Genomic DNA, 72,089 nt, shown 5'->3' on the forward strand with positions numbered 1-72,089 from the left:
AAAGAACAACGCTACATGTAATTGTAAATTTGAACATGGCAACTAATACAGTAAAATAACAGATAATTTCTAAATTGACCTCATATTTCATAGGGCATTAAGGTTACAGTTATTTGGTAAATTAGGCTACATAAACGATGCACAGACGAATAATGTTACAGTCAATTGTTAATTTGGACATGCCAACCAACCCACAGGGGAAGAAATTTACAATTCATTGCTCAATTGAATATAAACAAACAGATTGACGAATTAAATTAGTTAATTGTTAAAGTTGTCATGATAACCAGTTCATGGTGTACACAGCTACTGATGGTTCTTTGACTGGAAATAATAACTAATACCCAGATTATAAAGTTTTGATTAATCATTGTGCTCGAGAACTAATGCACAAGGAACATAGTTACAGTATGTTTGGTATATTGGCCTTGGTAATAGTACACAGGGGAATAAGTTAGCAGTTAATTGTTAAACTGGATTTGATAACTCATGCACAGCAGTATAATGTTACATTTATTTTTAAATTTTACTAGCTGGGGAATCAATTTACTGTTAATTGTTCAAATCACGTATCAAGAACACCAGCTATTAAAATCAGTTGTTTGTTTATTGCTTATTGAAACGAGTGCATGGGGTACATAGCTGCAGTTACTGATTAAATTGGACATGATAGCGAATGCACCTTGCGACCAGTACACAGATGCCCAGTTAATCCTTACATTGGATGAGATAACCCAAAGAAGGAATAAAATTACAGGTCACTGTTAAATTGTTTACACACTGACTAATAACATGAGCGAATTGTTTCATTGGTTGAGATAATGGGTTGAATTTTACAGATCCCCCGGCGTCGGGTTCGTGGCTGAATGATGGAAGCCAGTGGAACAGTGGTTGAAGTGCTGGAGCCTGTGAAGGTTAGCATTGCGAGACGGATTTCAACTCTGCATCTGTGTGCATGTCGGAGGGAAGGGGTTGGTGTTACCGGGGCATGAATGCACCTGATGTACCAATCAACATCATTCTTTGTCCTGTCAGGTGCCTTTGAAAGTACTGAAGGAACCGAGTTGAACTGTCGTATTAACATGGGGATGGGTCCACTCTGTATTTAATAATACACTTGCCGTGAGGAGCCATGTGCACCAGAGGCAGATGCCACTCACCTGGAAGCTGCCGGTCCGTGAGCAGCAGCAGCACGCAAGGCGAATTCATCACGACAGAACACCACACATCTCGAGGTCCCACATGACATCGCTGCAGATGTCTGAGCGCCAGTGTCAGAGGCGGCTGCGGATATCGAGAGCGGCAGTGACACACCTCTGTGACCTATTGAACAGTGACCTGCAGCCTAAGGGCATCAGTGGACATCCTATGCCTCAAAGCGACAGGGGCTCTTAACGTCTCCACCTCTGCATCATTTCAGGGACACACCAGACACCTATGATGACTCACACAGTCAGCAGTGCACCACTGCATCAGGGAGGTCACTGATGCTCTGTACTGAAGGGCCAGTGACTATGTCCGCTTCAGGACGGACCCTGAGAGCAATACCCAGAGGGCCATCGGTTTTGGCACCATTGCAGGAATCACACAGGTTCCAGGAGTCATACACTGCACTCATGTGGCCATTAAGGATCCTGCCGGGTGCCCAGCTGCATTCCACATCCGAAAGGGGTCCACGCAATCAAGGAGCAGCTAGTATATGATTACCATAAGCGCTTTCTGCAAATCTGTGCCCGCTTTCCAGGCAGCTGCCATGACGCTTTCACTCTGTCCCAGTCCCTGGCTGTTCACTGAACTGGCTCACATCGAGGGGTGTCTCTTGGAGTCAAGAGTTAGCACTTGCAGACATGGCTCCTGAGCCCAGTGAAAAACCCCACCACTACTTCAGCGGAGAGATACAACGCCTGCCATAGAGTCATACAGGCATAGAGTCGTACAGCATAGAACAGGCCCTCGGTCCACCGCTCCCATGCCAACCATAATGCCTATCTATACTAATCCCACCTGCCTGCATTAATTCCATGTCCCTCTGTGCCTTTCTCATTCAGGTACCTGTCCAGATGCCTCTTAAATGTCGCTGCTGTTCCTGCCTGCACCACTTCCTCAGGCAGCTCATTCCAGATACCCACTATTCTTTGTGTGAAAAATTTACCCATTTGATCCCCTTTAAACATCCTCCCTCTCACCTTAAATCTATGCCCTCGAGTTTTACTCACCCCTACCATGGGAAACAGACTCTGGCTATCTACACTATCTATGCCTCTCATAATATTATATACCTCTATCATGTCCCCTCTCAGCCTCCTTCACTCCAGGGAAAACAGACCCAGCCTGTGCAATCTCTCTTTATAACTCAAGCCCTCAAAACCAGGCAACATTCTTGTGAATCTTTTCTGCACCCTCTCTAGCTTAATCACATATTTCCTGCAGTGCGGCGACCAGAACTGCACACAGTACTCCAAATGTAGCCTAAACAACGTCATGTACAACTGTAACATGACGTCCCAACTCTTGTACTCAATGCCTCGGCTGATGAAGGCAAGCATGCCATACTCCTTCTTCATCACCCTGTCTACCTGTGTTGCCACTTTCAAGGAACTATGCGCTTGCATCCCAAGGTCTCTTTGATCAACAACACTCCCCAGGGCCCTGCCATTCACTGTATATGTCCTGCCCTGGGTTAACTTCCCAAAATGCATCACTTTGCACTTGTCTGCGTTAAATTCAATTTGCCAATCCCTTGCCCACTTTCCCAGTTGATCTATATCCTGTTGTAACCTTAGACAACCTTTTATACTGGCCAGTATACCACCAATATTGGTGTCATCTGCAAACTTACTAATCCTGCCCCTTACATTCACATCCAAATCGTTAATATATATGACAAACAACAGAGGGCCCAGCATCGATCTCTGTGGCACACCACTGGTCACTGGCCTCCAATCTGAAAAAAACACCAGGACACAAATGGGTCTGCACAGGTGGGTGGCACTGCACCGCAAAAAGTTAAATCACTAAACATTCTTCCCTAATATGCGAGTCGTTTTTACTGTGTGAATGAAGGGTGCCAGCATGCCCCTATTCTGTCATGGAGCTACAAGCTACAAATGTGATTCCACTGCCTGGATTGATCAGTTGGTCCCCGACAGTATGAACCAGAAAGGATAGCTCGCATTGTTGCTGTTTGCTGTACTCTGTACAACCAGGCACTCATTCGTGGGGGGAGGTCTTGCAAGATGGGGAGAGACGTGAGCAGGACCCATCCTGGATGATGGGGACGCAGAGGATTTACAGCAGGAATGGCGCCTGGGAGGACAGAGAGCCTCAAATCCCCTGTGGCTATCCCCCCCTCTAACAAGTATACCGTTTTAGATACTGTTGGTAAGGATGGCCTTTCAGGGGAAAACAGCAGCAGTAGCCAGAGCAGTGGTACCACCGCTGGTTCTGTTGTTCAGCAGGGAGGGACAAAGCACAGAAGAGCAATAGTTATAGGGGCCTTTGTAGTCAGGGGCGCAGATAGGCGCTTTGTGGACGTGAAAGAGACTCCAGGATGGTATGGTGCCTCCCTGGTGCCAGGGTCAAGGATGTCTCTGAACGGACAGGGGCCATTCTGAAGGGGGAGGGTGAACAGCCAGAGGTTGTGATACACATCGGTACCTACGACATAGGCAGGAGGTGCGACGATGTCCTGCAGGGGGAGTTCAGAGAATTAGGTAGTAAATTAAAAAACAGGACCTCTCGGGTTGTAATCTCGGGATTACTCCCTGTGCCACGTGCCAGTGAGGCTAGAGAGAGGAAGATAGTGCAGCTAAACACGTGGCCAAACAGCTGGTGTAGGAGGGAGGGTCTCAGATATCTGGATCATTGGGATCTCTTCTGGGGCAGGTGGGACCTGTACAAGAAGGATGGGTTGCATCTAAACTAGAGGGGCACAAATATCCAGGCTGTGAGGTTTGCGTGCGTCACTGGGGAGGGTTTAAACTAGTGTGGCAGGGGGGTGGGAACCAGAGCAGGAGATCAACAGGTGAAATAACTGAGGGGGAACTAATAAATATGGCCAGTAACACTGAGAGGAAGAGCAGGCAGGGAGATGTTGCTGAGCACAGCGGGACTGGTGGTCTGAAGTGCATTTGTTTCAATGCGAGAAGTATAACAGATAAGGCAGATGAACTTAGAGCTTGGATTAGTACTTGGAACTATGATGTCATTGCTATTACAGAGAATTGGTTGAGGGAAGGACAGGATTGGCAGCGAAACGTTCCGGGATTTAGATGCTTCAGGTGGAATAGAGGGGGATGCAAAAAGGTGGGGGAGTTGCATTACTGGTTAAGGAGCATATCACAGCTGTACTGTTGGAGGACACCTCGGAGGGGTCATGCAGCGAGACAATATGGGTGGAGCTCAGGAATAGGAAGGGTGCAGTCACGATGTTGGGGGTTTTCTACAGGCCTCCCAACAGCCAGCGGGATGTAGAGGAGAAGATATGTAGACAGATTTTGGAAAGATGTAAAGGTAACAGGGTTGTCGTGGTGGGTGGTTTTAACTTCCCCTATATTGACTGGGACTCACCTAGTGCTTGGGGCGTGGATGGGGCAGAATTTGTAAGGAGCATCCAGGAGGGCTTCTTGAAACAGTATGTAGATAGTCCAACTAGGGAAGGGGCCGAACTGGACCTGGTATTGGGGAATGAGCCCGGCCAGGTGGTCGAAGTTATAGTCGGGGAGCATTTCGGGAGCAGTGACCATAATTCCATAAGTATTCAGGTACTTGTGGATAAGGATAAGAGTAGTCCTCGGGTGAAGTTGCTAAATTGGGGGAAGGCTAATTATAACAATATTAGGCAAGAACTGAAGAATTTAGATTGGGGGCGGCTATTTGAGTGTAAATCAACATCTGACATGTGGGCGTCTTTCAAGTGTCAGTTGATTATCTGCGTGTAGCAGCCTCAAAGGTCCCACACAAATCCTGTTGCACAATAAATATCACATATCTTCAAAGATTCTTCAAAAATTTCAAGGAGCAGCTCATGGGGAAAAAAACTGGACACGCACAACATCTAAATTTTCACGGGAACATTGGGGCCAACTGGGGAATGCAGGTTTCACAGAGAGAGAGAGAGAAATTATTAATCCGAATTCACAGTATTACTTGTGTGAATTTGGGCTTGGCAGATAATTTGCTGTTTACTAACATCACTGAATAAATAAATATTGGAAGATTCAATGTCACTTTGTTCCTATCCTTGTTCAAACTCCTACTGACTCACTCGAAGGTTTAAACCTAAGGAGCAGTTCTAACGGTGCGGGATCCCTTTAAGAGATTGGGACTGACCCTCTCCCTGCTCCCCCAACCCCTCCTCCCCCTTCGGGGTCACAGCACTGGGTCAGAGGTCACAGATACTGGGATTGATCCATGACCCCCTGACCCCAAAGACAAGAAAAGGAGAGCTAAAGATTCTCCTGGTCCCTGTGAAATAAGATTGACAATAAATTTCTACCCCGAGAGTGAAATATAGAACATTAGAACATAGAACATTACAGCGCAGGACAGACCTTTTGGCCCTCGATGTTGCGCCGACCTGTGAAACCATCTGACCTACACTATTCCATTTTCATCCATATGTCTATCCAATGACCACTTAAATGCCCTTAAAGTTGGCGAGTCTACTACTGTTGCAGGCAGGGCGTTCCACGCCCCTACTACTCTCTGAGTAAAGAAACTACCTCTGACATCTGTCCTATTTCTATCACCCCTCAACTTAAAGCTACGTCCCCTCGTGTTTGCCATCACCATCCGATGAAAAAGACTCTCACGATCCACCCTATCTAACCCTCTGATTATCTTATATGGCTAAGTCACCTCTCCTCCTCCTTCTCTCTAACGAAAACAACCTCAAGTCCCTCAGCCTTTCCTCATAAGCCCTTCCCTCCATACGAGGCAACAGCCTAGTAAATCTCCTCTGCAGGAGAACAGAGAGATTTTGATGTTTGTAAAAACATGATTTACTCAGAGGGAAGTGTTTGTGTTTATCTGTCTAAGTTGATCAATGTGTATATACGTGTCTCTGTGTGGGTTTCTCTCTCTCTCAGACAGTGGGAATGGATGTGCCTGGGTGTGGATTTCTATGTGTGTGTGTGTGTGTTTATCTGGACATGTTAGTCTGCCTGTGTTTATTGGACTGTCTTTGTGTCTGTGTGTGGGTTTGTGACTCTCTGTGTATGTGTTCCCAATTCTGGATGTGAGGGTGGGAGAGGACACAGAAGGACACTCTCTAATCTCTTATTAAAGATCTTTCATCTTGACAACTCCGATGAATATACAGAAATATCCTCCACAATACATCAAGCAGTTGTATCTTAATACTTGTCAGGCCAGAAGTGCCTCTCTCAAACACGGCCAGTGTTAGATTTATATGGGCTTTTGATACAAAATTAGGTGGGACAGTAAGCTGTCAGGAGGGCACAGCGACTGCAAAGGGAGATTGACAGGTTAAGTGAGTGCACAGGAAAGTGACAGCTGCAATATCATGTGGAGAGATGTGAGGTTCTTCACTTTGGCAGGAAGAATAGAAACACAGAACATTTTTCAAATGGTGAGAAACTATTGAATGTTAGTATTCAGAGGGATTTGGGTGTCCTTGTACACAAATCACAGAACGTTAACATGCAGCTACAGCAAATGGAGTGTTGGCCTTTATTGCAAATGGATTAGAGTACAATAGTGAGGAAGTATTGCTGTAATGGTACAGGATTTGGTGAGCCCACACCTGGAGTACTGTGTACAGTCCTGGTCTCAGTACTGAAGGAAGGATATACTTGTCGTAGGGGTGAGGAAGAGAGAGAGAGAGAGAGAGAGGGTGAGGGGGAGAAAGAGGTAGATAGAGAGACGGGGGTGGTGAGGGGCAGAAAGAGAGAGAGAGGGTGGGGGATAAATAGAGAGAGAGATGGAAAGACGGGGTGAGGGAGAGAAAGAGAGAGAGGGGGTGGGGGGATAAAGAGGGAGAGGGAGAGATGGGGTGAGGGTGAGAAAGAGGGAGTGAGAGGGGGTGTTGGGGGGATGAAGAGAGCGCTGGAGGGAGAGATGGGGGAGGGGGAGAAAGAGAGAGAGAGAGAGATGGAGTGAAGGAGATGGTGAGGAATAAAAAGCCCCAAAGGCGCTACGCAGGGTGCATTACAAAACAAAATCTGGCACCAAACCCACATACGTTGAGATTAAGGTTGATGACCAAAAGCTTGGTCAAAGAGGTTAGTTCTAAGGAACGTATTTAAGCAGGAATGAGAGATAGAGAGATGGAGAGGTTTAGGAAAGGAATTCCCCAGTGTTAACAAGCAGTGACATTAATTCCTAATTGTCGGTAGAGGATATGTTAGGAAAGGGTATGAATGTTTACGGAGCTGAGACATCTCGAAGTGGATAAGGAGCAAATCAGCCATGACTGAGTGAATGGGCAGGAGAGGCTCGAGGGGCCGAATGGCCTCCTCCCGTCCTCCGAAGGGCTTTATTAATATCCCTGCCAATGCATTGATGGCATTCTGTTTGAAAAAAATGACCAGGTTGGGGTTCTCTCTAAACTCTCCCACCAGCCTTTGGAACAACTCATGGATTCATGTCCAAGGGAACTGGTCAATTGTTCTGGTAGAATTTCCCCCTTTGCTGATGGGTTAGTAAAGCAGATGGGATCCTGAAATTTATAAACAAGTCTAGAGTGTAAATGTCAGGATGTGATGATAAACCTTTATAAAGTAATAGTTTGTCCTCAGCTGCAATATTGTGTCCAATTCTGGGGCCACACTTTAGGAAGGACATGGAGACTTTGGTGAATGTATAGAAGAGATTTACTGGAATGGTTCCTGGATGAGATTATTACAGTTACTCTGATAGACTGGAGAAAATGGGCGTGTTCTCCTTGGAGCAGAGCAGATTAAAAGGAGATTTGATCGAGGTGTTTACAATCATGGACGTTTTAGATGGAGGAAATAAAGAGAAAGTGTTTCAAATGGCTGAAGGATTGATAACCAGAGAGCACAGATTGAAGGTGATTGGCGAAAACAAACATTGGCGACATGAGCAATTTTTTTTTCACACAATTGCTTCAGATTTGAAATGCAATGTCTGATCGTCGTGGAGACAGATTCAATAGGAGCTTTCAAAAGAACAATTGGAGAATTCATTGAAAGAGAAAAAAATCAACAGGCACTTGGAGAGGTTTGAGTTAATTAGGGAAAGCCAGCATGGATTTGATGAAAGAACAGAGAAGGCTGAGGAAGGGAATGCAATGGAGTTTATATGGATTTTAAGAAAGCATTTGACAAAGTAGCCCATAAAAATCTGGTTAACAATCCTGAGGCTCATGGAATAGGAGGGTCAGTGATAGCATGGATCAAAAATTGGTGAAAGGACAGAAAACAGCGAGTTGCGGTAAATGGTTGTGTTTCAGACTGGAAGATGGTAGACAGCAGTCTTCCCCAGGAGTCAGTGCTTTTTGTAAAATTTCAATATTTGCCCATTATCCCAAACTTGGAGGAGATGTAAACAGTGAGGATGACACCAATCGACTACAACAGGACATAGATAGGTGGGTGGAATGGTCAGACAAGTGGCGGAAGGAATTTAATACAGGGAAATGTGAGTTAATGTATTTTGGCAGAAGGGATAGGGAGAGGCAATATAGACTTTATGGCCCAGTTCCAGGGAGTGTTCCAGGGACAGAGGGTCCTGGGGATACATGTGCATACATCTTTGAAGGTGGCAGGACATATTGAGAAAGTAGTCAGCAAAGCATATGGGATCTTGGCCTTCATAACTAGAGGGTTTGTGTACAAAAGTATGAAAGTTATGCTGAATGTTTATAAGCCTCTGGTTAGGCCACGATCAAAATACTGCATCCAATTCTGGTGACCACACTTTAGGAAGGATGTGAGGGTCCATTGGAGGGAGCAGAGGGGATGGTGGTTCCAGACATGGGGGATTTTAGAAAAGTGGACTGGAAACAGCTACTTGAAGGTCAATCAATGTCAGCGCAGTGAGAGTTACTGAGGGTTGACATCAAATATGTCCACACAAAGACAAACAGAGTGGGACTCCTAAATCTAGAGCCCCTTGGATGTCAAGGATCAAACCGGGTACGATAAGGCACAAGAGGGAAGCTTATGTCAGATACCGAGAGATCAATACCACAGAAAGCTGAGAGTAGTGTAGAATGTTCGGGGGTGAAATTAAAAAGCAAATTAGGAGAGCAAAGAAATGGCTGGAAAATAATATTACCCAGTAAAAGCAAAGAAATCACAAAGATGTTTTATAAATACATGAAGAGCAAGAGGATAACTAAGGGTAGAGTATTAGGGACCAAAAATGGAATGTGTATGTGGAGGTAGGAGATGTGGGCATGGTTCTTAATGAATACTTTGTGTCTGTCTTTAAAAAGATGGGGAACGATGCAGACATTGTAGCTAAAGAGGAGGAGTGAGAAATGTTGGATGGGATAAACAGAGTGAGGGGAAATATTAAGGTGTTTGGCATCTTTGAAAGTGGATAAATAGTCAGGCCTGGATGCATTGGAGCCAGTTCAGAGAAGGTTCACTCGGCTGATTCCAGGGATGAAGGGGTTGTCTTGTGAGGAATGGTTGAACATGTTGGGCTGATACTCATTGGACTTGAGAAGAATGAAAGGTGATCTTATTGAAACATGCAAAATACTTAAATGGATAGACAGGATGGATGCAGGTAAAATGTCTCCTTTGGTTTGGGAGTCTAGAACCAGGGGACACAATTTCAAAATAAGGGGGAAGCCACTTAGGTCAGAGATGGGGAGAAATGTCTTTGCTCAGAGGGTTGTGAATCTTTGGAATTTCCCCCCCTCCCCCACCCCAGTGGGCTGTGGAAGCTCAGTCTGGGAAACATACATTGAAGTGGATGATCAGCCATGATAGTATTGAACGGCAGAGCAGGCTCGATAGGCTACTCCTGTTCCTATGTTCCCAAGCTGCAAAAATAGTTTCTCCCAAACTACGCCATCAGTTCCCCTTAATATCTCAACATCTTTGAACAAATCACCTTGATCCTCCTAAATTCCAGGGAATAAATCCCTAGTAATATAACCCTTGGAGTTCAGAGCGAGAGAGAACGAGAGCGAGAGCGAAAAATAGAGAGAGAGAGCGAGAGCGAGAGCGAGAGCGAGATAACCTCTGGAATTCTCTCCCACAGAAGGCAGTGGAGGCCAAGTCATTAAATATATTCAAGGAGGAAGGAGATATATTTCTTAATGTCAAAGGGATCAAGGCCTGGGGGGAGAAAGCAGGAATAGGGTACTGAATTAGACCATTGGCCATGATCTTTTTTGAATGCTGGAGCAGGCCCGAGGGGCCGAATGGCCTACTCCTGCTCCTATTTTCTATCTTTCTATGAGAGAGGCTGACTGAGAGAGAGGGATAGACAGAGATAGAGGGAGTAACAGTGAGAGAAGGCGAGATAGAGATGGAGAGAGGTGACACTGATACTCTCTCTCTCTCACACACACAAACATCCAGGCACAGACAGAGACACACACACAGACAGAGACACACACACAGACAGAGACAAACATGTGCACAAATACACAGAGCCACACAGACACAGAGACACTCAGACACAGAGACACACACAGAAACAGGGACACATACACACACATATTTTACCATCCACACTGATGTCAGTTTAAATGACCAACAGAACCACAGTTACAATCCCCAGTGTCTGCCCAGTCCGGAGAGAGATCGGGAATGACAGAGAAAGAGAGAGAAAGAGGGAGGACAAAACAGCTTGTAGGAGAAACTTTACATTTATTTGTGTTCCACCGATTTTATTAAAAGTTGAAAGGGACTGGACACTGAAAAAGCTGTCAGCACACAACAACCCTGAGAGACTTTAGAAGTAAGGGAAGGGGAGACACTTTGCGATTAACTGTGATGTCAGTAAAAGTCCCTAAACACAACTGCAATAACAATCCCCATTATCTGCCCACTCCTGTATTGCGGGTTTAGTGTGAGGGTTTTAAGGGTCAGTGTTGGATCAGTGTATGATATTTTCAAACTGCAGGGACAGAACTAAAGGTTTAAAATTAACGAAGAAATGGCTGAAAGCATTGCTGTCCTGGGATTAACATATCAATGGAGTGGAAGAGTCAGGAAGGTCCTGTCCTGGGATTAACATATCAATGGACAGGCCCCCGAGGCAGGAGATTGAGAGACAGCCCAACATGTCAGAAGCTCAAGGGGTGGAGTTTGCAAGCAGCTCACTCAGGATATAACTGGGTGGGAAGATCCCAGTTCCAATCACAAAACCCACCTTTCACTCTCTCTCTAGAGAGTGTGGACACATTCCCCAGTCTGTTTCAGTGTCTGTGTGTGTGTGTGTGTGTGTGTGTGTGTGTGTGTGTGTGTGTGTGTGTGTGTGTGTGTGTGTGTGTGTGTGTGTGTGTGTGTGTGTGTGTGTGTGTGCTCTCTCTGTCTAAATCTGGTTTATCACTGTGATTTGATTGTATTTGAATAATGCTGATTGTCTGTGTAACTCGGAGAGGCAACCCTGGGCTCTTGCTGTGCTATTTTGTTTAAAAATGTCCTCAGTTTGTATTTTAACGCAATGTTTTCTCCTTCTTTCCGCTGAGGAATTTTCAATCTGAAAACTGCATCGTGAAGATGAAAAGAGGGAAAGTCTGGGACGAGGAATCCTTGGACAGGAGCTTCCTCCAGAGGGGACGGACTGAGGCCTTATCCACAGGCTGCACCCAAAGGGCCCACGTGAGTTGTGTCTGTTTATTAGCGCGAGGTTTAATTTCTGCTCTGGAGCCCACCTCGCAAGACTAAATTAAACATCCGAAAGATGTAGCTGTCTAAAGGCTTGTTATAATTCCTGAATAATGCTGGTGTTTTGGGCAGTGCCGTGAATTTGAGGGTGAAATGAAATGTGCAGCAGCCATTTGAATTGAGAGTGAGGTTCTGAGAGTGGATTTCTCTGTCTCTCTCTCTCTCTCTCCATCTGTCTCTCTGAATGAGAGTAACAGGAGGGAGAGAGACGCAGGAGAGTGAGGGAAACATTGAGGGAATCAGAGGGGGAGAGGAGGGGTAGCCTGCTGTTATCAGACAGCCGCTTGTGGGATCGTGCTGTGCACCAATGGCCTGCAGCTTTTCCAACATTGCAACAGTGACGACCACTTTAAAAATTAAATAATTGAGCATCAAAAACTATGAATTAAGTCACAAATTTGATAGTTTCTAAAGGCTTGTTATAATTCTAGAATAATCTGTCTCCTTTGGGCAATGTTAGGAAGCTTTACTGTTAAATAAGATGTACAGAGTCCATTTCAATTCATTTTACTGAAGTTCTGAGATTTGATTTTTCTCTCTCTGTCTCTCTCCAGCTGTCTTTCCCTCTGTCTCTCTACTAAAACCTTTAATAGTTTAAAACATACCACACACTGAAATATGATTTGTTGTTGTTTTAAATGGTGAGACAGAAATATTTCATAGCTCATTTCAATAAAAATTTGATATGAAATAGAGGGGACAAAACCTAATATGGACAGAAGAGAGAGCAAAAGAGAGGGACACAGGGGCAAGTGAGATAGGAACAGAGAGAGATACTGAGACACTGAGAAAGATAAAGAGACAGACAAACAGACACACTGGTGGAGGGAGCTGTCTGAATCATTTTAGCCTCTGCTTTAATAACTGTGATTTGTTCGTATTTGGGTAATGCTGAGAGATTATCTATGTAACCGAGAGTAATGGTTGGGCTCTTGCTGTGCTATTTTGTTTAACAATGCCTTTTAATCAAGTTTCTCTCTCTCCCTCATGCCTCCAGGAATTTTCGTTCTGGAAACTGCATCGTGAAGATGAAAAGAGGGAAAGTCTGGGACGAGGAATCCTTGGAAGGAGCTTCCTCGCGAGGGGACGTACTGAGGCCTTGTCCACAGGCTGCACCCAAAGGGCCCACGTGAGTTGTGTCTGTTTATTAGGCCGATGTTTAATTTCCTCTCTGGGGCCCTGGGTTAAACTAGTTCATGTCGGATTGGGGCCCTGGAGTTTTAAACATGTTGAAAGCCTGGGGTTAAAGGAGCAGCCCCAGGAGGGAGTCCCATTGGCCACTTGCTCCTTCCAGCTCTGTCTGTGAGGTTTGCTGCTGTTTTGGGCTTTGCTATGAAGCTGACAGTTAAATAAGATGCAATGTGCCTATTTTAATTCATTTTTCTGTAGTTCTGAGGTTAGCTTTCTCTCTGTCTCCACATTCTTGCCCTATGTCTCTATCTCCCTCCATGCTTTCTCTTCTCTGTCTCTGTTTAACACTCGCCTTCTGCATTTAAACCTTTCATAAATAAAAAAACATGCCACACACAGCAATGTGATTTGTAGCTTTTTGAAATGGTGAGACAGAATCAGCAGATGTGATTTGTAGCTTTTTGAAATGGTGAGACAGAATCAGCAGCTTGTTCCCAGTTAAAAGAGGGAGTTTCGTACTTTATGGGGACTGACATCTGGTATTGTCACATTGCTGCTTGTGGGATCTTGCTGTGCATCTAGCCCCCTGCAGCATTTCCTACATGACAACAATGAGCACACTTTAAAATTCAGCTTCCTGAGGGTCTGAGTGTGGATTTCTCTGTGTTTTCTCTCCATCTTCCTCTGCTTTTCTCTCCCCCCGCACTTGCTCTATTTTAACCATTAATCAATAGGAGCCACAATGTGACGTGTGATTATTCTAAACGGTGACTTAAACACTTCAGAGGACGTTGGAATCCAGATTAAATCCCAGAGTGACAGAAAAAGAAACAGATGTGGCTGCGGTGCAATGGGTGGGGGGTGGGTGGGTGCGGGTGGGGTGGGGGTGCAGGAGGAAGACAGGGAGAGGGGTGTTTGAGATTTTCAAACTGCAGGAATGTTCCTCTCTCTGGCATCTCTAAACTAAAATCACTAAAAACAACCTGCATATTATCATATTGCTGCCTGTGGGATCTTGCTGTGCACAAATTGATTGCCGGTTTCCTGCTTTGCCACAGTGAGGACCACTTTCAAAATTAATTAATTGAGTGTCAGCTGCTCCTGAGAGCCAATAATAACAAGAGCTGAACGTGAAGCTGTAGAAAGACTTGTTAGAAGTTGAAAGATGGACTTTAGCATTTTCTGAGGACTGTGATGGGATATCTGGCCATGACCACATTGTGTGATCCTGCTGTGCATACATTTTCTGCATCAATTCCGACATTACAACACTAAGGCAGAAACAGATGGAGAGAAAAAGTGGGAGAGTGAGAAACAGTTTAAACGCAGAGAGAGAGAGTGAGAGAGAGATTGGCAGAGAGTCGGTGAGGGAGGGAAGGCAGAGGAAGATGGAGAAAGACAGAGAGAGAGAGAGAGAGAGATAGAAAGAAATCAACACTCAAAACCTTGGCAAACTGAATGTTGAAGTGTCACCATTGCTGGGATCTTGCTGTGCACAGCCTGCCAGCAGAATTTCCTGCATTGTAAAAGTGACTGCATTTCAGAAGTGAATTCATCGTGTGTAAAGCTCTCCTGAAGGCCTGGAATTAAAGTCCTGAGCTTGAAGCCGGTATAATTCCTGAATAATGCTGGTGTTTTGAGCAGTTCTGTGAATTTCTCTCTCTCTCTCCATCTGTCTCTCTGAATGAGAGTAACAGGAGGGAGAGAGACGCAGAAATGTGAGGGAAACATGGAGGGAATAAGGGGGAGAGGAGGGGCAGCCAACTTTTATCACACTGCTGCTTGTGGGATCTTGCTGTGCACCAATGGCCGACAGCATTTCCAACATTGCTGAACACTTTAAAAATTAATTCATTGAGTGTCAAATACTTCTGCGAGTCAGCAATGAAATGTGGAGGTTTGTAAAGGCTTGTTCTCATTAACAAATAATGCTGGTGTTTTAGGCTGTGGGCTGAATTTGACAGTGAAATGAAACACCTGGGGGCAATTTGATTTCAGAGTTTCAGGGATGGGAATGTGGATTTCTCTCTATATCCTTCTACGGAAGAGGGGATGGGGGTTGCCAATGTTTGTCTGTTTTTACAATGAGACAGAAACAGATGTAGAGAGACACACAGAGAAATAGAGGGAAAGAGAGAGGGGGAGAGGGAGACAGCTGGAAATGACAGGGTAAACACATCCACACTTCCTATTCTCTGGCTCTGTGTCGGGGGATGTGTTTGCAAGATGGGGAGTCACTGAGAGATTGTTTTATGTCAGTGAGTTTGAGAGAGAGTCCTGGGCTCTTGCTGTGTTTTATTTCTGTTCAAAAATGCTTTGCTTTGTTTGAATCAATTTTATTTCTCTTATTTCCAAGGAGAATCTTTTCGGAAGGTGCAGCTGTGATGATGCAGAGGGAGAATCATTTGGCCACGTGGCATTCTCAGACAAGAGCTTTAACCAGAGAGGGAAAATAATAATAAATATATGTGTGTCTTTGTCAAATTCATTTCTAGATGCAGAAAAGACTGTGATTTCGGGGTTGATGGAAAAACAAAGTGCTGGAAATGCTCACTATTTCCAACACGGTTTTTATTTCAGATTTCCAGCATCCGCTGTATTTTGATTTTGTTTTTTTCGGGGGTCTGTGGATATCTTTTTACCACGAGGGAGGGGGCTGGAGTGCGCTCCAAAGGAAATAGTTTGGGAAGCGTTGCTCCAGAACAGTCAATGTAATCCCGTACAATTCCCTCTCTCCATCTCTAGCTGCAACTTGTTCCTATCTCTGTTTCTTCACATCTTTTAAACCCCATCTCTGTATCTCAACATTTATGAGACCTCTGCCCTTCTCTTGAGTCGCACAGGTTTCCATTTTCACTCTTTCTGCGACTCTCTGCAGATTTATCTGTCTCTCTCTCAGTCCATTTCTTCTCTCACTCAATTCCAAATCCTTGAATCTTTCCATCGTTGCTCCTCCTTTCCTGCAAGATTATCTCCGCATTTCTCCCCACCTGTCCCGCCCCGGGACACCCCTCTCTATTCTGCAAACACATCTTACTTTGTATCTCTGCCCCTCCACATCTTTCTGTCTCTGCATCTCTCTCTTTGTCTGGGATCTTCCTCAATATCTATATCTCTCTGTGTATGTCTGTTTTCTGTGTCTCTGTCCCTCTGTCTGGGGGTGGATTTGAACTCGCTGCCTTGGTGTTGTGCAGGGTGATTGTGACCCTGGATCCTGCTTTCTATCTCTCCCCAGTTTTGCTCCCATTGAGGTAAAAACAGAGGAGTGATGCTGAACAGACAGCCGATTCACAACCACCCTCCTCCCTGATGTGAACCATTGGCACCAAGTCCGAGTCCAGCCCAGTGTTTCTTTGCCTCTCTGTGTATCTGCTCCCCGACTGTCTCTGCCTGTCTTCTTGTGGCTCGATGGGGTACCGACAGATCAGCCATGATCTAACATGGGTGGGACAGGCTCAAAGGGCTGAATGTACTCCTCGCGTCCCTGTGCCAGTCAGTGTGTGTGTGTTCATGTGTGTCTCCCTCTGTTTGATTCCCTGAAGCTGATGGGGAGAACAGGCGAAACACCTTCCTGCAGAGAGGGATGTGTCTGGGGCTGGGATCTTCCTGTGCGTTAAAGGCTCAGAATGCCAGTTAACCTCTGGGGATCCTTGCTCTATGCCCGGCCCTGTGTTTGGCCGGAGAGGAGTTAAAGGTGCCGTGTGTCTGGGAGCCAGTTGATGGAATTGCAGTGGCTTATCCGGACCAGAAATTTAATTGAATGAAAGATTGCCAGGAGGCAGAGGTTGGAATAACACAGGGGGGAGGGCTGTTCAAGGCGGGGATGATACAGGGTGGGAATTAGCAGAGTGGGGTGGCTTTTACAGGACAGGGAGGGTATATAGAAAGGGGGGAGTGTTCACAGTGGGGGGCAGGAGGGAGAATTAGATTGTGGTCAGTTAAAGGTGGGAGGGGGCTATTTAGATGGGGGTCTGTTCCCGGGGGGTATGGAGATGTTGGTCTCCTCCCGGGGGTGGGGGGGAGATGGAGATTGGGGTCTGTTCCCGGGGGTATTTAGATGGGGGGTCTGTTCCCAGGGGCTATTTAGATGGGGGTCTTTTCCAAGGGGCTACTTAGATGGGGGTCTGTTCCCGGGGTGGTTGGAGATGGGAGTCTGTTCCCGGGGGAATATTTAGATGGTTTGTCTTTTAACGGGGAGGGGGTGAAGGGATAATTAGATGCGGGTCTGTTCTTAGTGAGGGTATTAGATGGGGATCAGTCAACAGGGGATATCAGATAGGGGTCTGCAGATGAGGATTATTTAGATTTGTTGGGGGTCTGTACAAGGGGGATTGTTTTCCGGGGGGGATATTGCAGGGGAAAATTTGGGTGGTGGATAGAAATTGCGGGGAGTGGGTGGGGGGCGGGAATTGTGGGAGAGCAATTGGTGGGGGGGAAATTTTGCGGGGTGAGGGCATTTGCAGGGGGGAATAAATTGCGGGGGGGAAAGTTGCGTGGTGGATATAAATTGCGGGAGGGAAAATTTTGCGGGGTGAGGAAATTTGCAAAGGGAATATAAATTGCGTGGGGGGAAAGAAATTGCAGGGCGGGGGGATAAATTGCGGGGGGTATAAATTGCGGGGTGGATCAATTGCAGGGGGATAAATTGCAGGGGGGTGGATAATATGCAGGGGGGGTGTTTAAATTGCAGGGTACCGTCGAAAAGCGGCGGAGAGGCTGCCAGGATAATCCAGGTAATGGACTCTGTGGCAGCCACTGCCACTCCAATTCTTTGCTGCGCCCCTGCCATGGAAATGGACGACTGGCTGGGTAGAAAATCCAGCTTTCTGTCCACATATATTGTAGCAGAAAGTTTCATCATATTGAATACTTCTATTCGGTCAATAATTAACCTTTTGTTTTGAAGGGGAAAGTCGGCATCCTGTTCATCCTCCAGATATAGGTATGCCCTCATGTTTCTGGTACCACTTGTGGAATACTTCTGTACCCTCTCAATCACTTCTATATCCTCCTTTTGACATGCCAACCAAAATTCCACACAGTACTCCAGATCTGGTATAATCGGCATAAGGGGGTATACATATCTATTATATCCCTCAAGCAATATATTTCAGACTGTTCTTTGAAATTTGATAGCTTGTTATGCTGTGTCGATCCATTGAGAGATTTCTGTGTGTGTTCTCCCAGATCCCTTTCACCTCTATGACATCTGGTTTGTTTTTTGGCAAGTTGAATGTATTCATTTTCGGGATGTGACCGTGGCTTGCAAGGCCAGCATTTAACCTCCATTCCTAATTGCCCTTCAGAAGGTGATGTTGAGCTTCCTCAGAGAACCGTTATAGTACAAACGGTGCCGTGGTGCCGTTTTGAAGTGGGTTCCAGAATAATGACCTAACAACAGTGAAGAAACGGTGATCGAGTTCCAGACCAGGATGGTGCACGGCCTGGAGGGGAAATGCAGGGTGTGGTGTTTCCATGCATTTGAGGTGTTGCATTTGACTTAGCTGCTGTATTAGTTTGAGATAATGCATTTGTTTGATGGACTGTATTCGCTTACGGGGCTGTTTCGGTTTGAGAGGCTGTTTTTGTTTTAGAGGCTGCATTGGTTTGAGGGGCTGTATTGGATTCAGGGGCTGTCCATGTTTGAGGTCCCGTATTAGTTTGAGAAATTGTATTAGTTTGAGATCTTGTATTTGTGTGATGGAAGGAATAATTTTGCAGAATGATATTAATGTGAAATGCTGAATTATTTTGAGCAGCTGTGTTGGTTTGAGGATCCATAGACAACATGTCTCTAATTAATTGTTCAGTTGAATTCCCACATTTCAACGCTGCAGCCACAATCCAGAGTTCAGTGGACGAGCCCTGAGTGAGCAGAATAACGTTCAGAATTAGTAAATGGACACAGCAGAGTGAATTAAGAAAACAATATAAGATTTTGAGATGGGAGTGATGGTGTTTAAAGAAACGTCATCATTGCTGAGTTAATACAGCTTCCAATTATCATTCATTAATTAATATGATAAGATTATCTGGTCTTTGGGGTTTCAAATTCAATCTCCATACTAAATATATTCTCTCATAACAGGGGATGAACACAGCTGTTTTTAGTTTGCTTGTTGAAAACAAAACAAAAAAAATGGTTGCAACATCAATGTCCTTTGACAATTCCTGCAAGGTATAAATTAAATACTCTGGGAATGCATGGTCTCAGAGTTTCATACAGCGATATTGCTTGCAACACGACGGAATAGGTTGCTCCACACACAGCAAAATGTATCTTTCAATTGAAAATATCCTGAAAATATACTACGTGATCCTTGGCTCCATTGGTGTTCCTGGTAAGTGACTGCAACCATTGCAGCGGTGTGAATCTGTGCCAGACTTCATCTCTGGTTTAGTACTGTGACTGATAATGCTACACTTTGAACTAGGGTTGACCAGTACATACAGTCGGTCAGTGACAGCATTTCATTAAGGTGAATGTTCTGAATTACCTCGGTGGTTTCATTCCATTGCTTCAATTGAAAACAAACCTGCCTGTAGTTCATGGGCTCTTTGAAATGGCAAGTCAATCTTTTTGCTGGAGTATGCTGGACTGTTGAATCAAACTTCAGTGCAGGGATCTATCTGAACAAAGATATTTCTGTCACTGTCAGACATTGTACAATAGTACTGAGTCTGTTTAACCAACATAATTGAACAGCTGACAACGGTGACCATGCATGACTGTGAGTATCAGTCATTGCAGAATTATACTGAGTTTGAGTCATTTACCACATTTACTGCACCCAGTAACCATGTCTTTCTGGGAGTATCTATCACTGTAGAAATCTATTGAGTTTGTGACACTAAATTGAATGTAGCACCTCACCCCAGTGGCCATGTAGTGCTGGAAGCATCACACTTTCGAGTTGCACTGTGTTTCAGGTGAATAATATTCTTGCGTGATGAAACTGCTTTCCTGTTTTATGAATGGGAAGTGACAGAAATTGACATTTTTTTCTGTTGGTTGAGGTTACTGGTAATACGTTTTAATGCGAAATGCATTGATTGTGCTTTATTTCCTATTGAGCAGAAACGGATGTTAACTAACAGGCAAATAGCAGTGCAACATAGTCACCATATTCAAACCCTCTGTAGAATAACTTATCCTTGCCCTAAATAGAGTCACTGGTAACACCTTCTGCTGCTGATAATTTCCTTCCTCCAGCACGGTCCTGAATACCTTTGTGCATCGTGGATGCCGAATTTTATTATCTTGCTGCGACTCAGGATGAATATCGGACCGTGATTATTGCATTTCTGTTAAAACTGTGCAGAAAATTGGTTCGATCACAACCAGAGTACTGTGTCCCTTTCTATGCACCACAGTTTAGGTAAATTGTGAAGACATTAGAAAGGGTGCAGGATAGATTCACGAGAATGCTCCCAGCGAGTAGGATCTTTAGTTAAGTAGATAGATTGGAGCAGTTGAGAGTATTTCCCTGCAGAAGAGAAGGTTGAACAGAGATTTGATAGAGGTGTTCAAAATCATGAAGACTCCCGACAAAGCAGAAAGGGAAAATACTGTTGCCATCGGTTGAAGCATCGGGAACATGAGTGCACATATTTAAGGTAATTGGCAAAAGAAGCAATGGTGTCATAAGGAAAATCTTATTTCACGCAGTGAGTAGTTCGCACCTGGAAGGCATTACCTGAGAGTGCATTGGCGGCATTTTCAATAGGGGCATTCAAGAGGCATTGGATTTTTATCTGAAAAGGATAAATGTCGAGGGCTATGGGGAGATTTTGGGGAAATTATACTCGGTAACGTGGTCTTTTGGAGAACCAGCACAGAGACAATTATTCAAATAGCCTCCATCTGTCATTCTGTGATGATGTCCCTACAGTAACTGGTTAAAGTTTGGCAGATCAGCTTTTAGCTATGATGCAGAGTCTCGACACATAGAAACTGCAGCAGCTCGACCTTTAGTTCAGTGGGGAGGGTCTCTGTGAGCAAGACCATTTACAGCTCATGATCATACATAGCAGACTGTTATATTATAGACATCAGAACGGGAGGCTGTCAATAAAAAATGTATGTTGGAAGCAGCTAATAATAAAATAAATATATCACTTCTTTCAATTTTGGTATTCTCCTTGTTAAATTAATTGCACCTGTGCATCAGTATCCCTTTCTGTTAAATGGAGATATGAGCTTTTCCAGAACGCTCAGAGTTGTAGAAACAAAGGGCCAATATTAATTTAATATCAGTGCTTTGCTTTTGCCATTCCATTCCTCTGTAAATTAAATGTAAATGATTTGCAAACCTGTGTCTGTGAATCCTATTGCAAGTCTACTGCATTAATGCTTATTTTCCAAGGAATATTTGTCAGTCAAATTTTTCTGACTAAAATGCAGCACCGCACACTTAGCTATAATGAAATTAACTTGCCATTGTTCAAGTTTATTAGTTATTTTTATAATATATTCGGGTAGCTTATTGCACTGTTCCCCTGCATTAACAGTACTCTCGTTATGGATTTGTCTTCAAATTTTGAAAGTGTGTTTCTGCTGCAACATGAAGTTCAATGCACATACTTAATTTGGCTCCGGACAAGACTTCATCTATTAAGGCTACAGATACACTTGGATAGCAATTGCAGAACGTTCATTGGACGTAACCTTAGGCTGGACAAACTGAGGAAGATAAACTTGCAGATTTCTCAGGAGCACTCCCCAGTCGAATATTCTTCGCTGAAAGAAGCAAAGGGCCTGTCCCTCTTTTGGGTCTTGATCCCTCACAACGTGGGGAAGACTGTATCTGTCAGATTGTGATACAATATCTGAATACTCCCATTTTTTCGCGCACCAACACCTTACAAGACTCCTGATTGTAATCATTTTCTGACCACCACGCCACGTGCCAGTCAGCCTCATTCGACTGGCTTTTAATTACAACTTCCATTTGAGATAATGTACCTGGGCAACATGGGTATACGAGCACTCATGTTCTTCAAGGTCACCGACATTTCCTCTTAAGTACTGTCTCTTCTGCACAGAACTTCATGCCTTCTCAAGAGGTGTAATCTGATAGATTTTGCCTGGACTGGCTTCCCAGCCTTAAAAAAGCAAAAGTTTACCTGGAGCTCATAATGCCTCATATAACACAATAACCCAAATGGTCTGGCATGTTGGCCACAGCAGACAACAAACGAATTAAATGTTTAAATTGACACGTTAGCTGATTAACCATACAGTAATAAACCAATACATGCATAACTTAATCAACGTCTAGTTTTGATTGTGACTGATGCGATGCATCCAAATCAGAATGTTTACCCTTTTCTTGATCATTTTATCAATTATATTCCCAGAACTAAATAAAATGTCTTGACGCTTTTTTATTGGATTTAATGAATGGTTTCGGACAGTTTAGTTTCTCCCTACCAGATTTCTCTCTTCTCTACAGCTGCTGAAATTACACCAACTGCTACATTCTGCCCCTACTATCTCAAAACTCTCATGACTTGACTTCCTTCCTTCGAAGCTTGGAGCTTCTCCAGATGCCCTTTAGCATTCCACAGCCCAGAAAATCCGAGCTGTCATGTAACTCACAGTGAATGGAATTGCACCACCCACCCCAACCCGCTCCCCCACCCCACCCTCAGCACACTCTGATCCCCATCATTCTTCACACAGATACAGCTCTGCAATTTTCATGTGGGCACTTTCTTGTACATCAGTCTGAGATGAAACGTTTCAGGTCATAACCACCGTTCCATTCTCTCAGAAGGTCTCTGCTGCGAAGGGATAATGCCAAAAGCCAAACTCACTGAGAATGGAGGGGCTGTGAGCAGGTGAATGGGATCTGGATCCCCTATCAGTTCACTGACTATTGGTTGCTCCTCAGCCCTTGGATCCATTAACCTTTCTCCATCACATTCTTTAACAACTGTCTTCTCTTGGTCAGATTTTCTATGCTTTCCTCCTGCCCTGTTATTCGATTGTAAACATTTACACTTCTACTGGCGGCATCATTTGTTTCTTTCATTGTTCCATTATCCATGCACGATGATCCCTTCTGTCACTGAATCACTCCGGACCAGTATCCATCACAGAGCTTCGGTGCTGTTTTTTTTCCTCCCCTGTACCCCACTTTTCTCTTCTCTACAATTCCTTCAGGATTGCTAATCTCGAATATATTCCAGCTCAAATGAAAGTTTATCGAGCTGAATCGTGAACTCTGTTTCACCCTGTACAGATGCTGCCTAGCTACTGGGTGTTTTCAGATTTTCTGTTTCTATCAGATGTACTGCATCATCAGCAGGTACCTTTTTCTGCAATGCTTCGGGCTGGATATCAACAGATGCGCATGATAGAGGTGGGACAGTAATTTCATGGCATTAACTCAACATTCCGTCCATTTTATCCTTGAAAGGTTTCCCGCCCTGACTGACAGACTTGGATTCTGCTGGGTTATGGAGGATTCAAGACCAGGGCTAAACAAACCATGACTCTGGGTTACTGTGGAGGTATCCAATCCACAACTCCAGAGACCTCGCCATCTCTCACATCTGGGATGTCGATCCCCAAATCCGTGGTTGATCCTCATGCCCACGAGTGTGGTCCAAGTCCGAGGAAAGGGGCGGGGGGGGCACAATGAGAGGGGGAGGAAGGGACAGGAGGAGAGGTGATTGGAAGTGTGTCCGATTCCCAAACCCAGGGAGGAGGTCTTCCTTCCTGCAGCGTGGTCCATGAACGGGGAGGGGGATTGGGTGTCAAGGCAAGTGTGAAGGGATGAGGGTGCAGGAGACAGAGGGAGAGGGAGGGGGATAGGTTCTGGGCCTACCTGATCCCCAGTCCTGTGCCGGCGCCTCATTCCGGCAGCAAGCTCCAAGTTCTGTGAGAGGCAGGGCAGTGGAGGAGGACGGGAAGCGGGAGTGGAATGGGGGAGAGAGAAAAGACATGAAGATGATTGCCCTATCCACAACGCCAGAAGTTGTTTTTGATCCCAATTCTATGGAGGTTCAAGTAGTGTCAGAACCTGCATGGCTCCATTCACCAACTGCAGGGTATTGCAGATTTCCACTGTGTCAAATCCAGGATAATGTGGAGAGGGTTCAAATCCTGGGCAGTGGAGCAGATGGTATCTGATTAGAACATAGACCATAGCACATAGAACAGTGCAGCACAGTACAGGCCCTTCGGCCCATGATGTTGTGTCGACCATTGAATCTACTCTAAGATCAACTACCTACAAACCCTTCATTCGACTATCATCCATGTACCTATCCGTGAGTCACTTAAATGTCCCTAATGTATCTGTTTCCAGTACCACCGCTGGCAGTGCATTCCACACACCCACCACTCTCTGTCTAAATAACCTATTTCTGACATCTCCCCTAAACCTTCCTCCAATCACCTTAAAATTATGCCCCCTGGTGATAGCCCTTTCCGCCCTGGGAAAAAGGTCTCTGGCTATCCACTCTATCTATGCCTCTCATCATCTTGGACCCCTCTATCAAGTCACCTCTCATCCTTCTTCGCTCCAATGAGAAAAGCCCTCGCTCCCTCAACCTTTCTTCGGAAGACATGCCCTCCAGTCCAGGCAGCATCCTGGTAAATCTCCTCTGCACCCTCTCTAAAGCTTCCACATCCTTCCTATAATGAGGCGATCAGAACTGAACACAATATTCCAAGTGTGGTCGAACCAGGGCTTTATAGAGCTGCAGCATAACCTTGCGTCTCTTAAACTCAATCCCCTTGTTAATGAAAACCAACACATCATATGCCTTCTTAACAACTTGGGTGGCTACTTTGAGGGATCTATGGACGTGGACCCCAAGATCCCTCTGTTCCTTCACACTGCCAAGAATCCTGTCTTTAAACCAGTAGTCTGCATTCAAATTCGACCTTCCAAAATGAATCACTTCACACTTTTCCAGATTGAACTCCATCTGCCACTTCTCAGCCCAGCTCTGTATCCTGTCAATGTCCCGTTGCAACCTACAACTACCATCCACACTATCCACAGCTCCAGCAACCTTTGTGTCATCGGAAAACCTACTAACCCAGCCTTCCACTTCCTCATCCAAGTCATTTATAAAAATCGCAAAGAGCAGAGGTCCCAGAACAGATCCCTGCAGAACACCACTGGTCACCTTGATTCTTGACCAGTTAGGATAGTCTGGTCCCGAGGGCGTCCTGGTACCCCCCACACCACGAAGATTTGATCATGAATTCAATTTGTAGGTTCTGATCAGAAATGCCAAACGTCTCTTGATTGTGTATGGCTGAAGGCCACAGTTTTGATTCCTTTAAAAATGAAAGGCCCGAGGCGCTTGAGGTCGCTGTTGACATTTGTTAACGTTATTGACTGAGCTCTGACACGGGGAATGTTGGACCAGTCTCTTATCCTTTTCTCTCTCACAGTTAATTTGGTCGCGATTGTGATCCTGTCCCGGGGCAAGTGTGGCCTTTCCACTTGCACCACTAGCTACCTGGTGGCCATGGCAACGGCGGATGTAGGGCTCATTAGCACTGACATCATACTGAGGCCCATTAGTCATTACTATATCCCAGACTCTTTCCTGGACGTCATCCCTGCCTATAGTGTTCTAATTTCCCTGGTTCGTACAGCAAGAGACTGTTTTGTATGGTTCACCGTCGCTTTCTGCTTCGACCGATTTGAGGCCATTTGTTCTCCCTTCTGGGAGCGGAGAGGATCTGTGGCGTGAACGCCAAGCGTGGACCCCACAAATCGAACCCGAGGATCGAGGTCCAGTCACTTACCTTCTGGGAGCAGATACGAGCGGAGCGGACGTGTGGGGAGAACACCAAGAGTGGAGCCTGTAAATCGAACCCGAAGATCGAGGTCCAATCTCTTACCTTCCAGGAGTGGAACGAAGAGGAGTAGAGAGGATCTGTGGGGAGAACTCCGAGAGTGGAGCTTTAAATCGAACCCGATGATCGAGGTCCAGTCTCTCACCTTCCACGAGCGGAACCGAGAGGAGCAGAGAGTATCTGTGGGGAGAACCCCGAGAGTGGAGCCTTTAAATTGAACCTGAGGATCAAGGTCCAATCTCTTACCTTCTGGGAGCAGAGACGAGCGGAGCGGAGTGGACGTGTGGGGAGAACGCCAAAAGTGGACCCTATAGATCGAACCCGATGATCGAGGTCCAGTCTCTTACCTTCTGGAAGCGGAGATAAAAGGCGTGGAGCAGACATGTGGGGAGAACGCCGAGAGTGGAGCCTGTAAATCGACCCTGAGGGCTGAAGACCATTCTTTTACCTTCGGGCAGAGCAATCCAGGGGTGCCAGAGTTTGAAATAAAATGTCAATGGTGACATCACAGGAAAGCTGCAAGGTGATTGGCTGGTCAGTCACTGCTATCAGGGAATAGCTGTAAATAGCTGGCTTCGTAACTGCGGTAAGAAAGGTCTACAGTTTATTTTCATATATAGTATGTAGTGTTTTTAGGGAGCTCTGTGGTAATGAGGACCAGGGTAATTAATATTGTTTGATATTAAGCATCTTCCAAAAGTTTAATTTAAAGGGTTAATTCATGGCAGGAGTGTGTAAAGCTATGGTGTGCTCCTCGTGCTCGATGGGGAAAGCCGGGAACAATTCCAGTGCCCGGGAGCAGCATGTGTGCAGGAAGTGTCTCCAGCAGTAGCTCCTGGAAGCCCGGATTTCTGAGCTGCAGCGGCGGCTGGGGACACTGTGAGGCTTCTACGAGGCGGAGAGTAATGTGGATAGCACGTATGGAGAGGAGGTCACACCGCAGACTCACACTCCGCAGGCAGGAAGGGAATGGGTGACCACCAGGCAGAACAAGAGGACCAGGCAGGCAGTTCAGGAATTTCCTGTGGCTATTCCACTGCAAATCAGATCTACTGCTTTTCATACAGTTGGGGGGAATCGCCTCTCAGCAGAAAGCAGCAGCAGCCCAGTATGTTGCACCACGGTAGGCTCTGCTGCACACGGGAGTGTAGAAATGCAATAGTTATATGGTTTTCAATTGCAAAGGGAATAGGGGGGCAATTATGTGGCCGGAAATGAGACTCCAGCTTGGTATGTTGCCTCCTTGGTGCTAGGGTCAAGGATACAGGACATTCTGAATGGGGAGGGTGACCAGCCAGTGGTCGTGGCACACATTTGTTCAAAAGACCTGGTTAAAAGATAAAGGATGAGGTCATAAAAGCAAAATATACGGACTTAGGAAGTAAGTTGAAAAGTAGGACGTCAAAGGTACTGATCTCATGATTCCTACCAGTGCCATGTGCTTGTCACAGTAGAAATAGCAGGATATATTGGATGAATACGTGACTGAAGAGATGGTGTAAATGGGAGTGTTTCGACTCCTGTGACAGTGGGACCAGTTCTGGGTGAGGTGGGACGAGTACAAACTGCACGGGTTACACCTTGGCAGGACCAGGACTGATGTCCTCGGTGGAGTATTTTCGAGAGTGGTTGGGGTCGATTTTCACTAAAATGACAGGGGGATGGGAAACCTTTCAGGGTGTCAGAGGAGGGGGGATCAAGGACAAGAACAAAAGACAATAAGGAGAATAAGGAAAGTGAGGCAGAGAAATCAGGGGCGAGAATCAAACAGGGCCACAGTGGAAAATAGTGGGAAGGGGGCAGGTAATGTTTAAAACACAGGCCTTAAGGCTTTCTGCCTTAACACGCATAGCATTCACAATAAAGTGGATTAATTAATCGTGCAAATAAATGTTTACGGGTATGATATAGTCGAGATTTCAGAGACATGGCTGCAGAGTGAGCAGTGATGGGATATGAACATCCAGGGGTGTTCCACAGTTAGGAAGGATAGAGAAAAATTAAAAGGTATTGGGGTTGCATTGCTGGTAAAAGAGGAAATTCACGCAATAGTGGGGCAGGATATTGGCTCTGATTATGTGGAATATGCATGGCTAGAGCGGAGAAGCACTAAGGGGCAAAAGGACATTAATGGCGGTTGCATATAGACCCCAAACTGCAGTGTCGATGCTGGGAATGGCAGTAAACAGTAAATTAGAGATGCATGCGGTAAAGAAACATTTGTAATTACGGGTGTCTTTAACCTGCATATAGATTGGACAAACCAAATTAGTCACAATACCGCAGAGGAGGAATTCATGGCGTGTCTACGGGATGGACTTCTGGACCAATCCATTGAGGAATCAACTAGAGAACAAGTCATCTTAGACTGGGTATTGTGTATTGAGATAGAAATAATTGGCTATCTAGAGACCCTTTGGAGATGAGAGACCATAATATAAGAGAATTATTCATCAAGATGGGGAGTGACATAGTTGATTCTGACATTCGGGTCCTGAATCTTAATAAAGGAAACTACGAAGTTAAGTGGCGCGAGTTGGCTATAGTGGATCGGAAAACATCACTTAAGGGATGACGGTGGAGAGGCAAAAATTCAAAGAGGGCATAGGTGAACTACAACAATTGTTTATTCCTGTCAAGCGCAAAAGTAAAACGGGAAAGGTAGCCAAACCAGGGCTTACAGGGAAAATTAGAGATTGCATTAGATCCATGGAAACGGCATACAAATTCACCAGAAAAAAACAATAAAACTGAAGATTGGGAGCAGTTTAGAATTCAGCAAAGAAATATGAAGGGAATGATTAAGAAGGGGAAAGTAGAGTATGAAAGTAAGCTACAAGGGAACATTAGAAACTGAGTATAAAAGTTTCTACAGGTATGTGAAGAGAAAAGGTTTGGTGAATACAAATGTAGGTCCATAACAGTTTGAAACAGGTGACTTTATTAAGGAGAACAATGAAGTAGCTGATCAACTAAATGCATACTTTGGTTCTGTCTTCACAAAGGAGGACACAAATAACGTACCAGAAATGTTGGAGTACACATTGAGTGCCTGCAGGAAATCGGTACTGGTAGAGAAATATTGTTGGGAAATTGATGCGACTGAAGGCTGATAAATCCCCAGGGCCAGATAATCTACATCCCAGAGTAATTAAGGAAGTGGCCTAGAAATATTGGATGCATTGGTGGTCATATTTCAAGATTCTATAGACTTTGGAGCAGTTCCTACAGATTGGAGGGCAGCTATTGTAACCCCACTATTTCAAAAGGGAGGTGGATGGGAAAGTAGGGAATTATAGACCAGTCAGCTTTACGTCGGTAGTGGGGAAAATTCTAGAGACCATTATCAAAGATTTTATAGCAGAGCACTTGGAGAACAGTGGTAGAATCGGATAGAGTCAGCATCAATTTAAGAAAGGGAAATCATGCTTGACAAACCGACTAGAAATTCTTCGAGGATGTAATTAATAGAGTTAATGAGGGGGAGCCAGTGGATATGGATTATTTGGACTTTCAGAAGAGTTTCGACAAAGTCCCACAAAAGAGGTTAGCGTGGATAGTTAAAGCACATGGGGTTGGGGGTAATGTATTGCGATGGATAGAAATTTGGTTTGCAGACAAAGAGTAGGAATAACTGGTTCTTTTTCCAAAGGGCAGGCATAGACTAGTGAGGTAACACAGGGATCGGTGCTTTGACCCCAACTATTCACAATACATACTAATGATTTAGATGAGGGAACAAAATGTAATATCTCCAATTATGCAGATGACACAAAGATCGGTAGGAGGGTAAGTTGTGAGGAGGATGCAGAGAGGCTTCAGGGTGATTTGGACAAGTTGAGTGAGTGGGCAGATGCATGGCAGATGCAGTATACAGTGGATAAATGTGAGGGTATCCACTTTAGTAGCAAAAACAGGAAGGCAGATTATTATCTGAACGGCTATAAACTGATAGAGGGGAATATGCAACGAGACCAGCGTTTTCTCGTAGCCCAGTCGCCGAAGATAAGCATGCAGGTGCAACAGGTGGTAGAAAGGAAAACGGATTGGGGGAGGGTGTGTTTGCCTTCAAAGCCAGAGGATTCGAGTACAGGAACAGGGATGTCTTGCTGCAATTATACAGGGCCTTGGTGAGGCCACACGTGGAATAATGCGTGCAGATTTGGTCTCCTCATCGGAGGACGGTTGTTCTTGCTGTAGAGAGAGTGCAGCGAAGGTTTACCAGACTGATCTCATCGAAACCTATACAATTCTAACAGTACTTGACAGTGTAGATCCAGGAAGGAATGTTGCCGATGGTGGGGAAGTACACATACAAGGGTTAATAGTCTCAGGATATGGGGTAAACCTTTCAGGACTGAGAGGCGGAAAAGTTGCTTCGATAAGAGAGTGGTGAGCCTGTGGAATTCGCTACAACAGAAAGCTGTTGAGGTCAAAACATTGTATATTTCAAGAAGGAGTTAGATATAGCTCTTTGGGCAAAAGTGATCAAAGGATATGGGGGGAAAGCAGGAACTGGTTATTCAGTTTGATGATCAGCCATGATCATAATGAATGGCGGAGCAGGCTCGATGGGCCCAATGGACTACTCCTGCTCCTATTTTCTATGTTTCTAGGTTTCTATGTTACCAAAAGCTGAAAGCTCATTATAGCACAAAGAGAAATGCAGCTGTGATTTTAGCAATAACCTGCATTCCCTTTTGACCTCCACCCATCACAGCACTTCGGCGTTGATTTTGTTCCTCCTCTCTCTGCCACTTTACTTCTCTATAAATCCTTCAGGATTGTTAATCTCGAAAATCTTCCAGTTTAGATGAAAGGTTATCGAATAAAACGTTAACTCTGTTTAGAAACATAAAACCACAGAAAATAGGAGCAGGAGTAGCCTCTTCGGCCCTTGAAGACTGCTCCGCCATTCATTATGATCATGGTTTATAATCCAACTCAATAGCCTGTTCCGGCTTTCGCCCTATACCCTTTGACCCCTTTAGACCCAAGAGCTATATCTTACTCCTTTTTGAAAACATTCAATATGTTGGCCTCAACTGCTTTCTGAAGTAGCGAATTCCACAGACACACCACTCTCTGGGTGAAGAAATTTCTCCACATCTCAGTCCTGAAAGCTTTACCCCGTATCCTTAGGCCCCTAGTTCTCGACTCCTCCACCATCGGGAACATCCTTCCTGCATCTCCCCTGTCAAGTCGTGTTCCACTTGTATAGGTTTCCATGAGATCCCCCTCACTCTTCTGAACTCCAGTGAATATAATCCTAACCGACTCAATCTTTCCTCATATGTCAGTCCCGCCATCCCAGGAATCAGTCTGGTAAACCTCCGCTGCAATCCCTCTAGAACAAGAACATCCTTCCTCAGATTGGGAGACCAAAACTGCACACAGTATTAGAATTAGAATTAGAATTAGAATATTACAGCGCAGTACAGGCCCTTCAGCCCTCGATGTTGCGCCGATCATCTGACCTACACTATTCCATTTACATCCATATGTCTATCCAATGACCACTTAAATGCCCTTAAAGTTGGCGAGTCTACTACTGTTGCAGGCAGGACGTTCCACGCCCCTACTACTCTCTGCGTAAAGAAACTACCTCTGACATCTGTCCTATATCTTTCACCCCTCAACTTAAAGCTATGTCCCCTCGTGTTTGCCATCCTCATCCGAGGAAAAAGACTCTCACTATCCACCCTATCTAACCCTCTGATTATCTTGTATGTCTCTATTAAGTCACCTCTCCTCCTCCTTCTCTCTAACGAAAACAACCCCAAGTCCCTCAGCCTTTCCTCGTAAGACCTTCCTTCCATACCAGGCAACATCCTAGTACTAGGTGTGGCCTCACCAAAGCCCTGTATCATTGCAGCAAGGCATCCCTGCTTCTGTACCCGAACCCTCTCGCTATGAAGGCCAACATACCATTTGCCTATTTTACCTCCTGTTGCACCTGCATGCTTACCTTCAGCGACTGGTGTACGAGAACACCCATGTCTCGCTGCATATTCCCCTCTCTCTGTTTATAGCCATTCAGATAATAATAGGCCTTCCTGTGTCTGCTACCAAAGTGGAAAACCTCACATTTATCCACATTATACTGCATCTGCCATGCATTAGCCCACTCACTCAATTTGTCCAAATCACCCTGAAGCCTCCCTGCATCCTCCTCACAACTTACCCTCCCAGCCAGTTTTGTCTTATCTGCCAATCTGGAGATATTACATTTAGCTCCCTCATCTATACCATGAATATACTTGTGAATAGCTGGGGTCCGAGCACCAATCCCTGTGGTGCCCCACTAGTCACTGCCTGACATTTGGAAAAAGAGCCATTTATCCTTATACTTTGTTTCCTGTCGGCCAACCAATTTTCTATCCATCGCAATAGACTACTCCCAATCCCATACACTTCAGTTTTACATGCTAATCTCTTATGTAGGACTTTGTCGAAATCCTTCTGAAAGTTCAAATGAACTAGATCCACTGGCTCTCTCTGATCAACTCTACTAGTTGCATCCTCGAAGAATTCTCGTAAATTTGTCAAGCATGATTTCCCTTTTGTAAAGGCATGCTGACTCTGTCTGATTCTCCCACTGTTCTCCAAGTGTTCCAATATAAAATATTTGTTAATAGGCTCTAGAATTTTCCCCACTACCGACGTCTGGATGACTGGTCTGTTGTTCCCTGTTCTCTCTCTACCTTCCTTTTTAAATAGTGGGGTTACATTAGCTACCCTCCAATCTGTAGGAACTGTTTCAGAGTCTATAGATTATTGAAAGATGACCACCAATGCGTACACTATTTCAAGGGCCACTTCATTAAGTACTCTGGGATGCATACCATCAGGCCCTGGGGATTTCTTGGCATTCAATCCCATCAATTTCCCCAACACCATTTCTCTACTAATACTCCTTCTACAGATGCTGCCATACCTACTGCGTGTTTTTAGCATTTTCCTTTTTTTCTCCAATGCTCAGGCGTGGATATTAACAGTCCTGACAGTCTAATTCCAGGCCCCATAAGGAAGGTTTTTCTGCTGCTAATCAAATGGACGTGGAAGGTGTGTCCATCCTGCTAGGTTCCATTCACCAACAGTGGGGGGATGCAGATTTCGAGATGTCAATTAAGGACAAGATGGAAATGGTTCCAGTACTGGGCAGGGGAGCGGTGGATATCTGATACGGACCAGAATGGGAGGACCCTCTCCAGAAGGCATCCTATTATCCCTCACACCACCAAGGCTGGAGGGGGAGTGTTTTATCATGAATTCCATTTTTGCATTCTCATGAGGTGGTGTAAGAAGTCTCTTGGGAATGTTTGCCTGAAGGCCCCCGTCCCGATTCATTTAAAGCAGGAAAGTTCGAGACTGGTGTAGTCATGGTTGAGATTCTTCAACCTCTGATCCGATCCCAAATGACCCGTTTTCTACCAAAATCCTGATGTGACGAAGCTCAGACTCGGAGAATGTTTGATCAGTAATTTCCTGTCGCTTTCCCTTCTCTCTCACAGTTAATTTCGCGGCGATTGCGATCCTGTCCAGGGGAAAGTGTGGCCTGTCGACATGCACCACTCGCTACCTGGTGGCCATGGCAACGGCGGATTTATTGCTCATTATCACGATGGTCATACTGAGACAAATCAATCGTTATTATTTCCGCGGCTCTTTCCTGGACATCACTCCGGTCTGCAGTGTTAACTTTACCCTGGCTCACACAGCAAGAGACTGTTCTGTCTGGTTCACCATCACTTTCTCATTTGACCGATTTGTGGCCATTTGTTGCCAAAAGCTGAAAACTAAATATTGCACCGAGAAAACCGCAGCTGTGATTTTAGCAATAACCAGCATTCTGCTCTGTTTAAAAAATATTCCTTTCTACTTTGTATTTGAACCGATATTGATAGTCTCCAATGTACCGCTGTTCTGTTTTCCAAAGTCAAGCTTTTACAGTGAGCCCGGATGGGTGGGATTTCACTGGTGTGATAAGGTTTTAACCCCATTGCTTCCATTCACTTTAGTTCTGTTGGTCAACTCACTAACAGTGAGACACATTATAGTGGCCAGTCGAGTCCGTAAGGTATTGAGGGGTCAGAGCAAGGGAGAAAATCGCAGTGACCCAGAGATGGAGAGCAGAAGGAAGACTGTGATTTTACTCTTCACCATATCTGGCAGCTTCATACTTCTCTGGTTGACAGATGTCATGCAATTCTTTAGCTATCGCATTGCAGGAGCAAATCCCGATTATTACAATGATTCTGCATTGATATTTCGACACGTTGCAACCATGCTTCAGAATTTAAATAGCTGCACAAATGCATTTATTTATATGGCGACCCAGTCCAAGTTCAGAGAGCAGTTCATGGTCGCTGTGAAATATCCGGTTGTATCAATTATTCAATTCATGATTAAATAAAAATGTAGAGAGCGGCCCAGAGGTGGGTGCCAGTGTTCTTGAACTTTATATTTATCCCCATAATTGTCAAGGAAAAGAGGTGATCTCTGGAAGATGTAAACTGTCCAGTAGGTTAGTCACAGCTCTGTCTGCAGGCGAGGAGAAGAAGGGAAAAAAAACTCACTTCCACCGTCCACCACCACTGGTTTGATTTGTAGCTCCCAACATCTGCTTAAAAATAAATAAACGTGTGTAAATGAAAACAAAATGCTGCAGATGCTGACGATCACATTGTGTGAATTGATTATCTATTTTATGTATTTTTGGAGGCACATTATTGAGACGGTCTCCATTCCATTCCCCAGGTGTTGCCGCACTGTCTCTGTTTTTTCTCTATGAGTCAGATGGTGGGCTGAGGTTTGGTTTCCACCTGGACAAGTTCAGTTGAGGGGCTTGGGTGGGAAGAAGGAAGCTGGTGTGAGGAACTGGTGCTCGGCTCCCCTAAGGAGCTGACAGACCCCACGCTTCAGTTTGGCAGCTGTTCAGATGGAGGGGGCTGAGAGGCTTCCTGACTTCAGGTTAACCAATATTACTGACAGTTCCCTTTCTTCAGATTGTATCCCTCTCACCTTCAAATTTGATGTCACTTCTACTCTTTTCAAAATAACCTTATCCTTGGTCCCTCTGTTCTCCCAAACTACCACCCTGCTTCCATCCACCCTTTCTTCCCAAAAGATCTTGAATCTGTCGTTTTCTCAAAAATACGTGCCTGTCTTTCCTGGAACTCCATGCTTTGAATCCTTCCAACCAGGTTTCTGCCCCTGCCATAATACCGAAACAAATCTGAGCAACATCACAAATAACATCCTATGTGACTGTGATAACGGTAAACGATCCCTCTCGACCTGTCTGCAGTCTTTCACAAGCATGACCACAGCATCTTCCACCACAGCCTCTCCGTCGCTATGTGGAGCTGCAGCCACCTCTGTTCATTCTTAGACATCTAATTGTGGACAGAGAATCACCATCAGTGACTTCTCTTCTCACTCCTGTATCTATCCTTGGTCCCTCTAATTTCTCATTTAAATGCTTGCCCGATCCTCAGTGACATCAGCCAAAATTACAGCGAATATTTAACATTTACCCCTAGACCACTACGGCACTTGACCGCTTCACAGTCTCTAAATGTTAAGACTGTTGTACAGTATCCAGTACTGGCTGAGCAAACCTTTCCTCGAATTACAAATTGGGAAGATTGAAACCATAGTCTTGACTGATCGCTCAAAACTACGTTCTCGAGCGACTGACTTCATCCCTCGCGCCGATATCTGTTTCACATTAAAGCAGTACACAAACATGGGGTGTAGTTTGACCCCTAGATGAGCTTCCAACCGCATATGCCCACCTTCAGTAAGACTGCCCATTTCCACACACTGAACGTCGTTGGAAATCGTCTGTGCCTCAGATATTCTGCTGTTGAAAACCTCATCCATTCCTTTCATACCTGTGCAATGGCTCATTTCGAATATTCTACCTCCATAGAACTGCTGCTTATGTCTTAACTCACAGCGAGGCCCTTTCACCTATCATCTCTATAGTCGATCAACTACATTGGTGTCCCTTCCATCAAAATGTTCCTTCAAGTTTTCAATTTCCTGCAAGCCTCGCCCCTCCCTATCTCTGTAATCTGCTCCAGCCCACAAACCTCCAGGTTATGTACACTCGTCTCATTCTGGCCGCTGTAGGATCTCTGATTTTCATCGCTCTGCAATTTGGGGTGACACTTTTAGCAGCTTTGGCACGAAGATCTGGAATTCCCTCTGTGTACACTTCTAATTCTCTATTTCATCTTCCATCTTTAAGACAGTCCTTAAGACATACACAATAGACTAAGCTTGTGGTTATTTAACCTAATATTTCCTGCTGTAACCGTGCCAGTTTGTCTTCTCAAAGTTTCTGTGAAGAGTCTTGAGAACATGAATTACATAAAAGGCGCCACATAAACATAAGCCACTGTTGCTTTATAGTTGGGTGTTTACAGTACACGTGAGGTCAGTGATATGCCTGGATGGTGAAATACAGTAAAGGTCAGTGAAATCTCCGTATGAGTAGTTACAGCAAAATTGAGGGCATTGACATAACTGCAAATGTAAATACAGTGCATTTCAAGTCAATTATGGGAAGGGATGTGTAGCTTCAGACAAGACACTTGGTCAGTGATATATGTGGAGCTCAGATATGCTGCACGAGTTCGATGATATATTTGGATGTGTAGATGCACAATGAATGATTTTTTTATGCATCTGGATGAGTGTTTAGAATACAAGTGAAATCAATAATATATTTAGATTGATAGCTGTGGTGCAAATGAAGTATGTGTTATATCTTTGAGCGCTGTTAAGTGTAAGTTAGGACACTGATTATCTGTAATTTTATTCCCAGTGCAAGTGACATCAGTGCTACGCCTGCAATGGTAGTTGCCGTGAAATGAGTTCAATGATGGTCCTGGATAGTTACTTGTAGTACAATTGAGGTCAGTGATATACCTGGACATGTAGTTACAATGCAACTAAGGTCAGTGATATATGCGGATGGTTAGGTACAGTACAAGTGATGCTAGTATTTTTGTGGAAGGGTAGCTAAATGTGATTCCAGTAAGATGAACAGCACAGGTTCAGACAATATTCATTCCAACATTTAATATGACGAAATGCATTTAACATATATTATTTGTTTTGATTTGCTGACTTAAATAATTCAATTCACGCAATGTAATCATTAAATATTTAGTTAAAAAAAAAACATTTGTTCACCTCATACAGTGAAATTTAACTGTGAGAATCAGCTTCACTATGCCGGTTTCAAAATGCAGTCTTTTTTATTTTGATCGTGATAGTTGAATATGAGGGCTGATAAAGCAAGATAACAGATTCTCATCATTGTAAGCAACACCGAGTGGAGTTTCTGTACCTCTTTTCAAATTGCAAAATAATTGTGGCAAGGCATAGGTCTACTATTAATGAATAAACCATGAAACTCCACTTCATATTTGTTTTACATTGTCCAATACAACAGATTTCTCCCAGTTACAAAAAGCGTGAATGTTCGTGATAAACAAAGCAGTTTACAATCATAACCGCGAGTACATCTGATAGATGGGATTTCATACAGGGAAGTGTGAGGTGGTGGATTTCGGCAGAAAGGCTCGGGGAAACAATCTTGGAGACTTCCCGAAGATTGTGTAGCAACAGCGCGATGTGGAGGTGCATGTGAACCGATATTTAAAGGTGACAGGACATAATGAGAGAGTGTTTCGTTTAAAGCAATTGCATATTGATTGTTTTTCTGTTTTGCTTTCAGACATTTTTAATATATCTTGCATTTCAGTGTATAATTAATTAGGAAGGACAGACAAAAAGCAAACGGTGGTGGAGTTGCATTGCTGGTTAAAGAGGAGGTAAATGCAATAGTGAGGAAACATATTAGCTCTGACGATGTGGAATCTATATGGGTCGAGCTGAGAATGACTAAGGGGGAAAAAACGTTAGTGGGAGTTATATATAGACAACCAAACTAGTGGTGATGTTGGGAATGGCATTAAGCAGGAAATTAGAGTTGCATGCGATAAAGGAACATCTGTAATTATGGGTGATTTTAATCTGCATATAGTTCGGGCAAGTCAAATGAGTCACAATACCATAGAGAAGAAATTCTTGGAGAGTATATGGGACAGTATTCTGGACCAATTGGTTGAGGAACCAACTAGAGAACAGGCCATCCTCGACTGGGTATTGTGTAATGAGTGAAGAATAATTGACAATCTAGTGGTGCGAGACCCCTTGGGGACGAGGGACCATAATCTGATAGAATGTTTCATCAAGATGACGAGTGACATAGTTGATTCAGACTAAAGGGCCCTGAATCTTAGCAAAGGAAACTACGAAGATATGAGGCGCAAGTTGGCCATGATGGATTGGGAAAGGTTACTTAAAGGAATGACGGTGGGGCAAACATTTAGAGCGCACATGGATGAATTGCAAGAATTGCTTATCCCTGTCTGACGTGAAAGTAAAACAGAAAGGTAGCCAAATCATGGCCAAATCATGGCTTACAAAGGAAATTAGAGGTATCATTAGTTCCAAGGAAGAGGCTTTTATATTTTCCAGGAAAAATAACAGACCTGAGGATTGGGAGAAGCTTAGAATTCAGTAAAGGAGGAGCAAGGGATTGAATAAGAAAGGGAAAATAGAGTGTGAGAGCAAGCTTGCAGTGAACATAAAAACTGACTGTAAAAGTTTCTAGAGGTATGTGAAGAGAAAAAGATTGTTGAAGACAAATAGAGGTCCCTTACCTTCAGAAACAGGGGATTTTATTATGGGGAATAAAGAAATGGCAGACGAACGAAATGCATACTTTGGATCTGTCTTCACAAAGGAGGACACAAATGTCATACAAGAATTGTTGGGGAACACAGGGCTTAGTGAGAGATTGGAAATGAAAGTATTCGTAAAGAAATGGTGCTGGAGAATTTTATGGGATTGCAGGCCGATAAATACCCAGGGCCTGATGTTATGCATCCCAGAGTAATTAAGGAAGTGTCCCAAGAAATAGTGGATGCATTGGTGGTCATCTGCCAAGATTCTATAGACTCTGGAACAGTTCCTACAGATTGAAGGATAGCTGATGTAACCCCACTGTTTAAAAAAGAGAGGTAGAGAGAAAGCAGGGAATTATAGACCAGTCAGCCTGACGTCGGTAGTGGGGGAAATTCCAGAGTCCAGCATCAAAGATTTTATACCAGACCACACAGAGAATAGTGCTAGAATTGGGCAGAGTCAACATGGATTTACGAAAGCGAAATCATGCTTGACAAAAGTAATAGAATTCTTGGAGGATGGAACGAACAGATTTGATGATGGGGAGCCAGTGGATGTGATTTATTTGGACTTTCAAAAGATTTCCGACAAAGTCTCACATAAGAGATTAGCATGCAAAATTAAAGTGCAAGAGATAGGGCGTCGTATATGACGATGGATAGAAACTCCGTTGGCGGACAGGAAACAAAGAGTAGGAATATATGTTTTTTTTTCCGAATGGCAGGCAGTGTATAGTGGTGTACCACAGGGATTGGGGCTAGGACCCCAGCTATTCACAATATACATTAATGATTTAAATGAGGGAACTAAATGTAATATCTCCAAATTTGCAGATGACACAAAACTGGGTGGGAGGGAGAGTTGTGAGGAGGATGCAGACAAGCTTCAGGGTGATTTGGACAAGTTGAGTGAGTTGGCAAATGGATGGCAGATGCAGTATAATGAAGATAAATGTGAGGTTATCCACTTTGGTAGCAAAAACAGCAAGGCAGATTATTATATGAACGGCTATAAACTCCAGAGGGGAACATGCAGTGAGACCTGGGTGTTCTCGCACACCAGTCGCTGAAGGTATGCATGCAGATGCAACAGGCGGTAAAAAAAGGCAAATGGTATGTTGGACTTCATAGCGCGAGGGTTCGAGTACAGGAACAGGTATGCCTTGCTGCAATGATACAAGGCCTTGCTGAGGCCACCCCTGGAATATTGTGTGCAGTTTTGGTCCCCCTATAGAACATAGAACAGTACAACACAGTACTGGGGCGGCACAGTGGCGCAGTGGTTAGCACCGCAGCCTCACAGCTCCAGCGACCCGGGTTCAATTCTGGGTACTGCCTGTGTGGAGTTTGCAAGTTCTCCCTGTGTCTGCGTGGGTTTCCTCCGGGTGCTCCGGTTTCCTCCAGCATGCCAAAGACTTGCTGGTTGATAGGTTAAGTGGCCATTATAAATTGCCCCTAGTATAGGTAGGTGGCAGGGAAATATAGGGACAGGTGGGGATGTGGTAGGAATATGGAATTAGTGTAGGATTAGTAGAAATGGGTGGTTGATGGTCGGCACAGACTAGGTGGGCCAAAGGGCCTGTTTCAGTGCTGTATCTCTAAACTAAAACTAAACTGAACAGTACAGGCCCTTCGGCCCACGATGTTGTGCCGAACCTTTAACCTACTCTAAGATCAAAAACCTACATACCCTTCATTCTACTATCATCCATGTACCTATCCAAGAGTCGCTTAAATGTCCCTAATGTATCTGCTTCTACTACCACTGCTGGCAGTGCATTCCACGCACCCACCACTCTCTGTGTAAAGAACCTACCTCTGACATCTCCCCTAAACCTGTCTCCAATCACCTTCAAATTATGCCCCCTGGTGATAGCCCTTTCCAGCCTGGGAAAAAGTCTCTGGATATCCACTCTATCTATGCCTTTCATCATCTTGTACCCTTCTATCAAGTCACCTCTCATCCTTCTTCGCTTCAATGAGAAAAGCCCTAGCTCCATCAACCTTTCTAAGTAAGACATGCCCTATAGTCCAGGCAGCATCCTGGTAAATCTCCTCTGCACCCTCTCTAATGCTTCCACATCCTTCCTATAACGAGGCGACCAGAAATGAGCACAATATTCCAAGTGTGGTCTAACCAGGGCTTTATAGAATGGCAGCATACCTTGCGACTCTTAAACTCAATCCCCGTGTTAATGAAAGCCAACACACCATTATTAACAACCCTATCAACTTGGGTGGCAACATTGAGCGATCTATGGACATGGTGCCCAAGATCCCTCTGTTCCTCCACACTACCAAGAATCCTGTCTTTAAGCCTGTGTTTTGCATTCAAATCCGACCTTCCAAAATGAATCACTTCACACTTTTCCAGGTTGAACTCCATCTGCCACTTCTCAGCCCAGCTCTGCATCCTGTCAATGTCCCGTTGCAACCTACAACAGCCTTCCACATTATCCACAACTCCAGCAACCTTTGTGTCATCGGCCAACTTGCTAACCCAGCCTTCCACTTCCTCATCCAAGTCATTTATATCAATCACAAAGAGCAGAGGTCCCAGAACAGATCCCTGCAGAACACCGCCGATCACCGAGCTCCAGGCTGAATACTTTCCATCTACTACCACCCTCTGTCTTCTATGGGCCAGCCAATTATGTATCCAGGCAGCCAACGTTCCCTGTATCCCATGCCTCCTTGCTTCCTGAATGAGCCTACCATGGGGAGCCTTATCAAACGCCTTGCTAAAATCCATATACACCACATCCACTGCTCTTCTTGCATCAATGTGTTTTGTCACATCTTCAAAGAATTCAATAAGGCTTGTGAGGCATGACCTGCCCCTCACAAAGCCATGCTGACTGTCTCTAATCAAACTATGCTTTTCCAAATAATTATATATCCTTTCTCTCAGAATCCTTTCCAATAATTTGCCAACTACAGACGTAAGAATGACTGCTCTATAATTCCCAGGGTTATCCCTATTCCATTTCTTGAACAAGGGAATAACATTTTCCACCGTCCAATCATCTGGTCCTATTCCAGTGGACAGTGAGGACGCAAAGATCATCGCCAAAGGCGCTGCAATTTCTTCCCTCGCTTCCCGTAACATCCTTGGGTATATCCATCTGTCCTCATGTCTTTCAAAATTGACAGCACAGCCTCCCTCTTAACATCAACCTGTTCGAGCATATCAGCCTGTTTCACGCTGTCCTCACAAACGACCAGGTCCCTATCACTACTGAATACTGAAGCAAAGTATTCATTAAGGACCTCCCCTACCTCCTCAGACTCCAGGCACAAGTTCCCTCCACTATCCTTGATCGGCCCTACCCTCACTCTGGCCATCCTCTTGTTCCTCACATAAGTGTAGAACGCCTTGGGATTTTCCTTAATCCTGCCCGCCAAGATTTTTTCATGACCCCTTCTAGCTCTCCTAAGTCCATTCTTCAGTTCCTTCCTGGCTACCTTGTAAGCCTCTGGAGCCCTGGCTGATCCTTGCTTCCTCAACCTTAAGTAAGCTTCCTTCTTCCTCTTGACTAGCTGTTCCACATCTCTTGTCATCCAAGGTTCCTTCACCCTACCATCCCTTCCTTGCCACATCGGGACAAACCTATCCAGCAGTCGCAGCAAGTGCTACCTAAACAACCTCCACATTTCTGTCGTGCATTTCCCTGAGAACATCTGTTCCCAATTTATGCTCCCCAATTCCTGCCTAATAGCATTGTAATTCCCCCTCCCCAATTAAATATTTTCCCATCCCATCTGTTTCTGTCCCTATCCATGACTATATTAAAGGTCAGGGAGTTGTGATCACTATCACCGAAATGCTCTCCCACCGAGAGATCTGCCACCTGGCCTGGTTCGTTGCCAAGCACCAAATCAAACATAGCCTCCCCTCTAGTCGGCCTATCTACATATTGAGTCAGGAAACCTTCCTGCACACACCTGACAAAAACTGCACCATCCAAGCAATTTGCACTAAGGAGGTTCCAATCAATATTAGGGAAGTTGAAGTCACCCATGACAACAGCCCTGTTACTTCTGCACCTTTCCAAAATCTGCATCCCAATCTGTTCCTCCGTGTCTCTGTTGCTATTTGGAGGTCTAAGGAAAACTCCCAATAAAGTGACTGCTCCTTTCCTGTTTCTGATTTCCACCCATAATGACTCAGTAGACAAACACTCCTCGACGACCTCCCTTTCTGCAGCTGTGATACTATCCAAGATTAGCAATGCCACTCCCCCACCTCTTTTACCTCCCTATTCCTTTTGAAACATCGAAACCCCGGAACATCCAACATCCATTCCATCCCCTGTGATATCCAATTCTCCATAATGGTCACAACAACGTAGCTCCAAGTACTGATCCATGCTCCAAGTTCATCAACCTTATTCCTAACACTTCTTGTGTTAAAATAGACACACTTCAACTCATCATATTGGCTGCAACTGTGCCCTGTCAACTGACTAACCTTCCTCACAGACTCTTTGCACGCTGTATCTGCCTGTTCAACAGCTACCTCTTCCACTGATCCGTAGGTCCGGTTCCCATCCCCCTGCCAAACAAGTTTTAACCCTCCCGAAGAGCTCTCGCAAACCTCCCGCCCAGGGTATTGGTGCCCCTCCAGTTCAGATGCATCCCGTCCTTCTTGTACAGGTCCCACCTTCCTCAGAAGGTATCCCAATGATCCACATATCTGAAGCCCTCCCTCCTACTCCAGCTCTGTAGCCACGTGTTCAGCTGCACTCGCTCCCTGTTTCTCGGCTCACTAGCACGTGGCACCGGTATCAATCCTGAGATTACGACTCTGCTCGTCCTGCCTTTTAGCTTCCAACTTAACACCCTATATTCGCTTTTCAGGTCCTCATCCCTTTTCTTAGCTATGTCATTGGTACCGATGTGTACCAAGACTTCTGGCGGCTCCCCCTCCTCCTTATGAAGCCTGTGGACTCGATCCGACACATCCCTGACTCTGGCACCCGGGAGGCAACATACCATCCGGGAGTCTCGTTCGCTACCACAGAAACTCCTGTCTGTTCCTCTAACTATTGAATCTCCTATGACTATCGCTCTCCTATTCTCCCCACTTCCCTTCTGAGCCACAGAGCCAGGCTCAGTGCCAGAGACTTGGCGGCTGTGGCTTTTCCCTTGTAGGTCCAACCCCCCAACCGTATCCAAAATGGTATACTTATTATTTAGGGGAACGGCCACAGTGGATCCCTGCACTGTGGACCTATTCCCTTTCCCTCCCCTGATGGTCACCCAGCTACCTTTACCCTGTAACTTTGGTGTCATTACTTCCCTATAACTGCTCTCAATCACGCCCTCAGCCTCCCGAATGATCCGAAGTTCATCCAGCTCCAGCTCCAGTTCCCTGACGCGGTCTGTGAGGAGCTGGAGTTGGGTGCAACTGACGAAGGATGTTCCTTTTATAGAGGGAGTGCAGCGAAGGTTTAGCAGACTAATTAACGGTGTGGCGGGACTGACGTTTGAGGAGCCATTGAGTCGGTTAGGATTATGTTCCCTGGAGTTCAGAAGAGTGAGGGGCGATCTCATATAAACCTATAAAATTCTAACAGGACTTGATAAGGTAGATGCAGGAAGGAGGTTCCCGATGGTGCAGGAGTCCAGAACCAGGGGTCATAGTCTAAGGATATGGGGTAAACCTTTCAGGACTGACATGAGGAGAAATTTATTCATCCAGAGAGTGGTGAGCCTGTGGAATTCTCTACCGCCGAAAGCAGATGAGGCCAAAACATTATATGTTTTCAAGAAGGAGTTAGATATTGCTCTTGCATCTGAATGGATCAAAGGGTATGGGGTGAAAGTGGGAACAGGCTACTGAGTTGGATGATTAGCCATGATCATAATGAATGGTGGAGCAGGCTCGAAGGGCTGAATGGCCTGCTCCTGCTCCTATTTTCTATATTTCTATGATAGCAGACTCAGAGGGGCACGCTATTTGTTTAATTATTCACTATTTATGAACGCTATTATTTACTGTCCCTTTCTGTTATCTGTCTAATGGAAACGCAATCTGTATCTTCCTCAGTGACAGGCATCTCTCCCCGCAGGGATACACCTCACGAGCTAAATGCAATGCTTGCTGGAGCTTTCGCATTTCAGACTCATAATGACAGATAGGAACTGCTCGGTCAAACCATAATCAGTCAGAGAGCTGAATGGTTTAATAATGGTTTAACAAATATAATGTTTATAATACAAAAACAAGTTATTTTTTCTTCCTTTTTTTTACATTCCTTTAAAAAAAACATCAACGCAAGCTCGAGGAACAGCATCTCATCTACCGATTAGGCACACTACAGCCTGCCGGACTGAACATTGAGTTCAATAATTTCAGAGCATGGCAGCCCCCCACTTTACTTTCATTTTTAGTCATTTTTAGTTATTTTTTCTTCCTTTTTTTTTTACATTCCTTTTAAAAAATTTCAGATTTCCAGCATTCGCAGTATTTTGCTTTTATTTTAATGTTTATAATAACTATACTCAGGGTAATATTTTTATTATCCGGCGGATGCAAATGCTGAAACAATGCTGTCCTGCTGTTTGACTGTCAGTTAGTAGACGAAATCTGTTTCTCCTCAACCAGTTCAGTATGAAAAGGGATCACGCAATATATTTCACTTTATATGCATACCACCAAACATTTTCGATAAAAAGCAACAATCTACCTAGTTGTCAAATATTGCGTTACTAAAACATGGAGTGGAGAGATCACTCACCTGAAGCAATGATTTCAACATCGAACAATTTTACAGTGACAAATACTCCTAGTAACACATTGGCACAGGGATCTGGTGTTCCACTGCTGTTAGCGACTGAGATTCAGTATAATACTAATGTGACACAATTTGCCTTCCAAACAGCTAGCTGCACCTACATATTAAAATCCTGCCATTGTGCATACCTTGGAGGACGTACATCAAAGGCTCATTTGTGAAAACACGTCTGAGTGGCATGTGTTCTGCTTCTGCACTTTTATCTTACGTCCTTAAAACAGGGAGGGATAGAAAGATGAACAGCCCTAGAAACGACGGAGAGTGGCAGGGAGAATGGGACGGAGAGAGAGAAAGAGTTATGGTAAAAGTGGGAGAGGGTACTAGAGTGAGTGGAAGAGGATGTGAGAGGGAGTGCACAAAGGTGATGAAGGTGGGAAAGGGTAACAGAGCGATTGGGAGAGAGGACAAATAGAGAGTCGAGCGGCTGATGCAGAGAAGCTTCCGAGAGCGGGAGAGGGAGAGAGGCGGGGTGGGGGGGGGAGAGAAAGAAACAGAAAGAGAGAGCGAGGGGAATCAAGGATTAGGCAGAGTGAGAGAGGGGATAGAAAGAGTGAGAGAGGGAGGGAGACACAGGAGAAAAGGGAAAAGGAGTGAAGATAGATTCAATCTCACTCTGTATATAATCCTTTTTTTCTCATTCACAGTCAGCTAGTACCAGGCTGTGAAAGATGAGGGCAAAAGGACTCACATGTGAACTAAAATGCCACTATTCTGTATTTAGATCAGAGAATGTGATTTATTTTTAAAAATTCTGCGGAAGAATTCAATGACATTCTTTTCCACTTTTCTACTGCCACCCTCTAAGGAATGCAATTCACTGTGTATCAAAAGCATTTATTGTCATTTGTTTTGCTGCACCTGTCCTGGGAGTGTTTCATGGGACAGTGAAAAGGGAGCTTTACGCTGTATCTAACCCTGTTTTATGTTTTTGTATGCTGCACCTGCCCTGAGAGTGATGAATTGAACAGTGCTGAGGGGGATTCAACCTGTATCTGACAGATATGACGAGAAGATCCTCCTCCTGGTCCACACCACTCTGCACTGGGTGCCCAATGAAAGGAGTGTGTGGCTGAAGTGCGACCAAATCCTGAGGAGCAGCCCCTTCAAATGCTCCAACAGCAGCTGCAACCTCAGACACTCCAGATAGACATGGATCATGGACCCAAACAGGCCGCAGAAATCGCAGGTGGACTGGGAGTCCATGAACCTGCCTAAACGTCTATGGCACGGGACTGCTCTGTGCAGAACTCGACACCCCAGGTTCCTGATGTAAAGGGGAAGGACTCCGCATGCGAGACCTCCACTGGGGTTTTCCCTTACCGCCAGATGGCAACACAGACCACCAGGGCGTGTCCAGCAAGCTGACGAGTGCGAGGTTGTGGAGAGTGTGCAGAGGCAGCCCGTAAAGGAAACCCCTCCGTGCAATGTTCACCCACAGAAAGGGGTGTCCCAGGCGCATCGTCTTCTCCACCACCCGTCAGTCCATCCCTGGAGCTGGCCGCCTGGATAGACGAGGCACTCCACTCCACCGGTAGGAGAGAGCCCCGACTGGAGGTTACCATGTTCCAGACTCCAACAGAGACGCTCCGCCAGGAGCCACATGTCGCCTTGGAGGCCATCTGCCAGTGTAAAAAAAAAGTTCACCAGTGTACAACATCTGGAAGGATGCTCGACATACAGGTATCTTTGCAGGGTCTGAAGGCGGAGAGTCACAGCCTGGGTGCAGACACATACCGCCGTCTTCCCACCCTCCTCAAATGGAAGAGTCAGGACCCAGGCAAAGACCCAATGTTTCCTCTTGCCCCAGAAGAAATCGAAAACCTTCTTCTGGATCTTGGTGGCAAATGCAAGAAGCAGGGCCAAAGTAACCAACCAGTACCACAGCATCGAGACCACCAGTTGGTTTATGACCAGTGCTTGGCCCCAGTAGGAAAACATTCAGAGCAGTCCTGTCCACTGCCCTAGCCGAGTGGTGACTTTTGCCTCTCATCCTGCCAGTTTCTAAGGTGGCTAAGGTGGACTCCCAGATAGAGGATGTGCGTGGTGCTACTCTGGCAGGGAGCCGACTCGTCAGTGTCCCACCAGGAATCTAGAATATTTCTCCCAACTGATTCTTGTGGCAGACCTGACAGAAAAGGTCTGTTGGCACTCGCGCGTCCTCCGCAAGTCAATGGGATCTGTGACCGTCAGCAGCACGTCATCAGCGTAAGTCGAGAGGATGGCCCGCATGGCCGGCCCGTGCAGAGGCAAACCGAGCAACCTTCTTCGAAGTAGGCACAGGAATAGCTGTACGCAGATGGTATATAAATGGCCAGTCATGGGGCATCCCTGAAGCAGTCCTCACCCAAAGTGATGGAGCGCCATCAACGACCCAGTAACTTTGACCAGATACACTGCGGTGGCATCTCAAAGTGCTGAAAAGATATTCGTGATCCACACTGTTGAATGCCTACTCCTCATCGAGGGAGAAAGAGGCGACCGACAGATCAGTCTGCTGGGAAGAATGGATCAGGTCCCGGGACCATGTAGGATTGGTTGGCGTGGATCATGTGGTCCAGCATGGAGCCCAGGCAGGTACACATTGCCCGGAAAGGCATCTTATAATCCATGCTGAGGACGGAGACTGCAGGCCAGTTAGCAGAAATCACACCTCTTCGGCAGCAGGATGTGACTGTCTTGCGCAAAGAGAGGGGCAACTCCCCAGTCGACATGCTTTACCCCTGGAAGCGTGCGTAATCGCAGGATTAGAATTAGAAATAGAACATTACAGCGCAGTGCAGGCCCTTCGGCCCTCGATGTTGCGCCGACCTGTGAAACCATCTGACCTACATTATTCCATTTTCATCCATATGTCCATCCAATGACCACTTAAATGCCCTTAATGTTGGCGAGTCTACTACTGCTGCAGGCAGGGCATTCCACGCCCCTACTACACTCTGAGTAAAGCAACTACGTCTGACATCTGTCCTGTAACTATCACCCCTCAGCTTAAAGCTATTTCCCCTCGTGTTTGCCATCACCATCCGAGGAAAAATGACTCTCACGATCCACCCTGTCTAACCCTCTGATTATCTTATATGTCTCTATTAAGTCACCTCTCCTCCTTCTCTCCAACGAAAACAACCTCAAGTCCCTCAGCCTTTCCTCGTAAGACCTTCCCTCCATACCAGGCAACATCCTAGTAAATCTCCTCTGCACCCTTTCCAAAGCATCCACATCCTTCCTATAATGCGGTGACCAGACCTGCACGCAATACTCCAGGTGCGGTCTCACCAGAGTTTTGTACAGCTGCAGCATGACCTCGTGGCTCCGAAACTCGATCCCCCTACTAATAAAAGCTAACACACCATATGCCTTCTTAACAGCCCTATTAACCTGGGTAGCAACTTTAAGGGATTTATGTACCTGGACACCAAGATCTCTCTGTTCATCTACACTGCCAAGAATCTTCCCATTAGCCTAGTACTCTGCATTCCTATTACTCCTTCCAAAGTGAATCACCTCGCACTTTTCCGCATTAAACTCCATTTGCCATCTCTCAGCCCAGCTCTGCAGCATATCTATGTCCCTCTGTACCCTACAACATCCTTCGGCACTATCCACAACTCCACCGACCTTAGTGTCATCCGCAAATTTACTAACCCACCCTTCTACACCCTCTTCCAGGTCATTTATAAAAAATGACAAACAGCAGTGGCCCCAAAACAGATCCTTGCGGTACACCACTAGTAACTAAACTCCGGGATGAACATTTGCCATCAACCACCACCCTCTGTCTTCTTTCAGCGAGCCAATTTATGATCCAAAGCTCTAAATCACCTTCAACCCCATACTTCCGTATTTTCTGCAATAGCCTACCGTGGGGAACCTTATCAAACGCCTTACTGAAATCCATATACACCACATCCACTGCTTTACCCTAATCCACCTGTTTGGTCACCTTCTCGAAAAACTCAATAAGGTTTGTGAGGCACGACCTACCCGTCACAAAACCGTGCTGACTATCGCTAATGAACTTATTCTTTACAAGATGATTATAAATCCTGTCTCTTATAACCTTTTCCAACATTTTACCCACAACCGAAGTAAGGCTCACAGGTCTATAATTACCAGGGCTGTCTCTACTCCCCTTCTTGAACAAGGGGACAACATTTGCTATCCTCCAGTCTTCCGGCACTTTTCCTGTCGACAATGACGACATAAAGATCAGGACAAAGGCTCTGCAATCTCCTTCCTGGCTTCCCAGAGAATCCTAGGATAAATCCCATATGGCCCAGGGGACTTATCTATTTTCACCCTTTCCAAAATTGATAACACCTCCTCCTTGTGAACCTCAATCCCATCTAGCCTAGTAGCCTGAATCTCAGTATTCTCCTCGACAACATTTTCTTTCTCTACTGTAAATGCTGACGCAAAATATTCATTGAACACTTCCCCGACCTCCTTTGATTCCACACACAACTTCCCACTACTATCCTTGATTGGCCCTAATCTAACTCTCGTCATTCTTTTATTCCTGATATACCTATAGAAAGCATTAGGGTTTTCCCTGATCCTATCCGCCAATGACTTCTCGTGTCCTCTCCTTGCTCTTCTTAGCTCTCCTTTTAGATCCTTCCTGGCTAGCTTGTAACTCTCAAGCGCCCGAACTGAGCCTTCATGTCTCATCCTAACATAAGCCTTCTTCTTCCTCTTGACAAGCGCTTCAACTTCTTTATCAAACCACGGCTGCCTCGCTCGACAACTTCCTCCCTGCCTCACATGTCCCGGAGCACCATGAAGAACTCCACGGTCAGGCCGTCCAGCCCCGGGGATTTGCCACATGAGAGCTGGTGGAGGGCACCAGGCAGCTCTGCCAAAGTGAGCGGAGCCTCAAATCCTTTGGCGCCCTGCGGGCAGACCCTAGACAGGTCCTCCCTCAAATCTGTGCACGCATCCACAATGCACGGCTCCAGAGAGAGCAACGTACTGTGATTGGTACGGACCAGGAGGCTCTTTTGCTCCGGATGCGTGATGGGCACTCCACCATTTTTCCAGCAAGTAGAAGATGGGTCAGGTGCAGTCCAAGTCTTCCAGGATCTGGATTCGTGACCTTACTTATCCGCATCTGAACCCTATGAGCTGCAGCTCCCTCACTGCCCCATTCCTCTCTTCGTACGCCTGCCACAGGGCCGCGTCCGAGATGGCATGACCGAGGCGAGGCACCAAGTCAGGCACCTCCCTTTCTAGGCGCCCGATCTCGGCTTCCCAACTCTTGCTCGGCCAATTTGCATAATCCTGACAGAAGAAACGGATGTGAGTCTTGCCCACTTCCGACCATAGCCTTAAGGAGGGGAAGCCCCCCTGCTTCCTTCTCCAGTCGGCCAGAATCAATGGAATGAGTCCCGGAATCACTCGTCCTCCAGCAGCCAGTTGTTCAAGTGCCAGTAAGCGGACACCACCCACGTGCGGAGTGGAGTGAACTCCGTACACACTCGGTGGTGGACTGAGCATGGCACCAGCCCCATAGAGGCCACCGAGATGGGGGAGACGTACGCCTGCAAAAAGTAGAGGCGGTTGATTCAAGACCCACCTCCTCCACACCTCCACGTGAAGGCGCTGGAGTCGGGATGGAGATTCCACCAGACATCCACCAAGTTGAGTGAGCTGATCAGTTCCCTCAACTTTTGCACCTACGCTTGGCTGTGCTGGGAACCGAAGCGATCCCTCACCTCGAGGGTACAGTTAAAATCCCCCCCGAAGATGATGTACTCGCCGCTATTGATGGAGCTCAAGAGAGCGGACACTTCTTCAAAGAAGAGCGCCCGCATCGCGCCAGGCCTGGGTGCATACATGTTCACAAAGTGAAGCAGCAGGCTACCCAGGCGAACGTCGAGGTGGAGCAAGCGGCCCGGCATGAACTCCTTGACACCCTAAGATCTCTGAAAAGCCAGGGCCAACAATATAGCCACCCCATTAGAAATCGGGGTGACGTTACTCATGTAACCCCTACCCTGCCACTCCAGGAGCCAGGTGGCTTCATTCTAGGAGCCAGGTGGCTTCATCTCCCAGAACGCTGTGTGTTTCCTGCAGAAAGCTCACCGCACATCTTCCTTGCCTGAGGACTGAGAGGTGAGACCCCTTGCTGTCGTTAATGTTGAGGCTGGCTATGGTTATCTTCATGTCAAACGTACTTAATAACCATCGCCAACACCTCACTGTGAGGAGAGAGTGGAAGTGCACCTGGCCTTCTATTCGCGCAGCAACCCATTGAGGAACGCCTTCAATCGTCGCCTATCAACCAGTTTTACGCCCTAATCCTTCCCTGCTCTCTTGAGGTTGGCATGGGCAGACTGGACGATCAGCGCCAGATGCGACCAATGATTGAGGGCCAGTTGAACTTTATTACGGCAACCCCTGCATGCCGTGAGGAAATGCCGGAGTTGCGCTGTGGGGATGAGAGGAGACTCAATGGAGGCACGAGGGACTCCACCCACCTCACTGGCGATGGAATCAAGATCGTCCTCCGTGCCCCACCTCGTGTCCCCATGCTCCTCTGGCCCGTCACCACCAGCAGCTGACACACCCACCATACACTGTGGGGCGGATGTCCCGGCTGTGCCAGCTGGTCTAGCCTCCGTACGGATCCCACCCCCAGGATCGATGGTGGAGGAGTCCTCTCTGGGTTCCAGAATGGAGTGGAGCCTGTGGGTGCCAGCTGTTCAGGGCCCGCCTCCACCTCCGTCCCCAGGCCAAAGAGTGGTCCAGTGGAGATGTAAGTGCCTGACATCAGAAATCCTGCCAGAGCCGGGACCGGAGGTGGAGACAGGAGGCCATCTCCCGTCCCGTCAGCGCCCACAGGACCAACAGGCAGGGACTTACGCAGATTGGCCTCTGAGATGGGTACATTCAGGGCAGGAGCGGCAGGCTGTTGGGCGGGCGGCCCCTCACAGGTCTCGCCCTCACCCAGGACACCCGACCCATCGACGAAAGGAATGATTTCTCTCATGGGTCCACAAACTCCCCTACCAAGTGCGTGTCCCCCACCTCAAGAGTTGACAAGTATACAGAGGCATCTGCTCCACCTCCGTTCCGAGGGGTGGAGGGTTCCCGCCCAGGGCTCAAGGCCCCGATCATGCTGGTGGCAGGTGAGCCTGAGGAACCACGCTAAGGGATGGACCCCGTGGTTCAGGGCATTCTTCAGAGGAGGAAGGTCACCTCCTCTTATTTCGGGAAGGGCGTGGAATCTCAGACACCTCCAATCATAAGAGGCCTTTTCCTCCGTACCCACCTTTTCTCTGGTCACACTGGGCCTGAGTCCTGCCCTGGGGCAGGTGAATTCACTGGAAGCGGGCCTTGGGCTGAGCTCAGGCTCGGGTTGTGCCACGGTGTCCAGGGGACGCACTGTCGATGTTTATTTTTCATCCGTGCCTTCCTTCCACTTGGACGGCCGCCACTGATCCAGCCAGGGGCTGTGAAAACCATCCTTTGGAAATCCACATTGAAGTAGCCATCCGTGGCCTCCTCCCACGCCAGCTGCATAAATAACTGGTGATGTAAGGAGTACACATGCCGGAGGCTGTTCTCCCAAAGTCCAAGCGGCACTGGAATGAGCCCCGTCGTTACGTCCCCCAGGTGGTGCAAGTGGGGAAGGAGGAGCTTACCGAGAACGAAGGCCTGGATATTCGACAGAATGACCCGTTGTGCAGAAGTCTCCAAAGCGTCCACTGGCAGAAATGTTCCGCCCACTGTGAGCCCCTTGTTCACTGTGAGCCCCTTGTTCACAGTCAGGGACACCGCCATTTGGCCTTCAGGAAAAGCAGCGCCTTCCTGTACATTTTAGAGACAGCAACAATGGGCGAAGGGCCGAAAACCTTGGCCATTGCCTTCACGCCTACCTCTATTGTTATATTGGGATGGACATAGCTCTTGACCCCATGCTTCGATATTATCAACGCAAACGGTGATGGGGCAACAGGTGCAGCTGCAGCAGCATACGTGCGTGGAGGCCCAACCATCGGCGAAGAGGAGCTTGCCATGGGGTCGAAGAGCCACGCCCAACCCCAAGAAACAAAGCAAACAACAGTGTTCTCTTCAACACAAGCAAAATGATGGGGGCGGGGGTTGGGGGGGCATGGTTGGGGGGGCGGTGAGAATGGGAGTAGAGGCGGAAAGGGCTGAAAAGGACAAGAGGACAGGTGGCGGAGTGATGGAAGAGAGAGAAGGGCTGCGAGGATTAGATTAGATTAGAGATACAGCACTGAAACAGGCCCTTCGGCCCACCGAGTCTGAGCCGACCATCGACCACCCATTTTACAATAATCCCATATTCCTACCACATCCCCACCTGTCCCTATATTTCCCGACCACCGACCTATACTAGTGACAATTTATAACGGCCAATTTACCTCCCAAACTGCAAGTCTTTTGGCTTGTGGGAGGAAACCGGAGCACCCGGAGAAAACCACGCAGACACAGGGAGAACTTGCAAACTCCACACAGACAGTACCTAGAATCGAACCCGGGTCCCTGGAACTGTGAGGCTGCGGTGCTAACCACTGCGCCACTGATGGTTGTAGCACCTTGCTGTAGATTCTACAGTTCAGTCTTCCAGTAAGGGGAGGGTTCTTCGCCCGGGTCGGTAACAGACGCCCAGTTCTCTCCTTTTCCTTCTGTTCAATACAGATTGACTTCATCTGGCCAGCTCCAGCCGTCCCGAGCCACACAGTTGGGGTGAGGAGGGAGCCCCTATTGTGCAAGGCGAAAGGTAAGCACAAGAGCAAATACAGGGCTTCTTACAGAATTTGGCAGTCCCACCTCGGATCTTCCAGTGCCCCCACCCTCCCCCAACAGTCCAAACAAAGAACAAAGAATAGTACAGCCCAGGAAAAGGCCATTCGGCCCTCCAAGCCTGCGCCGATCTTGATGCCTGCCTAAACTTAAAACCTTCTGCACTTCCGGGGCCCATATCCCTCTATTCCCATCCTATTCATGTATTTGTCAAGATGCCTCTGAAATGTCTCTATGGTACATGCTTCCACCACCTCCTCTGGCAACAAGTTCCCGGCACTCACCACCTTCTGTGTAAAGAACTTGCCTCGCACATCCCCTCTAAACCTTGCCCCTCTCACCTTAAACCTATGTCCCCTAGTAACTGATATTCCACCCTGGGAGAAAGCTTCTGACTATCCACTCTGTCCATGCCGCTGATAACATTGTAAACCTCGATCATGTCGCCCCTCCACCTCAGTCGTTCCAGTGAAAACAATCTGTGTTTTACTAACCTCTCCTCATATCTAATGCCCTCCCGACCAGGCAACATCCTGGAAAACCTCTTCTGTACCCTCTCCAAACCCTCCACATCCTTATGGTAGTGTGGCGACCAGAATGGCACGCAATATTCTAATTGTGGCCTCGCTAAAGTTCCGTGAGCTGCAGCATGACTTGCCTATTATTATATTCTATGTCCCGACCGATGAAGGCAAGCATGCCATATGCCTTCTTGCCTACCTTATCCACCTGCGTTGCCACTTTCAGTGACCTCTGGACCTGTACGCCCAGATCTCTCTGCCTGTCAATACTCCTAAGAGTTCTGCCATTTACTGTACACTTTAAACCTGCATTAGACCTTCCAAAATGCATTACGTCACATTTGACCGAATTAAACTCCATCTGCGATTTCTCCGCCCAAATCTCCAACAAATCTATACCCTGCTGTATCCTCTGACAATCCTCATCACTGTCTGCAACTCCACCAACCTTCGTGTCGTCCGCCAACTTACTAATCAGACCAGCTACATTTTCCTCCAAATCATTGATATATACTCCAAACAGCAAGGGTCCCAGCACTGATCCCTGCGGAACACCACTAGTCACATCTCTCCATTCAGAAAAGCACCATTCAACTGCTACCCTCTGTCTTCTATGACCGAGCCAGTTCTGTATCCATCTTGCCAGCTCCCTTCTGATCCCGTGTGACTTCACCTTTTGTATCAGTCTGCCATGACGGACCTTGTCAAAGGCTTTACTGAAGTCCATATAGATAACATGCACTGCCCTTCCTTCATCAATCATCTTTGTCACTTCCTCAAAAAACTCAATCAAATTCGTTGGACACGACCTCCCCTTCACAAAACCATGCTGTCTCTCGCGAATATGTCCATATGTTTCCGAATGGGAGTAAATCCTGTCCCGAGGAATCCTCTCCAATAATTTCCCTACCACTGACGTAAGGCTCACTGGCCTATAATTTCCTGGATTATCCTTGCTACCTTTCTTAAACAAAGGAACAACATTGGCTATTCTCCAGTCCTCTGGGACCTCACCTGTAGCCAAAGAGGATGCAAAGATTTCTGTCAAGGCCCCAGCAATTTCTTCCCTTGCCTCCCTCAGTATTCTGGGGTAGATCCCATCAGGCCCTGGGGACTTATCTACCTTAATGCTTTTCAAGACACCCAACACATCCTCCTTTTTGATAATGAGATGACTGAGACCATCTACACTCCCTTCCCTAGACTCATCATCCACCAAGTCCTTCTCCTTGGCGAATACTGATGCAAAGTACTCATTTTGTACCTCACCCATTTCCTCTGGCTCCACACATAGATTCCCTTCTCTGTCCTTGACCTTGCCAACCCTTTCTCTGGTTACCCTCTTGCCCTTTATATATGTATAAAAAGCCTTGGGATTTTCCTTAATTCTGTTTGATAATGACTTCTCATAACACCTTTTAGCCCTCCTGACTCCTTGCTTAAGTTCCTTCCTACTGTATTTAAATTCCTCAAGGGATTCGTCCGTTGTTAGTCGTCCACCCCTTACGAATGCTTCCTTTTTCTTAAAGGTCACATTCACTCTGAATTTCTATGCATCAGGCTCTTTCAAGACGTTCATAGGTGAATGTGCAAAATCTCACAGTCATCAGCACCGCACAGCATTAAAGTGATATTTGATGCTATATTGAGGCATGCCAACCTGTTCATGAAATTCCAGACACACGCTATGAGTCAGTTCGAGAGAACAGAGGATTTAGCAGCATCACTGCGTTCCCTCTGTTCCAAGACATAATTGATTCCACACATATGGCCGTTGGAGCACCTACAGGTCTGTTAAGGGCATTTATGAATCGATAGGTGTCTCAATAAATAAATGTGCAACGTGTCTGTGACAACCAAAATAGTATATTGCAGGTGTGTGATTGTTATCCAGGAATCAGAACCAATGCATTCATTCTGCAGAAATCAGAGGTGCCAGCACTGTGCAGCCACCCGCCCACCCGCCACCCGCCCACCAAATTCCTGCCAGGATGCATACTTGGCGACAGGTGTTACTCGCTGAAGGCTTGGCTAATGTGATGGACCCACGGAATGAAGAAGAGGAACGGTACAATTCCAGCTGTATGACCTTCAGAGTCAAGGCTGAGCAGGCCATAGGTCTACTGAAGATGAGGTTTAGGTGTCTGGATCACGCAGGTGGTGCTCTGCAGCAATCGTCTGCAAGGGTATCTCGCAATTCTCTGATCAGCAGACTGCTGGTGCTGCAGAGGGAGGAGGGTCTGGAGAATGAGGGCAATGTTCAGCATGAGGCATTCTCAGATGCGGAGAGTGAAAGGGTTGAGGAGGAGGAACAGGCGCAGCTACCTGAATTGTGGTGGAGATGGAGTTGGAGACCTTCAGGAGTTGAGTGCAAGGAAGCCCCGGGGGGCTGTAATACTCAGGTCTTTCTCCTTCTCGGGGACTCATGACACATCGACTGACATGTCAATCTGAATTCAGAAATTCAAATCAGCTGAAAACGCTCAGGCGTTCACCTGAAATGCTAATCTCAGCTTCAAAGGTTCACCTCTCCCTCAAACACAAACACGGTCCAATAGGTCACCTCCCCCAAGTCTCCATGGCATGCAGCTGAAATATTATCATTGACTTGTGGCCGATAAAAAGCCAAATTATTTTTTTTTTGTGTGTGCGGTCGAACAACAAATAAATTATTCTAAAGCGCATCAGTGACCCGAAAACAGTTAATGTAATCTCTTGAAACATTTGGGAGTTCTCACGCATGTCGACGACCCCTTGCCGTCAGCCCTGGTAGAGGCAAGTGACTGATCAGGGTGCTCCGTGGTCTGGGAGGAACTTGACGGACATCCTTTGACTGTCCGAGGCTTTGAGGGCCCCGGAATGTTGCGGCGACCCCGAGCAGTGTCACGAGCACCCTCCATCGCCCTAGGATACTGAAGTGTTACTGTCACTGGCAGAGGGGGCAAGGAGACGCTATACACATCAGGAGTGCCCTGCGAGGAGACCCCAGTTGCATGCAGCTGCTGATTCTGTGCCCTCACGAGACTCAATTGGTTCACTTCGCTGTCCTCAGAGGGATGAGTAGCTTCCAGATGTCGCAAGAGCCTCATTGACAGTTCGCTGTACTGCTGCATAGAGCTGACTGACTCTATGCGGGTTTTCAGGGTCTGCTAGATCGAGCTCCCTAGTGCAGCTGCCAATCTGTCAATGGAGGAATCCAGTTGTGCAGATGACTTTTACTGTGCGGTACCCATGGCCTGGAGGAGATCTCGAAAGTCCGAGCCACAACATACATCATCTCTGTTAACTACTCCAGATTTTGACACACATCACACTGCAACTGAAGAATCCCCCACCAAATGGATGTCCTCAGAGGCTCAGCACAGCCCTGGCCTCCAAAGATCCTCCGAGTGACCAAGGCTTCGGCCGATACTGCCTCTGGCTTCTGGTGTGGCAGTTGTTGTGGTGATGGCACCAGGTAGTGACCACGAATCCAAGGAAACAACTAGCCCAACCGAGGTGACTGGCTGTGAGCGCGTGATTAGTGAGGGGGAAGGATGTGAATCTGCACCCTCTGAGGACCCTCCTGTTCCTCAGTTGTGGACGAATATGCCCCAGCGACATCACCTGGCCACCGCTGTGTTGCACCTGCAGGTGAAAACAGAATCATCAGTTGTGATCAGTACTCCAGACTGAAGGATATGTCATAGACTGCAGTGTCGTCACATGTGTGACTTTGAACTCGCGAGCAACCTTTATTGCTTGAGCCAGCCCCCTGCTCGAACTCTTGGGAATTCGCCCTCCCGACTAGGTGCTCCTACCGCACCATTTGCAACTGAGCATCCTCCTGCCTCCCCAGAAAGCAGCAATGCCTCCTCCTACACACTTTTAAGAACTTCCATATTGGTGATATCCAAGGGCATTTCTTGGGCATTCTGTGCCTTCTTCTCCTGTGGAAACGCATGGCAATCTGTTCAGCTTTGTGACTTGAAGGAGCACCTGTAATTCCCTTTTACTGCATGCTACCTCTCGGAACGGTGTCATCGAGGTATACGATTGGCACACTTCTGTACCATTGTGCATCTCAGATGTGCCCAGCACACGATCCACGTCAATGCTGCTGCCATTCACTCGAGATAGATGACTTTGACTTTGCAGCATCAACAACTGGAAACTCTACCATATAAGTTCAAAGCAACGATGACTGTCACATGCCCTTTACCCTGGCAGGGTGTTTAGTTTAGTTTAGAGATACAGCACTGATACTGGCCCTTCGGCACACAGTCTGGAGAATGTATTGACCCGCTTGTGGCACGATAGTCACGTCCACCTCACCACCACGTGGCTGCTGACCTACTTCACAACGTTCTATCATGCCTTCTTGGTGACCTGGGGAGGCCTCCTCCTTCAGTATGCCGGGTAGAGGACCTCCCGCCTTGCCTCAGCTGCCTGGAAGGAGACATGCAGTGAGTCTTCTGTGAACCATGGCTTCATGCGATTGCCTCTATAAGTCATTGCAGCAAGCAAGTTCTGGTCATCCAAGGACTCTGTTAGATTTATTGATATTGACTGGGTCGCCCCTTTAATTGCAATGACAGTCCTTTCCCCCTTAGCCAGCTATATGCTGTGTGTTGAGCTCTAGCTCCTCCCACCATCCTCTGTGATGAAAACAGCCCTTTCAGTGTTAGTGAAGATGCTGAAAGCCCTTTTAAATGGCTTTCAGCACCTTCGTTAGGCTCTAGCCCCGCCCTCACCGATGCTCACCTTCCCATCCGAGCACATCTTTTCAAAGCAGTAATCCACTGCCGAAGTTCTCATTGATCAGTTAGCACTCTATCAGTACGGCGGCTGAGCGCAGTGCAGGAGCGCCGTTGGTACAGGCTTCTGTCTGCTGGACCGTGAACCCGGCGGGACAGGTAGAATTCCTGCCGATGATTTATTGTATTGCTGTCCTTCCCTTTGAGGCGTGGGAAAGATGGAAGCCATTGTCATCCAGGCTGATCCAAACTCCTTTCCGTATCCACTAACTACATCCCCCTGTCTGTCCAATACCTGCGGTAGAAGCAGGCTATTCATAACTTCCACAATCCCTTTGTCCCTGAGTCGAGTTCCAGTACCAAATCCTCTGCATTACAAATCTTACCCAAAACCTTGATCTCTATCTGCCTCAATGCATTGGTTGCATACATCCTCTTCAGCGTCTTTGTCAAATCTGGACTTGAGTATTCGGTGTTAACCTGCCTGGAGATCAAAGTGGAAGACACAAAAAAGACTTCTTTCTGGAAATGAGATTTGTATCTGTTGAAAATAAACCCTCTAATAGAAACGTGGCAGATTCCTGTTACCTCCTGTCTTTCAATAATTCCCGCAGCCAGTGTGGTTCTTGCTGCCTCCTGTGTTTTGGGAAATCCTGGAACCTAAAGAAAGCTTGTCCTGTTATACTGTCACTGTGAGTGCTAAACAGACCTGTTACTACCCTGCTGAACGACCTATGTGACACCTACGACAGTCGAATCGCCTTGAACGCCTTCCCATCACAGGTGGAGAGACTTTGGGTGGCACTCGAGTATTAGACTCTGGGATACATTAACCAAATGAAGATTTTCGAACCAGAACGTGGCAAACTGATCCCCCAGCCCTATGAAACAGCTATAAACCCAAAAACGATTTTACCTAATCAATCCTTTTGAATGTGCGTTTGTTTGTGTGTATGTGTGCAAGAGGGCTAGGTAAAAACAGAAATAAGGAGCTTTTCATATATAAGTTCACCTCATTAGTGGTTAAGACATTTTATTTCGAATAAATAGTTAATGTTATAATAAAAGCAAAATACTGCGGATGCTGGAAATCTGAAACAAAAACAAGAAATGCTGGAATCACTCATCAGGTCTGGCAGCATCTGTGGAACGAGAAGCAGAGTTAACATTTTGGGTCAGTGACCCTTCTTCGGAGAAGGGTCACTGACCCGAAACGTTAACTCTGCTTCTCTTTCCACAGATGCTGCCAGACCTGCTGAGTGCTTCCAGCATTTCTTGTTTTTGTTTGAAATAGTTAATGGTGTTGTTTAAATAAGCCTTTTGCGGGTTTTTTTTGGGGGGGGGGACAAATAGTCTAACTAATTGACTAATCTTTGGTAGGTAGGAAAATACATTGATATGCTGTGACCCTTGGAGCAATGGAACTGTATTAACATTACAATTCTCCCGCCTTTGTTGTAAAATCACAAAGACCCCTTTTTTAGCTCTGTAACATTGTCCAACTTTGCACCTGGCTCAGCTCATCAACTGCTAATGACCTAATTCATCTTATGAAAATGCTTCCTTTTTTTATTTTATTTTTAGGACATATGTTAGAATTTAGAAGATTCCATAGATGTGTTTTTTTTTTAAACAAAGCTCAGCAAAACGACACTTGAGATGTTGTTTGAAAACCACCTGTGCTGGAAGTCATGTGCTTTGGGTTCAGTACACAACAGAACCGTTGGTGACCTGGGGAAAATGATTGTGGTGAAGCCAAATCTAAAGGTTCATGAAGGTCGGGATGTCGACGCTCAGAAACCACCCAGCTCACCTCTTTCTGTCCCACTTTGCAGAAATCCTGAGTGTGGGAGAGCAAAAATCCCAGGTTTTGCATCGCTTCTGAGAAGCGGAAAAAGTCCTGTGATGCAAGTGTGTGCTGGTGGCAAACCGTGATGCCACATATCTCCTGGAATGTTAACTGGAATAATTATCGACATCTCCAAAACGGAATGCTTCTGGAACAATCCCAGTGATCCGGCTCCATATACTTGGATGGCAGACCAAAAGAATGGGTAAATGACTTCCTTCCGTGTCTTGCCTTTTTATCGTCAATAATGAGCAAGTATTTGGACAAAGTATTCATTTTTGTCTTTTTTTTTTGTTACAGAGCCCCGCAGGGGGAATTTTTGCATTTTTTCCAGTGTTTGTGTGAGTGTAATTGGGGGATTTTAAAAACGAAAACTTCCATATTTCGATCTCTGTGTTAATGTTTTGCTTCGGTACTGGTTAAGTCTAGTTTTATAATAAACTGAAAATTTTGTTGTTTATTAAAGAAATGTGGCTAGCGGATTTTATTCTGGGATATAAAAAGTGATTTGCTGTCACAGTAACCGGGTAAACATTTAAATATGTTGTGTCTGTTGGAGAATCAAGCTAGAAAACACAGGGCACTCCTCCTGCCTTGGTCGTAACACTTCGTTACCTATAGACCTAACTGCTCTAAGACACTCCTGGAGGGTAGCCAATATTCTATTCTCCCAAAACTTCAAGGAACCTAAAGCTCTGCTGCCAGTATCCAAACTGGCCTCAGGTGCCCTTCCACATGCAGCCCTGTGCTCGCTGACGTACATTAGCTGCCAGTAAAGCAAAGTATTGACTTTCAAATTCTCATAATTGTTTTCAAATCCCTTCATGGCATTGCCCTTCCCTTTCTTTGTAATTTCCTACAGACTAACAACCCCTGACATAGAACCATAGAAAATAGGAGCAGGAGTACGCCATTCGGCCCATCGAGCCTGTTCCGTCAGTCATTATGCTCATGGCTGACCGTCCAAGTCAGTAACCTGTTCTTGCTTTCTCCCCATATCCTTTGATCCATTTCGTCCCAAGAGCTATATCGAATTCCTTTTTGAAAACATACAATGTTTTGGCCTCAACTGCTTTCAGTAATAATGAATACCACAGGCTCACCACTCTCTGGGTGAAGTAATTTTTTCTCATCTCAGTCCTGAAGTTGTTACCCCATATCCTTAGACTATGACCCCTGGTTCTGGACTCTCCACAAATAGGGAAGATCCTTCCTGCATCTACCCTGTCAAGTCCTGTTCGAATTTTATAGGTTTCTTTGCGATCCCCCCTTACTCTTCTGAACTCCAGCAAATATAATCCGACCCGACTCAATGCCTCCTCATACGTCAGTCCCACCATCCCAGGAATCAGTCTGGTAAACCTTCGCTGCACTCCTTCTATAGGAAGAACATCCTTCCTCAGATGAGGAGATCAAAACTGCACACAATATTCCAGGTGTGGCCTCACCAAGGCCCTGTATGATTGCAGCAAGACATCCCTGCTCCTGTACTCGAATCCTTTTGCAACGAAGGCCAACAAACCATGAGCCCTTTTTACCACCTGTTGCACCTGCATGCTTAACTTCAGTGACTGGTGTACGAGAACACCCAGATCTCGTTGCATATTCCCCTCTCTCAGTTTAAAGCCATTCAGATAATAATCTGCCTTCCTGTTCTTCCTACCAAGTTGCTAAACTCACATTTATCCGCATTATACTGCATCTGCCATGCATTTGCCCACTCACTTAACTTGTCCAAATCACCCTGAAGCCTCTCTGCATCCTCCTCACAACTTACCCTCCCACCCAGTTTTGTGTCATCTGCAAATTTGGGGATATTAGATTTAGTTCCCTCATCTAAATCATTAATGTATATTGTGAATAGTTGGATTCTAGCACAGATCCCTGCAGTACCCCACTAGTCACTGCCTGCCATTCGGAAAAGGACCCATTTACCCCGACTCTTTGTTTTCTGTCCGCCAACCAATTTTCTTTCCATCTCAATACGCTACCCCCAATCCCATTGCGCTTTAATTTTACATGTTAATTTTACATGCGGGACTTTCTCGAAAGCCTTCTTAAAGTCCAAATACAGCATATCTACTCGTTCTCTCTCATCTATTCTACTAGTTACATCCTCGAATAATTCTAGCAGATTTGTCAAGCATGATATCCCTTTCGTAAATCCATGCTGACTCTATCCGATTCTACCACTGTTCTCCAAGTGTTCTGCTATAAAATCTTTGACACTGGCCTCTATATTTCTCCCCATTACCGATGTCAGACTGACTGGTCTATAATTCCTTGCTTTCTCTCTACCTCCCTTTTACAACAGTGTGGTTACATTAGCTGCCCTCCAATCTATAGGAACTTTTCCAGAGCCGATAGAATCTTGAATGATGACCACCAATCCATCCACTATTAATAGTTGAGTTCTGAAGAAGGGTCACTGACCTGAAACGTTAACTGTGCTCCTCTCTCCACAGATGCTGCCAGACCTGCTGAGTATTTCAAGCATTTCTTGTGTTTATTTCACTATTTCTCGGGCCACTTCCTTAAGTACACTGGGATGAAGATTATCACCAATCTTTTTCTCTTCACATGCCTATAGAAACTTTTACAGTCAGTTTTTATGTTCCCCACAAGCTTACTCTCCTGCTTTATTTCCCCCATCTTAATCAATCCTTTGATCCGCCTTTGCTGAATTCTGAGCTGCTCGCAATCCTCAGGTCTGTTGTTTCTTTTCCGGTGAATTTATATGCCTCTTCTTTGTATCGAATGCTATCTCTAATTTTCCTTGTAAGCCATGGTTTGGAAACCTTTCCCAGTTTGCTTTTTGCGCCAGACACACATACCAGCACTCGTCTAAATCTGGACTCTTGAGCATTTCCGATTTTAATTGCTCCACCCGTGGTTGGTGTGCTTTTAATTACCTCTGCCCTAAGGTTTAGAATTCCCTAATTGTACCTCTCCAAATCTCTATATCGTTTTTCCCTCAAAACCTATCTCTTTGGCAAATCTTTCAGTCATCTATATTAATATATGATTATGTCCTATTTTGCATTATAATGATCCTGTGAAGCGCCTTGGGACGTCTTATTACATTAAAGTCGCTATACAGGTTATTGTTTTTGTGTCTGCTCATTCCAAAACCCTTTCTGAAAGTATATTTATGCCTTGCCCGATCTTCACTGTACTTCAACGATCATGTCTTCCACAAATTTAGACATTGTGCTCTGTACCCCAAAGTCTAAGTCTAAATGTATGTCAGAAACAACAGTGATTCTTGTACTGAAACCTGTGGACCACCACTATGTAGCTCTATCCAGTCGGAAAAACGACCATTCATCACAATATTGGTGAACGATTTCCTGTAGTCTATTAATGTCCTCTATCCTCAACCTTCTCTGTTACATCATCAAATAATTCAAATGGATTTGTCAAGCATGACTTTCCTTTTGCAAATCTATGCTGGCAATCCTGAATTAACTCAAACCTCTCAAAATTCCTGCTGTTTTATCCCTGTTTATTGTTTCTAAAACCTTTACCACCACTGTTGTTAAACTAAATGACCAGTAGTTGCAATGCTTGTGTATTGTCCATTGATAGTTCTGGAAAGTAAGGGTGACCATCTATTTCATCATTTTCTCCCTCAGCAGGGAGAAGTCGGATGAGAGGTCCCAGGGCTTTGTCAGGATAGCGGTATTCCTGATGGTGTAGGTGGCTCTGCGGGGCCCCCATGTCAATGGGGAGAGGTACAGGGATTGGAAGAATTCTCACTCCATTAATTTACAGTTGCTGTGTGAGCATGCCCAGTACATCATGTTGGTGATTGTCCACTATCCTGGCAGTAGCCACTGTAACTACATTCTGAAGCAGTCAGCCGGTCCCAACATCTTCAGGATTCCATGGAGAACCAGAATGTCACTCCTCCGAGATAAGCGATACTCCGTCTAGACAAAACATATAAACCCTGGCACCAACCAACCCAACTTAATTCTGGATCAAATTTTTTTGAAGGGAGCTTTACTTAGCATTCACCCATTTACTGCAAAGGGCGCTTTACTCTGTATCTAACCCATGGGAGTGTTGGATGGGGTCAGTGCAGAGGGAGTTATACTCTGAACCTAATCCCGTTTATTTCTCATTTTTTCCTTTTCTTTCTTTCTTTCTTTTTTCTCTATCCAACCCCGTTTTTTATGGGGACAGTTCTAACCCCGTGCTGTACTTGTCCTGGGAGTGTCTGATGGGGACAATGTAGAGTGAGCTTTACGCTGTATCTAACCCCGTGCTGTACCTGTCCTGGGAGTGTTTAATGGGGACAGTACAGAGGGAGATTTACTCTGTATCTAACCCCCTTTTTTTCTTTTTATTTGTTTTGTACAATGAGCCTTTCTACCCCAGGCTCCTTTTATATTTTTCATGTGAAGGGGGCCTTTATTCCTCAGATCCCTTGATATACAACATAGAACATAGAACAGTACAGCACAGCGCAGGCCCTTCGGCCCACGATGTTGTGCGAACCTTTAACCTACTCTAAGATCAAACTACCTACATACCCTTCATTCTACTATCATCCATGTACCTATTCCAGAGTCGCTTAAATGTCCCTAATGTATCTGCTCCTACTACCACCGCTGGCAGCGCATTCCACGCACCCACCACACTCTGTGTGAAGAACCTACCTCTGACATCTCCCCTAAACCTTCCTCCAATCACCTTAAAATTATGCCCCCTGGTGATAGCCCTTTCCGCCCTGGGAAAAAGTCTCTGACTATCCACTCTATCTATGCTTCTCATCATCTTGTACGCCTCGATCAAGTCACGTCTCATCCTTCTTTGCTCCAATGAGAAAAGCCCTAGCTCCCTCAACCTTTCTTCGTAAGACATGCCCTCCAGTCCAGGCAGCATCCTGGTATATCTCCTCTGCACCATCTCTAAAGCTTCCACATCCTTGCTATAATGAGACGACCAGAACTGAACACAATATTCCAAGTGTGGTCTAACCAGGACTTTATAGAGCTGCAGCATAACCTCGCGGCTCTTAAAATCAATCCCCCTGTGAATGAAAGCCAACACCCTTCATAACAACCCTATCAACTTGGGTGGCAACTTTGAGGGATTTATGGACGAGGACCTCAAGATCCCTCTGTTCCTCCACAAAGCCATGCTGAGTATTTCCAGCATTTCTTGTTTTTATTAAAGTGCAACTGTTGACGGCATTTTAGTGAACGGAGGACAGTTTCCAGTGGCGTGCCACAGGGTTTGGTACTGGATCCCCTGTTTTCAGTGAGGGTCTAGAACTTACTGCCTGAAAAGATAGTTGAGGCAGAATCTTTCCACTCATTCAAAAGGAGTCTGGATGTTCACCTCAAGTGCCATAATCTGCAGAGCTATGGATCAAATGCTGGAAGGTGGGATTCGAATAGGTGGATCTTTTTTCGGCCGGCACAGACACAATGGGCCAAGTGGCCTCTTTCTGTGTATTAAACGTTCTATGATTATATTACATGCAATATGCTGTCCTCATTAACACTCATAGTAACGTCCTCAATCAGCTCGATCAAGATTATCAGAAATGATTTTCCATTAACCGATCCGTGCTGCATGTCATTTATTAACCCATATTTTTACAAGCAAGGTATATTTTTGTGCTGGGTTATGACCTCTAGAACTTTCCAACCACCAACATTAGATTGATAGTCACAGGGTGTATCCAACCTCTCCTTTTTTACACAGGTTGCAACTTTTCGAACACTCCAGTCCTCTGGCATCACTCCCATATCCAAGGAGGATTAAAATATTCTGTCCACAGCCTCTGCTATTTCTACCATTTCTTCCCTCAGCAACTCCCATATTTCCCAGGCAGACTGGGTAAATACTTTACTTTATTGTGGTACAAAATGTGTTGAATTGAAAGGGGTTAACTGAAACTGATCGTTTAGTGACTGTAATTAATGTCAGTCTCCATGGAACCGAATGGTGGCACTGGAGGGTTTCCCTCCTCTATTAATACAGGACTCCTTTCAATGTGTTATCCTATAATGTCAGCGGGAGCATCAACCCCGGTAATAACAAGGATCTGCGGCTGCAGAGAGAGGGAGAAGCTCAGAATCTGAGAACAACAGATTGGATTGTTGCAACAATGGACAGCAGTTTATCCGATTGGATTGATTATCTTACTGCAGATTATTATTGGATAGCATTAGAACGGTGGATCTATTATGCTCTGAAGATGATTCACTTTGTTTACTGTCCCATATTCGCTATTATTGGTGTCCCTGGTAAGTTTCCGTATCCAACTATTAGATTCATAAACCATATATCACTGATTTAGTGTTCTTGTCATTTAAATCGTGAGAAGGCTGAAGCCATTGCCTTCAGTTTCTGTCACAAACTCCATTCCCTGTCCATGATCTACATCCCCCTGACCATTATCAGAGGCTGAAACAGGAAGTTTACCACCTCTGGTATCTATTTAATGCTGAGCTGAGTTCATCCCCATATTCTCTCCATCCCCAACCCTGCCAATTGATATTTCCAGGTGAGGAGGGGATCACAGTGGCTCTTCTTTATTTGACCACAACAGTGTTTGTCCTTTATAAACATGGAATATGCTCAACGTCTCAGTGAGTGTTTTACATTTTACCTTTGGTATGATGGTGAAGTAACTGATTGGACAGGCTCTCTTGAGTTTAAACACGAAAGAGATGAGTTTATTGTACTTAACAATATAAACCCGATCGAAAAAACATCATAAAACAGAACACACAGTTACGCACACACTCACACGAGAATCACACACACACACACAAATAGATTACAGAGTGAGAAGTAAATTTGTGGTTCGACTGAAGTCCAGAATAAATAAAAAAAACTCATTCTGTGATGTTGGACGATTCCATGGTCTTCCAGCTGAAGTTGTACTTTTGAAGTCTTTTGCTGGTCAAAGTGCGGTTGTTACTGGTCCACATGGCTCAGGGTTTTATTTGAGGCAGGCTTGCAGATGGCTTTCTTCCCCTGGTGTCTCTGTCTGCAGCAATCTGTAGGCTTGCGGGACCCACAGTAGCATGTGGCTTTGAAACTTGTGATGTTCTCTGGAGAGAGAGACGGAGAGAGAGAAAGGGGGAACACAGTCCTTCTGCTTCTGCAGGGTTTGCATCACTGACTTGTCCATCTTTGCCCAAGGGAAGCACCCAGCTTTCACAGAGATGGACAGACAGTCTCCTGGCTGCCTCAATGTATTCTCTGGACCCTTCTAATTAGATTCACGGTTAGGAACTTATAACTCCCCAGGGCTCAGGATCCCAAATTTTACACTTGGAGGAGTTTGCTCTTCCAAAATCAATGTGACAGGATGTCCTTGTATGCCGTGTTAATGTATGTTAACTTAGGTGGTTCAATCACGAGAGCAAACCAATGATTTGGGTCCAAGCTCATCAGACATGTGTCTCCTGTTATCGAACATAGAACATAGAACAGTGCAGCACAGTACAGGCCCTTCGGCCCAAGGTGTTGTGCCGAACCTTTAACCTACTCTAACATTAAACTACCTACATACCCTTCATATTACTATCATCCATGTACCTATCCAAGAGTCGCTTAAATGTCCCTAATGGATCTGCTCCAACTACCACCGCTGGCAGTGCATTCCACGCACCCACCACTCTCTGTGTAGAGAACCTACCTCAGGCATCTCCCCGAAACCTTCCTCCAATCACTTTAAAATTATGCCCGCTGGTGATAGCCCTTTCTGCCCTGGGAAAAAGTCTCTGGCTATCCACTCTTTCTATGCCTCTCATCATCTTGTACCCCTCTATCAAGTCACCTCTCATCCTTCTTCGCTCCAATGAGAAAATCCCTAGCTCCCTCAACCTTTCTTCGTAAGACATGCCATCCAGTCCAGGCAGCATCCTGCTAAATCTCCTCTGCACCCTCTCTAAAGCTTCCACACCCTTCCTATAATGAGGCGACCAGAACTGAACACAATATTCCAAGTGTGGTCTAACCAGGGCTTTAAAGAGCTGCAGCATAACCTCGCAGCTCTTAAACTCAATCCCCCTGTTAATGAAAGCCAACACCCCATACACCTTCTTAAAAACCCTATCAACTTGGGTGACGAATTTGTCATCTATGGCCATGGACCCCAAGATTCCTCTGTTCCTCCATACTAACAAGAATCCTGTCTTTAAGCCTGTATTCTACATTCAAATTCTACCGTCCAAAATGAATCACTTCGCACTTTTCCAGGTTCAACTCCATCTGCCACTTCTCAGTCCAGCTCTGCATCCGGTCAATGTCCCGTTGCCTTCCACACTAACCACAACTCCAGCAACCTTCGTGTCATCAGCAAACTTGCTAACCCAGCTTTCCATTTCCTCATCCAAGTCATTTATGAAAATCACAAAAAGCAGATCCCTGCGGAACACCACTGGTCACCGAGCTCCAGGCTGAATACTTTCCATCTACTACCACCCTCTGTCTTCTATGGGCCAGCCAATTCTGTTTCCAAACAGCCAACTTTCCCTGTATCCCTTGCCTCCTTACTTTCTGAATGAGCCTACCATGGGGAACTTTATCAAACGCCTTTCAAAAATCCACATACACCACATCCACTGCTCTTCCTTCATCAACGTGTTTTGTCACATCTTCAAAGAATTGAATAAGGCTTGTGAGGCATGACCTGCCCCTCACAAAGCCATGCTGACTGTCTCTAATCAAACTACGCTTTTCCAAATGATCATAAATCCTGTCTCTCAGAATCCTCTCCAATAATTTGCCCACTACCGATGTAAGACTGACTGGTCTATAATTCCCAGGGTTATCCCTATTCCTTTCTTGAACAAGGGAACAACATTTGCCACGCTCCAATCATCTGGTACTACTCCAGTGGACAGTGAGGACGCAAAGATCATTGCCAAAGGCGCGGCAATCTCTTCCCTCGCTTCCCGCAATATCCTTGGGTATATCCTGTCTGGACCCGGAGACTTATCTGTCCTCATGTCTTTCAAAATGTCCAGCACATCCTCCCTCTTAGCATCAACCTGCTCGAGCATATCAGCCTGTTTCACGCTGTCCTCACAAACGACCAGGTCCCTCTCACTAGTGAATACTGAAGCAAAGTATTCATTTAGGACCTCCCCTACCTCCTCCGACTCAAGGCACAGGTTCCCTCCACTATCCCTGATCGTCCCTACCCTCACTCTGGCCATCCTCTTGTTCCTCACATGTGTAGAACGCCTTGGGATTTTCCTTAATCCTGCCCACCAAGACTTTTTCATGTCCCCTTCTAGCTCTCCTAAGTCCATTCTTCAGTTCCTTCCTGGCTACCTTGTAACTCTCTAGAGCCCTGGCTGATCCTTGCTTCATCAACCTTAAGTAAGCTTCCTTCTTCCTCTTGACTAGCTGTTCCAATTCTCTTGTCATCCAAGCTTCCTTCACCCTACCATCCCTTCCTTGCCTCATCGGGACAAACCTATCCAGCAGTCGCAGCAAGTGCTCCCTAAACAACCTCCACATTTCTGTCGTGCATTTCCCTGAGAACATCTGTTCCCAATTTATGCTCCCCAGTTCCTGCCGAATAGCATTGTAATTCCCCCTCCCCCAATTAAATATTTTCCCATCCCGTCTTCTCCTGTCTCCCTCCATGTTGGAGGCCTTGGAATGTGAAAAGGTGTTTCAGATGTTAATTGCAGTGCCCTTCTTGGCTTCCAGTTTTCTCAAGGTTAACTGTTGGATTTTTTCCCATTAAATGTTGACTGTATGTTTACAAACGATGAAGTAAAATTCCTCATTTGGCATATCGTGTTACCTTGACACCGCTGCAGCACACGGGAAAAGCAATATGATAACAGGAACAGAATTGTGGGAATACAAAGAAGGAATCTCACATTCATTCTCAATAATCACTTCGCAAATTCACACATTAATCTTAGAATTGTCTGTTACAATTGTGCTGATTTATTTCTTTGGATTCTTGTCTGGGATGGTTATATTTTGGGTGCGACCCTAAACAATGCATCAGCGATTACACTGCTTTTTTTTATCTTCTGCAATGAAGCTTTACTCATTCAGGCTCCTGCACCTTGATAATCTTTCTCCCTCAACCGACAGTGCGTAATAAATTGTTTTGTTAGCCCCTGTGAAATGTCTGAGATTTCCTCTGGGCCTTTCTTCTTGCTGAGTTCAGCTTTGAAATTGTTGGGTTTGATTAGCATTGGGTTTGGGACCTCTAACTTCACAAAGAATGTGTCAGACAACTAGACAGTGGGGTCATCCAACTGCAGTGTCAGTTCAGGGGATTGTTTGGCCATGGACCGAGTCACCACACAATTAAGGAGAACGCCGGGGACCTTCGCCTGTATCTGATCTGTCTCCCTGACCTCTTTTAGTCTCTCTGGAACTACTGGGGAAGCTGCTACCTGTTCCCTGTCAGATCATTACCCAGGAGCAGGTTGACCCATCCATCGGTAAACTAGGTACAATCCCCATGGTTACCGGTCCTAAAACTGTGTCACACTCCATGTGCACCCGATATAAATGTCTGGTCACATACTGTCTTCCGATACTAACACTCTATCATTCACTGCACTCTCTGGAGGAAAGGTTATGCCTTTTCCCAGCATAAGAGATTGGGTGGCCCCTGTATCCTTGAGTATGACTACGTGCTTGCTTGCCTCACTGGAGTCATTTTTCCTTGGGATACATATTCCTGGTAACTCTCAGGGATTTTGTTATGTTTTCCCGCACTCTCTGTGGTAGGTTTACTGGGTCTGACTGTTACAGTTAAAGGCACAGTCGTCTGGGCCCGTTTTCCTGCACTGATCTGGTGGACCATGATTAATCCTACAGATTTTCCCCATAAC

The 72,089-nt window shown here is 45.8% G+C and overlaps 1 protein-coding gene across 1 annotated transcript; it reads left to right on the top strand.

The window, feature by feature from the left end:
- The first annotated feature begins 29,763 nt into the window (after positions 1 to 29,763).
- On the top strand, positions 29,764 to 34,216 carry LOC137355898 (probable G-protein coupled receptor 139). Its single transcript, XM_068021512.1, has 2 exons — positions 29,764 to 29,887; positions 33,315 to 34,216. The coding sequence occupies exons 1-2, from the start codon at positions 29,764 to 29,766 to the stop codon at positions 34,214 to 34,216; spliced, it is 1,026 nt and encodes a 341-aa protein (XP_067877613.1).
- The last annotated feature ends 37,873 nt before the right edge of the window (positions 34,217 to 72,089 follow it).

The sequence above is a fragment of the Heterodontus francisci genome, chromosome 44, assembly GCF_036365525.1.
Source record: "Heterodontus francisci isolate sHetFra1 chromosome 44, sHetFra1.hap1, whole genome shotgun sequence".
NCBI classification, from domain to species: Eukaryota; Metazoa; Chordata; class Chondrichthyes; order Heterodontiformes; family Heterodontidae; genus Heterodontus; species Heterodontus francisci.

Excerpts from the sequence above, each read along its gene's own strand:
- LOC137355898 (XM_068021512.1), top strand. The coding sequence starts at position 29,764 with ATGCAACGAGACCAGCGTTTTCTCGTAGCCCAGTCGCCGAAGATAAGC. Across the intron at positions 29,888-33,314 it reads TTCAAAGCCAGAGGATTCGA|TTAATTTCGCGGCGATTGCG; the intron begins GTACAGGAACAG and ends TCTCTCTCACAG.